Source organism: Anomaloglossus baeobatrachus, chromosome 8, assembly GCF_048569485.1.
Source record: "Anomaloglossus baeobatrachus isolate aAnoBae1 chromosome 8, aAnoBae1.hap1, whole genome shotgun sequence".
Taxonomy (NCBI): Eukaryota; Metazoa; Chordata; class Amphibia; order Anura; family Aromobatidae; genus Anomaloglossus; species Anomaloglossus baeobatrachus.
The window spans coordinates 104,661,306-104,733,394 of NC_134360.1; positions in this window are offsets into that span (position 1 = coordinate 104,661,306).

A 72,089-nucleotide genomic window follows, 5' to 3' on the forward strand; every position below is an offset into this window, starting at 1 on the left:
CCCAGGCCCGCCACTACCGTAACTAGTGGCAATCCTCCGGGAGTCAGGGGTCCCCCTTGGACATGGGGTCCCTTGAAGTGACAGTCAGGTGCGAGTTACCGTACCCGTTCCCGCTCAGGCGGCCTGTACCTGGACTGGGGTCAAAGGGTGCTGCCCGCTTCTTAGGGGCAGCATCAGGGCTAGGTTGCTTGGGTGGGAGAGCAGAAGACATCCGTCCGTCCGTCTGTGATTAAAAATGTTTATTTGTGCAACGTTAAAGTGACCTGAAAAGAATGCTTATGTTTTAAATGTTTACCGTTACATGTTATTTATATTTTTACAGTTTTGAAAAATAAAACCGGTGATGGACGGGCAGCCCGCGGACGGTCTGCATTTTACCAAGGGGGAATGTGGCGCCCTGGACTAGCCAGGTCGTCACAGGTAACACACACCCACCCCCCAGACAGTTACATTAGCCAGACACAAAACCCTTGTTGCCTCCCTCCAGGGTCTGATGTCCACACCAGGTAGGGCGGAGCCAGGCGGTTGGCCCCACCTACCGAGGAGTTCACAGGCCTGGAGGCGGGAAAAGTGACAGATTAGTCTTGGAGGTTGAAGTGAGAGGAGTAAAGTGGAGAGTGTCTGGGTTTGTGGCCCAGGCACTGACAGCAAGGTTGGCAGACGATGGTGGCCGTCTGCAGGAGTGGTGGATCAACGCGGAACCGTAGGACCAGGGTCGGGCGGTGGTCCGCCGGTACCGACCGGGGAGCGAAGTGAAGCTAGCAGACACAGGCAGGGCCATCGGACCCTGACTAGGCTTGGAGCCGCCGTCAACAGTCAAATCCGAGTGTGACCGGAACCCCAGGGGTTTCCTAACTACCCAAGTCCTGTCAGAAGGCAACCGTCCGCACCGTGAGGGTATACAGCCACCACCAATGGCTAGAGACCCAAGGGCCAGCACCTGCGGGCAAAACAGGCTCCTCCGTCATCCATACACAGGGGAGCGGACTACCGTTGGGAACCCATCGTAGTCAAGACAGTACACAAAGGTGCAGGGAAAGACAGCCGCCATCACCTGTCCGGGGAGAGACTGCAGCCGGCTGCGGGACCCGTCCATCCAGCCGTTTGGTTTACCGGAGACTTTGTGCATCTCTTGCTGAGTGAGTACACCCGTGCCATCCGGCACCACGCCGCGCTGTCCCTGCAACCCTGCACCTCACCTACCCTGCCTCCCCGTCACACCACCGGGCCCCGGGACCACCAACCCCTACCCACGGAGGGGGAAAACAACATCCCAGCTGCTCCCCAACATCGCTCCCGGGATCCTCGTCACCAGCAGCGGTGGTGCCCACCTTCACCACAACCCGTGGGTGGCATCACGGACTAAATCCCCAAACAAACCACCCCCTTTTCACTCACGGGCGAGGAGCGCCGCTCAAGTCCCCGGATCCGGCCCACCGCTCGAGCCACCGAACAGCAGCAGCAGCGCCGGACCCGAGCGTTTGCGAGCGCAGCGTCCCCTCCGCCCGCGACACTGGTGGGGGAGGAGGAATTGGAGGGCAAGGCCAACACCCAAAATGACCACATTGGCAATAGCACTGTAAAGTGTTATGAATAGAGATGAGTGAACTTCTGAAGGCTTGTTCATGACTTGTTCATCTTGGCTCATTTTTAAAAACACAGCAAAGGGAAATCCAAGCAGAGTCTCCCTTTTTTCCAAAAATTGGGCCACACACACCACCTCAGTGGCATCACTTGTGCCCTAGTTGCAAACTGGATGTTTTGATTCGCATCAAGCACATTCCAAAATACGCCAGCCTTAACTGTCCTCAGGATGACACCGGGGTAGGTAGCAAAGTGTTTGCTGATCCATGATTTGTTCATCTTGGATAATTTTTAAAAACACAGCAAGCAAGCGGACTCCAAGCAGACTCTCCCTTTTTTCCAAAAATTGGGCCCCACAGACACCCCTTCAGTGGCATCACTTGTGCCCCAGTTGTAAACTTCACAGGTAGATTTGCATGAAGCACATTCCAAAATACGCCAGTCTTTACTCTCCCCAGGATGACACAGGGGTAGTAAAGTCCTTGCGGATTCATGACTTGTTCATCTTGATGAACATTAGTCTGTCCACATTGTCACTGGACAGACGCGTGCGCTTATCTGTCAGCACACACCCAGCAGCACTGAAGACACGTTCAGAGACAAAACTGGCTGCGGGACACGACAAGATCTCCAATGCGTAAGTGGCGAGCTCAGGCCATTTTTCAAGATTTGAAGCCCAAAATGACAAAGGCTCCATTTGCAAAGTCATGGTATCGATGTTCATTTCGAGATACTCCTGTATCATCCTCTCCAGCCGTTGACTATGTGTCAGACTTCTTGTCTCTTGTGGCCTTGCATTGGATGGTCTAAAAAAATTATGAAACAATTCCATAAAATTGCTACCAGCACCAGATACGGTGTTGCTGGTACGGTTTGACTGATAATGACGAGACAGTCCCATGCTTGGCAAGTTACAACTGGGAGATTCCCTCCGTGCACCACTGGTGTTTCGTGGAAAAGCCGAGCTAAGATTGAGTAACAGCTGCTGCTGATACTCCTGCATACATGCGTCCCTTTCTATGGCTGGAATTATTTCGCCAAATTTGGACTTGTACCGGGGATCTAATAGTGTGCCAACCCAGTAGTCATCATTACTTCTAATTCGGACAATCCGAGGGTCATGTTGTAGGTAGTGCAGCAAGAAGGCACTCATGTGTCTTGCGCATCCAGGAGGACCAAGTCCTCGCTGTGTTTGTGGCGGCGAGGTGATAACCGTGCTTTCTTCCTCTGACATCTCCCCCCAACCTCGTTCAACTAAAATTTGACCAAGTTCTCCCTCATCTGCTGAGTCTTCCATGCCCATCGAGAGTTCGTCCTCCATTTCTTCCTGGTCTCCTGCACCTTCATCAACATTTTGGCTGCCACCATGCGCCCTTGTTAATCCCTCTCCCTCACCGTCCCATGCCTGCCGCCTTGGTGATGCTGAACATCTGGATCTTGTAGATGTTGGTATCCCTTGCACATATGAATCCTCCTGTACTTCCTCCTCTTCCTCTTGTCCCACCCCCTGACTCCGAATAGTGTTTAGCGTGTGCTCCAGCATGTAAATGACTGGAATTGTCATGCTGATAATGGTACTGTCAGCGCTAAACATATTCGTCGCCATGTCAAAACTGTGCAGAAGGGTGCATAGGTCCTTGATCTGAGACCAGTCCAGCAGCGTGAACTGCCCCACCTCTGCATCTCGCTGGCCCAGGCTATAAGTCATAACGTATTGCACCAGGGCTCAGCGGTGCTGCCACAGTCGCTGTAACATGTGGAGAGTCGAATTCCAGCGTGTCGGCACATCGCATTTCAGGCGATGAATCGCCAGGCCGAAAGACTTCTGGAGCGATGCAGGTCGGTCAGCTGCAGCGGTTGAACGGCGGAAGTGAGCAGAGAGTGACCATGCCCTGTGCAGAAGCCCATCTAGGCCGGGATAGTGGGTTAAAAATTGCTGGACAACAAGGTTCAACACGTGAACCATACAAGGCACGTGTGTCACCTTGCCCCGGCGTAGAGCCGCACCCAGGTTTGCAGCATTGTCGCACACGGCCTTCCCTGGCTGCAGGTTGAGTGGAAACAACCATTTATGAAACTCGCTCGCAAGAGCTGACCACAACTCCTCCGCTGTGTGACTCTTATTTCCAAGACATTTCAAGGTAAAGACCGCCTGATGCCGTTCAGCTCTGCTGCCAGCATAGTAAGGAGTAGAGTTGAGCGCGGTTCGTGGTTCGTGGTTCTCCAGTTCGCGGTTCGAGTGATTTTGGGGGCTGTTCTAGATCAAACTAGAACTCGAGCTTTTTGCTAAAGCTTGATAGTTCTAGGCACATTCAAGAACGGTTCTAGCAGCAAAAGACCAAGCTAATTACTAGCTGGCTTTCCGCTGAAATTTCAGCGTATAGTCTGCGGGAACAGCGCGTTCAGATCAATGCTGCTGGGATAATGACGATCGCCTTTTTTTTTTTTTTTCTGTTCTTCCTTCCCTCCCTAAGCGCGCGTGTAGTGGGGTGGGCCAGCATGACAGCCAATCCCAGACACACACACAGCTAAGTGGACTTTTAGCTAGAGAAGCAGCGGCATGTGTGATAGCATGTCCATGTCACATGTCCCTGCATTATAAAAACGGACATTTTGTTCCAGCACGGCATTATCTGCCTTCTGCGTCTGGGTGTCAGTCACCGCAGGTGCAGCTCCTGTCGCCGATACTGCTGTGTACGCTCTACTCACAGCGCTATACAGAATAGGGATAGAAGTTTCTTTCAGCCCTTGTAAGGGCTAATAACAGCAGGCTCCGAGCCATAGGTGACAGTCAGATCCGTGGAAAGAGGTTTTAACAGCTACAGATAAGAGCGTCTGTGTAGCTAAGGTCAGGGAGTTCCTTGCTGCATTTCACCATTAGGAGGGATAGAAAGTGAGGCTTCCTTTCCTGTACACTGACCCACAACCCGGCCACTGTACCCTCCTGCCCTTTGCACACTCAAGCTCATTGTTACTAAGCCATGACATCTCTATGAGGGATACTTCTGTCTTCATAAATTATACCCACTTAATAACTATATCTATAACTAATGACAAGACAACTTCCATTGGACGAATGGCCACAGCTTTATTTAACAAGTGTATATATACATTCCAAAGCCCACAAACCAAACACCGATAGGTCCGTCCCAGAAGCAACCAATTCTTCCTATCCCCTGGCCGTATCCTAAAACCAGCCCAAGGGACCACCTCGGCCGTGACAAAAACCGACCCGAGGTGTGAGAGGTATTAACGTTCCATCATTAAATACCCCTCTCCCGAACCTGCAGGACCTACGCCCAGAAGTTCCCAATTTCTTACGAAGCCACTACCCCTGAGTGACTTCGTACCACCAACCGAGTATCGGTACTCCCAGCCTCTGACAACGGACCTATCCCCCCGCTGTGACAAACAAATCTTCCCATTCTTATCTTTTTTTATTTATTTATTTTTATTTATTTACTTTTCCTTTTTTTTTTTTAATATATATATATATATATATATATATATATATATAAAATTATTATTACTTTCTCTTTTTCTGTTCTTCTTTTTTTTTTTTTTGCAATTAATTAGGGCGGGTGGGTGGGCCACGCTGATCTTCCTGCAGCAAGAGGAGGTAACCACTCCCACACCCCACCTATATACCCCCCTGATCAGCCAGCCTCCTAACCTATCCCCCCAATCACAACTGATTCCTTTTACACCAATCCCATAACCCCATAGAATGCACACTTCTGCATTCCAAACATTAACCCCTTCAGACCCTAGGCCCCTCCAGATTGTCATGGGCTTGTTCGCTCTTATAGGGCTCACTTGCCCTCTTGACATCTCTATGAGGGATACTTCTGTCTTCATAAATTATACCCACATAATTACTATATCTATAAATAATGACAAGACAACTTCCATTGGACGAATGACCACAGCCTTATTTAACAAGTATATATATATATATATATATATATATATATATCTTTCCCGTGGCTCAACATGCCGCCCCTTTAATTAAAACCATAACTGAGATATATATATATACACAGTGCCTACAAGTAGTATTCAACCCCCTGCAGATTTAGCAGGTTTACACATTTGGAATTAACTTGGCATTGTGACATTTGGACTGTAGATCAGCCTGGAAGTGTGAAATGCACTGCAGCAAAAAAGAATGTTATTTCTTTTTTTATTTTTTTTTTAAATTGTGAAAAGTTTATTCAGAGGGTCATTTATTATTCAACCCCTCAAACCACAAGAATTCTGTTTGGTTCCCCTAAAGTATTAAGAAGCATTTCAGGCACAAAGAACAATGAGCTTCACATGTTTGGATTAATTATCTCTTTTTCCAGCCTTTTCTGACTAATTAAGACCCTCCCCAAACTTGTGAACAGCACTCATACTTGGTCAACATGGGAAAGACAAAGGTGCATTCCAAGGCCATCAGAGACAAGATCGTGGAGGGTCACAAGGCTGGCAAGGGGTACAAAACCCTTTCCAAGGAGTTGGGCCTACCTGTCTCCACTGTTGGGAGAATCATCCGGAAGTGGAAGGCTTATGGAACTACTGTTAGCCTTCCACGGCCTGGACAGCCTTTGAAAGTTTCCACCCGTGCCGAGGCCAGGCTTGTCCGAAGAGTCAAGGCTAACCCAAGGACAACAAGGAAGGAGCTCCGGGAAGATCTCATGGCAGTGGGGACATTGGTTTCAGTCAATACCATAAGTAAAGTACTCCACCGCAATGGTCTCCGTTCCAGACGAGCCCGTAAGGTACCTTTACTTTCAAAGCATCATGTCAAGGCTCGTCTACAGTTTGCTCATGATCACTTGGAGGACTCTGAGACAGACTCGTTCAAGGTTCTCTGGTCTGATGAGACCAAGATTGAGATCTTTGTTGCCAACCACACACGTGACGTTTGGAGACTGGATGGCACTGCATACGACCCCAAGAATACCATCCCTACAGTCAAGCATGGTGGTGGCAGCATCATGCTGTGGGGCTGTTTCTCAGCCAAGGGGCCTGGCCATCTGGTCCGCATCCATGGGAAGATGGATAGCACGGCCTACCTGGAGATTTTGGCCAAGAACCTCCGCTCCTCCATCAAGGATCTTAAGATGGGTCGTCATTTCATCTTCCAACAAGACAACGACCCAAAGCACACAGCCAAGAAAACCAAGGCCTGGTTCAAGAGGGAAAAAATCAAGGTGTTGCAGTGGCCTAGTCAGTCTCCTGACCTTAACCCAATTGAAAACTTGTGGAAGGAGCTCAAGATTAAAGTCCACATGAGACACCCAAAGAACCTAGATAACTTGGAGAAGATCTGCATGGAGGAGTGGGCCAAGATAACTCCAGAGAGCTGTGCCGGCCTGATCAGGTCTTATAAAAGACGATTATTAGCTGTAATTGCAAACAAGGGTTATTCCACAAAATATTAAACCTAGGGGTTGAATAATAATTGACCCACACTTTTATGTTGAAAATTTATTAAAATTTAACTGAGCAACATAACTTGTTGGTTTGTAAGATTTATGCATCTGTTAATAAATCCTGCTCTTGTTTGAAGTTTGCAGGCTCTAACTTATTTGCATCTTATCAAACCTGCTAAATCTGCAGGGGGTTGAATACTACTTGTAGGCACTGTACATTCCAAACCCCACAAACCAAACACCGATAGGTCCGTCCCAGAAGCAACCAATTCTTCCTATCCCCTGGCCGTATCCTAAAACCAGCCCAAGGGACCACCTCGGCCGTGACCAAAACCGACCCGAGGTGTGAGAGGTATTAACGTTCCATCGTTAAATACCCCTTCCCCGAACCTGCAGAACCTACGCCCACAAGTTCCCAATTTCTTACGAAGCCACTACCCCTGAGTGACTTCGTACCACTAACCGAGTATCGGTACTCCCAGCCTCTGACAACGGACCTAATCCCCCGCCTCCGACCGGCCACGTGACCTCTTACATGGCCCGGGCCCTCCACACCCCCACTGCGTGCTCCAAACCTTCCCACAAACCGAGCATCCACCGATCCAAACCAATATCAGTGAGATGAACTCCATCCTGCTGCAAATATTGGTCCAACGACTCCTCTAAGACACTGTGCTGCACGACCAAGCCTCCATTCCACGCCACAAACTGGCCACTCACCCTGTTCAACTTGCTACGCGCCTTGTTAATCCGCTAGACTGACCTGGCAAAACGCCAACTCATCCGAGCCACGATATCTGACCAGATGATAACGATACCCGGAAACCCTCACCACAAATGCCAAAGGTCCAACTTAAATTTTCACTTCAAATCTCTGGCTGCCTGCACTCCCAAATTGTTTCCTCCCGCATGTAAATCAAAACATTGGGATCCTGGTCAACCCTGGCATAATATGCCACCTCCGTGCATACTCTCCCCCACCTCAAACCACGAATCCCAATCCATTTTTACTCACGCCTCATCTCTCGCCATTCCGAGTTGTCGACCGTCCATATGCACGTCCGCCCGCAACGCTCCCCAGTAGCCGTAGGAGTGCCCGAGTATCCAGACAACATACACACCTATAACACCATTAACAAGCAGAAAAAACCCACACGCCGAACAGCCATTAAACCCCCCCCTATTAACCTCCAAACTGAATCGATCGCCCTCACTCGATTCCTTGGCACTGCTCCCGCCCGTGCCAACAAGACTACAATATTGCTACAAATTGAAATTTGAACAACGATGACCCGTCCTCCTGCCTCAGGAAGGAGCCAGGGTAACCCCCGCGCATCCATAAAACCTGCCACCTGTGCAACCGGACACCAGTGGTGTCCTAGCATGCCATACCACACCGTCAAATGTCCACGACCCGTCTGATCCGGTTTGGAACGGTGCAAAGTACATTCCACTCGACCATCCCCAAGCCACCAAATCCCCTATGAAAAGGTCTCCTGCCACCTGCTTTGCAGGACTAATCAATTCACTAATGCGAAAAGCACCAAAAATGACAAAACAAACGCCACCGCAAACAATGCCTGCTCACACTGTGAACTGTGATGAACACACCTCGCCCAAACAACACACCATAAGTGCCAACAAGTGAATAGAAATTGGTCTTCTTGTGTCCCGAGCCCTTGGCCCTTTCCTAAAACCCTTCATGGCTTGCCGCACCAGAAATCTCTTGTAGCATCTGTAACCCCGTGCAATTTAAACAAAAACGCTAGTGCCGCCAACCTGTGTCCCTTCACCGACACTGATCGGCCCGCCAAAAATTCTCCGCTAAAAACGTCAAAACCCCCAACACCCGTCCATTGTAACCAGGCTCCATTAAACCCTCTCGTTCCCATTCTTCTCATTCCTTCCACACCGACTGATATCGGCACCAAGTGACCTCGGTCACCGATCTCCTAATCCCTGCGAAAGGGACACCGATGCCAGATCACACAGCCAACCTGGACATTTTTCTCCATCCTCGACCACCCCCCGGCACCAGTCTCCTGAACCTGCGACACTGAAATCAAAACAGTGCGTCAGCCACCCCTATTTTTACCCCCGGCACATGCCTTGCCACCACACAAATGTTGAAATCCAAGCAACGCAGCACCAAATGCCTTAAATACCCCACTACTGGGGGTAATTTTGCTGACAAAGTGTTAATAGCATGCACCACCGCCATATTATCGCAGTGCAAGCAAACGTTTTTGTTTTTTTTTTTTATTAACAATTTAGAACCCCACAACTTGATTGCCACTACAATCGGAAAGGGTGCGAGCAACGCCAGATTTTTTACCAACCCCTTCTCCTTCCACAGCCGTGGCCACTCCCCCACTCCCCAGTGAGTCTGAAAATCGCTCCAAAACCCACCGCTCCTGCCGCATCCGTAAACAGTTCCAGCTGACTATTGGAAATTATTATACTCATCTACAACGTCTTCCCCTTTAACTTGTCAAAAGGAGTCCCAAACCAGCAAGTCCCCTTTCATCACCTTTTTAACTCTAACAAAGTGATTTGGCGATACGACACCAGAGGTCACACTTGCCCATCTTCTATTGAAAATCCGCCCCATCAGCATAATGCGACATGCGAAATTCAATTTACCTAACACTTGCTGCAAAACCCTCAACCTTACCTATCTTGCCTGATACAACGCTCTAACCGACGCTTTAAATCCACCAACTTCTCTTCTGGCAGCCGGCACTCCATGGCAACCACATCGATTTCGATGCCCAAGAAACATAAAACAGTCGCTGGTCCTTCCGTGATTTCTTTCCCAACGAAATACCAAAACTCAGCGCAATCCACCCCAAAGTAAACAATAACAAGGAACAAACCGAGGAACCTGCCGCCCAACGCACCAAAAAATCATCTAGATAGTGAATTACTGAATGAACCCCTGCCACATCCCGCACTACCCATTCCAGAAAGGAACTAAATGCTTCAAATAAGCCACGGGGGAACACTATTCTCCTTAAGGAGACTTTGCAAGCCAGTCTGGCTGCCAGGTAAGGGGACTTATAGCTGCAATGCCCCTAAAATTCCACGGGGGAACACTATTCTCCTTAAGGAGACTTTGCAAGCCAGTCTGGCTGCCAGGTAAGGGGACTTATAGCTGCAATGCCCCTCTGGGAAATATTCAAATTGTCTCTCCAGTAAAGGAGACAAACTCTAGCACAGCGCCACCTATTGGAAGTAGCGATCCTAAAAGTCACAAGTGGATTTTTGACAATCCTTTGCAATATGACTCAGGATATATAAGCCAGATCAGAATCCCAATTTGCAGACACGGTGTTTCGGGGTGCTTGCCCCTCGTCAGTGCAAAGTATGGGGGTGTCTGATCTGGCTCATGAGAAAGCTATGTGGGGACCACGGGGGAACACTATTCTCCTTAAGGAGACTTTGCAAGCCAGTCTGGCTGCCAGGTAAGGGGACTTATAGCTGCAATGCCCCTAAAATTCCACGGGGGAACACTATTCTCCTTAAGGAGACTTTGCAAGCCAGTCTGGCTGCCAGGTAAGGGGACTTATAGCTGCAATGCCCCTCTGGGAAATATTCAAATTGTCTCTCCAGTAAAGGAGACAAACTCTAGCACAGCGCCACCTATTGGAAGTAGCGATCCTAAAAGTCACAAGTGGATTTTTGACAATCCTTTGCAATATGACTCAGGATATATAAGCCAGATCAGAATCCCAATTTGCAGACACGGTGTTTCGGGGTGCTTGCCCCTCGTCAGTGCAAAGTATGGGGGTGTCTGATCTGGCTCATGAGAAAGCTATGTGGGGACCACGGGGGAACACTATTCTCCTTAAGGAGACTTTGCAAGCCAGTCTGGCTGCCAGGTAAGGGGACTTATAGCTGCAATGCCCCTAAAATTCCACGGGGGAACACTATTCTCCTTAAGGAGACTTTGCAAGCCAGTCTGGCTGCCAGGTAAGGGGACTTATAGCTGCAATGCCCCTCTGGGAAATATTCAAATTGTCTCTCCAGTAAAGGAGACAAACTCTAGCACAGCGCCACCTATTGGAAGTAGCGATCCTAAAAGTCACAAGTGGATTTTTGACAATCCTTTGCAATATGACTCAGGATATATAAGCCAGATCAGAATCCCAATTTGCAGACACGGTGTTTCGGGGTGCTTGCCCCTCGTCAGTGCAAAGTATGGGGGTGTCTGATCTGGCTCATGAGAAAGCTATGTGGGGACCACGGGGGAACACTATTCTCCTTAAGGAGACTTTGCAAGCCAGTCTGGCTGCCAGGTAAGGGGACTTATAGCTGCAATGCCCCTAAAATTCCACGGGGGAACACTATTCTCCTTAAGGAGACTTTGCAAGCCAGTCTGGCTGCCAGGTAAGGGGACTTATAGCTGCAATGCCCCTCTGGGAAATATTCAAATTGTCTCTCCAGTAAAGGAGACAAACTCTAGCACAGCGCCACCTATTGGAAGTAGCGATCCTAAAAGTCACAAGTGGATTTTTGACAATCCTTTGCAATATGACTCAGGATATATAAGCCAGATCAGAATCCCAATTTGCAGACACGGTGTTTCGGGGTGCTTGCCCCTCGTCAGTGCAAAGTATGGGGGTGTCTGATCTGGCTCATGAGAAAGCTATGTGGGGACCACGGGGGAACACTATTCTCCTTAAGGAGACTTTGCAAGCCAGTCTGGCTGCCAGGTAAGGGGACTTATAGCTGCAATGCCCCTAAAATTCCACGGGGGAACACTATTCTCCTTAAGGAGACTTTGCAAGCCAGTCTGGCTGCCAGGTAAGGGGACTTATAGCTGCAATGCCCCTCTGGGAAATATTCAAATTGTCTCTCCAGTAAAGGAGACAAACTCTAGCACAGCGCCACCTATTGGAAGTAGCGATCCTAAAAGTCACAAGTGGATTTTTGACAATCCTTTGCAATATGACTCAGGATATATAAGCCAGATCAGAATCCCAATTTGCAGACACGGTGTTTCGGGGTGCTTGCCCCTCGTCAGTGCAAAGTATGGGGGTGTCTGATCTGGCTCATGAGAAAGCTATGTGGGGACCACGGGGGAACACTATTCTCCTTAAGGAGACTTTGCAAGCCAGTCTGGCTGCCAGGTAAGGGGACTTATAGCTGCAATGCCCCTAAAATTCCACGGGGGAACACTATTCTCCTTAAGGAGACTTTGCAAGCCAGTCTGGCTGCCAGGTAAGGGGACTTATAGCTGCAATGCCCCTCTGGGAAATATTCAAATTGTCTCTCCAGTAAAGGAGACAAACTCTAGCACAGCGCCACCTATTGGAAGTAGCGATCCTAAAAGTCACAAGTGGATTTTTGACAATCCTTTGCAATATGACTCAGGATATATAAGCCAGATCAGAATCCCAATTTGCAGACACGGTGTTTCGGGGTGCTTGCCCCTCGTCAGTGCAAAGTATGGGGGTGTCTGATCTGGCTCATGAGAAAGCTATGTGGGGACCACGGGGGAACACTATTCTCCTTAAGGAGACTTTGCAAGCCAGTCTGGCTGCCAGGTAAGGGGACTTATAGCTGCAATGCCCCTAAAATTCCACGGGGGAACACTATTCTCCTTAAGGAGACTTTGCAAGCCAGTCTGGCTGCCAGGTAAGGGGACTTATAGCTGCAATGCCCCTCTGGGAAATATTCAAATTGTCTCTCCAGTAAAGGAGACAAACTCTAGCACAGCGCCACCTATTGGAAGTAGCGATCCTAAAAGTCACAAGTGGATTTTTGACAATCCTTTGCAATATGACTCAGGATATATAAGCCAGATCAGAATCCCAATTTGCAGACACGGTGTTTCGGGGTGCTTGCCCCTCGTCAGTGCAAAGTATGGGGGTGTCTGATCTGGCTCATGAGAAAGCTATGTGGGGACCACGGGGGAACACTATTCTCCTTAAGGAGACTTTGCAAGCCAGTCTGGCTGCCAGGTAAGGGGACTTATAGCTGCAATGCCCCTAAAATTCCACGGGGGAACACTATTCTCCTTAAGGAGACTTTGCAAGCCAGTCTGGCTGCCAGGTAAGGGGACTTATAGCTGCAATGCCCCTCTGGGAAATATTCAAATTGTCTCTCCAGTAAAGGAGACAAACTCTAGCACAGCGCCACCTATTGGAAGTAGCGATCCTAAAAGTCACAAGTGGATTTTTGACAATCCTTTGCAATATGACTCAGGATATATAAGCCAGATCAGAATCCCAATTTGCAGACACGGTGTTTCGGGGTGCTTGCCCCTCGTCAGTGCAAAGTATGGGGGTGTCTGATCTGGCTCATGAGAAAGCTATGTGGGGACCACGGGGGAACACTATTCTCCTTAAGGAGACTTTGCAAGCCAGTCTGGCTGCCAGGTAAGGGGACTTATAGCTGCAATGCCCCTAAAATTCCACGGGGGAACACTATTCTCCTTAAGGAGACTTTGCAAGCCAGTCTGGCTGCCAGGTAAGGGGACTTATAGCTGCAATGCCCCTCTGGGAAATATTCAAATTGTCTCTCCAGTAAAGGAGACAAACTCTAGCACAGCGCCACCTATTGGAAGTAGCGATCCTAAAAGTCACAAGTGGATTTTTGACAATCCTTTGCAATATGACTCAGGATATATAAGCCAGATCAGAATCCCAATTTGCAGACACGGTGTTTCGGGGTGCTTGCCCCTCGTCAGTGCAAAGTATGGGGGTGTCTGATCTGGCTCATGAGAAAGCTATGTGGGGACCACGGGGGAACACTATTCTCCTTAAGGAGACTTTGCAAGCCAGTCTGGCTGCCAGGTAAGGGGACTTATAGCTGCAATGCCCCTAAAATTCCACGGGGGAACACTATTCTCCTTAAGGAGACTTTGCAAGCCAGTCTGGCTGCCAGGTAAGGGGACTTATAGCTGCAATGCCCCTCTGGGAAATATTCAAATTGTCTCTCCAGTAAAGGAGACAAACTCTAGCACAGCGCCACCTATTGGAAGTAGCGATCCTAAAAGTCACAAGTGGATTTTTGACAATCCTTTGCAATATGACTCAGGATATATAAGCCAGATCAGAATCCCAATTTGCAGACACGGTGTTTCGGGGTGCTTGCCCCTCGTCAGTGCAAAGTATGGGGGTGTCTGATCTGGCTCATGAGAAAGCTATGTGGGGACCACGGGGGAACACTATTCTCCTTAAGGAGACTTTGCAAGCCAGTCTGGCTGCCAGGTAAGGGGACTTATAGCTGCAATGCCCCTAAAATTCCACGGGGGAACACTATTCTCCTTAAGGAGACTTTGCAAGCCAGTCTGGCTGCCAGGTAAGGGGACTTATAGCTGCAATGCCCCTCTGGGAAATATTCAAATTGTCTCTCCAGTAAAGGAGACAAACTCTAGCACAGCGCCACCTATTGGAAGTAGCGATCCTAAAAGTCACAAGTGGATTTTTGACAATCCTTTGCAATATGACTCAGGATATATAAGCCAGATCAGAATCCCAATTTGCAGACACGGTGTTTCGGGGTGCTTGCCCCTCGTCAGTGCAAAGTATGGGGGTGTCTGATCTGGCTCATGAGAAAGCTATGTGGGGACCACGGGGGAACACTATTCTCCTTAAGGAGACTTTGCAAGCCAGTCTGGCTGCCAGGTAAGGGGACTTATAGCTGCAATGCCCCTAAAATTCCACGGGGGAACACTATTCTCCTTAAGGAGACTTTGCAAGCCAGTCTGGCTGCCAGGTAAGGGGACTTATAGCTGCAATGCCCCTCTGGGAAATATTCAAATTGTCTCTCCAGTAAAGGAGACAAACTCTAGCACAGCGCCACCTATTGGAAGTAGCGATCCTAAAAGTCACAAGTGGATTTTTGACAATCCTTTGCAATATGACTCAGGATATATAAGCCAGATCAGAATCCCAATTTGCAGACACGGTGTTTCGGGGTGCTTGCCCCTCGTCAGTGCAAAGTATGGGGGTGTCTGATCTGGCTCATGAGAAAGCTATGTGGGGACCACGGGGGAACACTATTCTCCTTAAGGAGACTTTGCAAGCCAGTCTGGCTGCCAGGTAAGGGGACTTATAGCTGCAATGCCCCTAAAATTCCACGGGGGAACACTATTCTCCTTAAGGAGACTTTGCAAGCCAGTCTGGCTGCCAGGTAAGGGGACTTATAGCTGCAATGCCCCTCTGGGAAATATTCAAATTGTCTCTCCAGTAAAGGAGACAAACTCTAGCACAGCGCCACCTATTGGAAGTAGCGATCCTAAAAGTCACAAGTGGATTTTTGACAATCCTTTGCAATATGACTCAGGATATATAAGCCAGATCAGAATCCCAATTTGCAGACACGGTGTTTCGGGGTGCTTGCCCCTCGTCAGTGCAAAGTATGGGGGTGTCTGATCTGGCTCATGAGAAAGCTATGTGGGGACCACGGGGGAACACTATTCTCCTTAAGGAGACTTTGCAAGCCAGTCTGGCTGCCAGGTAAGGGGACTTATAGCTGCAATGCCCCTAAAATTCCACGGGGGAACACTATTCTCCTTAAGGAGACTTTGCAAGCCAGTCTGGCTGCCAGGTAAGGGGACTTATAGCTGCAATGCCCCTCTGGGAAATATTCAAATTGTCTCTCCAGTAAAGGAGACAAACTCTAGCACAGCGCCACCTATTGGAAGTAGCGATCCTAAAAGTCACAAGTGGATTTTTGACAATCCTTTGCAATATGACTCAGGATATATAAGCCAGATCAGAATCCCAATTTGCAGACACGGTGTTTCGGGGTGCTTGCCCCTCGTCAGTGCAAAGTATGGGGGTGTCTGATCTGGCTCATGAGAAAGCTATGTGGGGACCACGGGGGAACACTATTCTCCTTAAGGAGACTTTGCAAGCCAGTCTGGCTGCCAGGTAAGGGGACTTATAGCTGCAATGCCCCTAAAATTCCACGGGGGAACACTATTCTCCTTAAGGAGACTTTGCAAGCCAGTCTGGCTGCCAGGTAAGGGGACTTATAGCTGCAATGCCCCTCTGGGAAATATTCAAATTGTCTCTCCAGTAAAGGAGACAAACTCTAGCACAGCGCCACCTATTGGAAGTAGCGATCCTAAAAGTCACAAGTGGATTTTTGACAATCCTTTGCAATATGACTCAGGATATATAAGCCAGATCAGAATCCCAATTTGCAGACACGGTGTTTCGGGGTGCTTGCCCCTCGTCAGTGCAAAGTATGGGGGTGTCTGATCTGGCTCATGAGAAAGCTATGTGGGGACCACGGGGGAACACTATTCTCCTTAAGGAGACTTTGCAAGCCAGTCTGGCTGCCAGGTAAGGGGACTTATAGCTGCAATGCCCCTAAAATTCCACGGGGGAACACTATTCTCCTTAAGGAGACTTTGCAAGCCAGTCTGGCTGCCAGGTAAGGGGACTTATAGCTGCAATGCCCCTCTGGGAAATATTCAAATTGTCTCTCCAGTAAAGGAGACAAACTCTAGCACAGCGCCACCTATTGGAAGTAGCGATCCTAAAAGTCACAAGTGGATTTTTGACAATCCTTTGCAATATGACTCAGGATATATAAGCCAGATCAGAATCCCAATTTGCAGACACGGTGTTTCGGGGTGCTTGCCCCTCGTCAGTGCAAAGTATGGGGGTGTCTGATCTGGCTCATGAGAAAGCTATGTGGGGACCACGGGGGAACACTATTCTCCTTAAGGAGACTTTGCAAGCCAGTCTGGCTGCCAGGTAAGGGGACTTATAGCTGCAATGCCCCTAAAATTCCACGGGGGAACACTATTCTCCTTAAGGAGACTTTGCAAGCCAGTCTGGCTGCCAGGTAAGGGGACTTATAGCTGCAATGCCCCTCTGGGAAATATTCAAATTGTCTCTCCAGTAAAGGAGACAAACTCTAGCACAGCGCCACCTATTGGAAGTAGCGATCCTAAAAGTCACAAGTGGATTTTTGACAATCCTTTGCAATATGACTCAGGATATATAAGCCAGATCAGAATCCCAATTTGCAGACACGGTGTTTCGGGGTGCTTGCCCCTCGTCAGTGCAAAGTATGGGGGTGTCTGATCTGGCTCATGAGAAAGCTATGTGGGGACCACGGGGGAACACTATTCTCCTTAAGGAGACTTTGCAAGCCAGTCTGGCTGCCAGGTAAGGGGACTTATAGCTGCAATGCCCCTAAAATTCCACGGGGGAACACTATTCTCCTTAAGGAGACTTTGCAAGCCAGTCTGGCTGCCAGGTAAGGGGACTTATAGCTGCAATGCCCCTCTGGGAAATATTCAAATTGTCTCTCCAGTAAAGGAGACAAACTCTAGCACAGCGCCACCTATTGGAAGTAGCGATCCTAAAAGTCACAAGTGGATTTTTGACAATCCTTTGCAATATGACTCAGGATATATAAGCCAGATCAGAATCCCAATTTGCAGACACGGTGTTTCGGGGTGCTTGCCCCTCGTCAGTGCAAAGTATGGGGGTGTCTGATCTGGCTCATGAGAAAGCTATGTGGGGACCACGGGGGAACACTATTCTCCTTAAGGAGACTTTGCAAGCCAGTCTGGCTGCCAGGTAAGGGGACTTATAGCTGCAATGCCCCTAAAATTCCACGGGGGAACACTATTCTCCTTAAGGAGACTTTGCAAGCCAGTCTGGCTGCCAGGTAAGGGGACTTATAGCTGCAATGCCCCTCTGGGAAATATTCAAATTGTCTCTCCAGTAAAGGAGACAAACTCTAGCACAGCGCCACCTATTGGAAGTAGCGATCCTAAAAGTCACAAGTGGATTTTTGACAATCCTTTGCAATATGACTCAGGATATATAAGCCAGATCAGAATCCCAATTTGCAGACACGGTGTTTCGGGGTGCTTGCCCCTCGTCAGTGCAAAGTATGGGGGTGTCTGATCTGGCTCATGAGAAAGCTATGTGGGGACCACGGGGGAACACTATTCTCCTTAAGGAGACTTTGCAAGCCAGTCTGGCTGCCAGGTAAGGGGACTTATAGCTGCAATGCCCCTAAAATTCCACGGGGGAACACTATTCTCCTTAAGGAGACTTTGCAAGCCAGTCTGGCTGCCAGGTAAGGGGACTTATAGCTGCAATGCCCCTCTGGGAAATATTCAAATTGTCTCTCCAGTAAAGGAGACAAACTCTAGCACAGCGCCACCTATTGGAAGTAGCGATCCTAAAAGTCACAAGTGGATTTTTGACAATCCTTTGCAATATGACTCAGGATATATAAGCCAGATCAGAATCCCAATTTGCAGACACGGTGTTTCGGGGTGCTTGCCCCTCGTCAGTGCAAAGTATGGGGGTGTCTGATCTGGCTCATGAGAAAGCTATGTGGGGACCACGGGGGAACACTATTCTCCTTAAGGAGACTTTGCAAGCCAGTCTGGCTGCCAGGTAAGGGGACTTATAGCTGCAATGCCCCTAAAATTCCACGGGGGAACACTATTCTCCTTAAGGAGACTTTGCAAGCCAGTCTGGCTGCCAGGTAAGGGGACTTATAGCTGCAATGCCCCTCTGGGAAATATTCAAATTGTCTCTCCAGTAAAGGAGACAAACTCTAGCACAGCGCCACCTATTGGAAGTAGCGATCCTAAAAGTCACAAGTGGATTTTTGACAATCCTTTGCAATATGACTCAGGATATATAAGCCAGATCAGAATCCCAATTTGCAGACACGGTGTTTCGGGGTGCTTGCCCCTCGTCAGTGCAAAGTATGGGGGTGTCTGATCTGGCTCATGAGAAAGCTATGTGGGGACCACGGGGGAACACTATTCTCCTTAAGGAGACTTTGCAAGCCAGTCTGGCTGCCAGGTAAGGGGACTTATAGCTGCAATGCCCCTAAAATTCCACGGGGGAACACTATTCTCCTTAAGGAGACTTTGCAAGCCAGTCTGGCTGCCAGGTAAGGGGACTTATAGCTGCAATGCCCCTCTGGGAAATATTCAAATTGTCTCTCCAGTAAAGGAGACAAACTCTAGCACAGCGCCACCTATTGGAAGTAGCGATCCTAAAAGTCACAAGTGGATTTTTGACAATCCTTTGCAATATGACTCAGGATATATAAGCCAGATCAGAATCCCAATTTGCAGACACGGTGTTTCGGGGTGCTTGCCCCTCGTCAGTGCAAAGTATGGGGGTGTCTGATCTGGCTCATGAGAAAGCTATGTGGGGACCACGGGGGAACACTATTCTCCTTAAGGAGACTTTGCAAGCCAGTCTGGCTGCCAGGTAAGGGGACTTATAGCTGCAATGCCCCTAAAATTCCACGGGGGAACACTATTCTCCTTAAGGAGACTTTGCAAGCCAGTCTGGCTGCCAGGTAAGGGGACTTATAGCTGCAATGCCCCTCTGGGAAATATTCAAATTGTCTCTCCAGTAAAGGAGACAAACTCTAGCACAGCGCCACCTATTGGAAGTAGCGATCCTAAAAGTCACAAGTGGATTTTTGACAATCCTTTGCAATATGACTCAGGATATATAAGCCAGATCAGAATCCCAATTTGCAGACACGGTGTTTCGGGGTGCTTGCCCCTCGTCAGTGCAAAGTATGGGGGTGTCTGATCTGGCTCATGAGAAAGCTATGTGGGGACCACGGGGGAACACTATTCTCCTTAAGGAGACTTTGCAAGCCAGTCTGGCTGCCAGGTAAGGGGACTTATAGCTGCAATGCCCCTAAAATTCCACGGGGGAACACTATTCTCCTTAAGGAGACTTTGCAAGCCAGTCTGGCTGCCAGGTAAGGGGACTTATAGCTGCAATGCCCCTCTGGGAAATATTCAAATTGTCTCTCCAGTAAAGGAGACAAACTCTAGCACAGCGCCACCTATTGGAAGTAGCGATCCTAAAAGTCACAAGTGGATTTTTGACAATCCTTTGCAATATGACTCAGGATATATAAGCCAGATCAGAATCCCAATTTGCAGACACGGTGTTTCGGGGTGCTTGCCCCTCGTCAGTGCAAAGTATGGGGGTGTCTGATCTGGCTCATGAGAAAGCTATGTGGGGACCACGGGGGAACACTATTCTCCTTAAGGAGACTTTGCAAGCCAGTCTGGCTGCCAGGTAAGGGGACTTATAGCTGCAATGCCCCTAAAATTCCACGGGGGAACACTATTCTCCTTAAGGAGACTTTGCAAGCCAGTCTGGCTGCCAGGTAAGGGGACTTATAGCTGCAATGCCCCTCTGGGAAATATTCAAATTGTCTCTCCAGTAAAGGAGACAAACTCTAGCACAGCGCCACCTATTGGAAGTAGCGATCCTAAAAGTCACAAGTGGATTTTTGACAATCCTTTGCAATATGACTCAGGATATATAAGCCAGATCAGAATCCCAATTTGCAGACACGGTGTTTCGGGGTGCTTGCCCCTCGTCAGTGCAAAGTATGGGGGTGTCTGATCTGGCTCATGAGAAAGCTATGTGGGGACCACGGGGGAACACTATTCTCCTTAAGGAGACTTTGCAAGCCAGTCTGGCTGCCAGGTAAGGGGACTTATAGCTGCAATGCCCCTAAAATTCCACGGGGGAACACTATTCTCCTTAAGGAGACTTTGCAAGCCAGTCTGGCTGCCAGGTAAGGGGACTTATAGCTGCAATGCCCCTCTGGGAAATATTCAAATTGTCTCTCCAGTAAAGGAGACAAACTCTAGCACAGCGCCACCTATTGGAAGTAGCGATCCTAAAAGTCACAAGTGGATTTTTGACAATCCTTTGCAATATGACTCAGGATATATAAGCCAGATCAGAATCCCAATTTGCAGACACGGTGTTTCGGGGTGCTTGCCCCTCGTCAGTGCAAAGTATGGGGGTGTCTGATCTGGCTCATGAGAAAGCTATGTGGGGACCACGGGGGAACACTATTCTCCTTAAGGAGACTTTGCAAGCCAGTCTGGCTGCCAGGTAAGGGGACTTATAGCTGCAATGCCCCTAAAATTCCACGGGGGAACACTATTCTCCTTAAGGAGACTTTGCAAGCCAGTCTGGCTGCCAGGTAAGGGGACTTATAGCTGCAATGCCCCTCTGGGAAATATTCAAATTGTCTCTCCAGTAAAGGAGACAAACTCTAGCACAGCGCCACCTATTGGAAGTAGCGATCCTAAAAGTCACAAGTGGATTTTTGACAATCCTTTGCAATATGACTCAGGATATATAAGCCAGATCAGAATCCCAATTTGCAGACACGGTGTTTCGGGGTGCTTGCCCCTCGTCAGTGCAAAGTATGGGGGTGTCTGATCTGGCTCATGAGAAAGCTATGTGGGGACCACGGGGGAACACTATTCTCCTTAAGGAGACTTTGCAAGCCAGTCTGGCTGCCAGGTAAGGGGACTTATAGCTGCAATGCCCCTAAAATTCCACGGGGGAACACTATTCTCCTTAAGGAGACTTTGCAAGCCAGTCTGGCTGCCAGGTAAGGGGACTTATAGCTGCAATGCCCCTCTGGGAAATATTCAAATTGTCTCTCCAGTAAAGGAGACAAACTCTAGCACAGCGCCACCTATTGGAAGTAGCGATCCTAAAAGTCACAAGTGGATTTTTGACAATCCTTTGCAATATGACTCAGGATATATAAGCCAGATCAGAATCCCAATTTGCAGACACGGTGTTTCGGGGTGCTTGCCCCTCGTCAGTGCAAAGTATGGGGGTGTCTGATCTGGCTCATGAGAAAGCTATGTGGGGACCACGGGGGAACACTATTCTCCTTAAGGAGACTTTGCAAGCCAGTCTGGCTGCCAGGTAAGGGGACTTATAGCTGCAATGCCCCTAAAATTCCACGGGGGAACACTATTCTCCTTAAGGAGACTTTGCAAGCCAGTCTGGCTGCCAGGTAAGGGGACTTATAGCTGCAATGCCCCTCTGGGAAATATTCAAATTGTCTCTCCAGTAAAGGAGACAAACTCTAGCACAGCGCCACCTATTGGAAGTAGCGATCCTAAAAGTCACAAGTGGATTTTTGACAATCCTTTGCAATATGACTCAGGATATATAAGCCAGATCAGAATCCCAATTTGCAGACACGGTGTTTCGGGGTGCTTGCCCCTCGTCAGTGCAAAGTATGGGGGTGTCTGATCTGGCTCATGAGAAAGCTATGTGGGGACCACGGGGGAACACTATTCTCCTTAAGGAGACTTTGCAAGCCAGTCTGGCTGCCAGGTAAGGGGACTTATAGCTGCAATGCCCCTAAAATTCCACGGGGGAACACTATTCTCCTTAAGGAGACTTTGCAAGCCAGTCTGGCTGCCAGGTAAGGGGACTTATAGCTGCAATGCCCCTCTGGGAAATATTCAAATTGTCTCTCCAGTAAAGGAGACAAACTCTAGCACAGCGCCACCTATTGGAAGTAGCGATCCTAAAAGTCACAAGTGGATTTTTGACAATCCTTTGCAATATGACTCAGGATATATAAGCCAGATCAGAATCCCAATTTGCAGACACGGTGTTTCGGGGTGCTTGCCCCTCGTCAGTGCAAAGTATGGGGGTGTCTGATCTGGCTCATGAGAAAGCTATGTGGGGACCACGGGGGAACACTATTCTCCTTAAGGAGACTTTGCAAGCCAGTCTGGCTGCCAGGTAAGGGGACTTATAGCTGCAATGCCCCTAAAATTCCACGGGGGAACACTATTCTCCTTAAGGAGACTTTGCAAGCCAGTCTGGCTGCCAGGTAAGGGGACTTATAGCTGCAATGCCCCTCTGGGAAATATTCAAATTGTCTCTCCAGTAAAGGAGACAAACTCTAGCACAGCGCCACCTATTGGAAGTAGCGATCCTAAAAGTCACAAGTGGATTTTTGACAATCCTTTGCAATATGACTCAGGATATATAAGCCAGATCAGAATCCCAATTTGCAGACACGGTGTTTCGGGGTGCTTGCCCCTCGTCAGTGCAAAGTATGGGGGTGTCTGATCTGGCTCATGAGAAAGCTATGTGGGGACCACGGGGGAACACTATTCTCCTTAAGGAGACTTTGCAAGCCAGTCTGGCTGCCAGGTAAGGGGACTTATAGCTGCAATGCCCCTAAAATTCCACGGGGGAACACTATTCTCCTTAAGGAGACTTTGCAAGCCAGTCTGGCTGCCAGGTAAGGGGACTTATAGCTGCAATGCCCCTCTGGGAAATATTCAAATTGTCTCTCCAGTAAAGGAGACAAACTCTAGCACAGCGCCACCTATTGGAAGTAGCGATCCTAAAAGTCACAAGTGGATTTTTGACAATCCTTTGCAATATGACTCAGGATATATAAGCCAGATCAGAATCCCAATTTGCAGACACGGTGTTTCGGGGTGCTTGCCCCTCGTCAGTGCAAAGTATGGGGGTGTCTGATCTGGCTCATGAGAAAGCTATGTGGGGACCACGGGGGAACACTATTCTCCTTAAGGAGACTTTGCAAGCCAGTCTGGCTGCCAGGTAAGGGGACTTATAGCTGCAATGCCCCTAAAATTCCACGGGGGAACACTATTCTCCTTAAGGAGACTTTGCAAGCCAGTCTGGCTGCCAGGTAAGGGGACTTATAGCTGCAATGCCCCTCTGGGAAATATTCAAATTGTCTCTCCAGTAAAGGAGACAAACTCTAGCACAGCGCCACCTATTGGAAGTAGCGATCCTAAAAGTCACAAGTGGATTTTTGACAATCCTTTGCAATATGACTCAGGATATATAAGCCAGATCAGAATCCCAATTTGCAGACACGGTGTTTCGGGGTGCTTGCCCCTCGTCAGTGCAAAGTATGGGGGTGTCTGATCTGGCTCATGAGAAAGCTATGTGGGGACCACGGGGGAACACTATTCTCCTTAAGGAGACTTTGCAAGCCAGTCTGGCTGCCAGGTAAGGGGACTTATAGCTGCAATGCCCCTAAAATTCCACGGGGGAACACTATTCTCCTTAAGGAGACTTTGCAAGCCAGTCTGGCTGCCAGGTAAGGGGACTTATAGCTGCAATGCCCCTCTGGGAAATATTCAAATTGTCTCTCCAGTAAAGGAGACAAACTCTAGCACAGCGCCACCTATTGGAAGTAGCGATCCTAAAAGTCACAAGTGGATTTTTGACAATCCTTTGCAATATGACTCAGGATATATAAGCCAGATCAGAATCCCAATTTGCAGACACGGTGTTTCGGGGTGCTTGCCCCTCGTCAGTGCAAAGTATGGGGGTGTCTGATCTGGCTCATGAGAAAGCTATGTGGGGTCAAATAAGCCAGTAATATATATCAGCTCACCGTGTGTAGGCTCACTCCTGGTTGTCCCCTGGAGCACGGACAGGCACTGCCACAGCCTAGTATTGCAGATAAAAAAGAAGGGATGTCCAGCTCTTCAGGCAGAGAAACCAAGGTCTTTAATTCATCATGCAGATACAACGAAAAACATGACCAGCACTACGCGTTTCAGGTGAAACACTCACCCTTAATCATGATGCTGGAAAGGAGGCGCTACAGAGTTTATATACAATTACCAATTGGCAAAGCAGGTGTTTAGAACACTTGAGCACCATACACATTTTAAGTGAGGCTTCCATAATGATTATAATATAATACAAACAAGATTTTTTTTAGATTTTTTTGGATTTTCTTAAAAATATCTGGACTAAATATAGATATATATTACAGCATACTGGTTATGGTGCACCAATATACAGTGCAAATATGCATACTTGAAAATACACACATATTAGTACATAAATATACATAAACATGCACAATTACAATCACACATATAAACCTGCACATGGAAATATTTGTTTTTTCTGTGATTTTTCCCTTTTTATTTTAATTATTTAATAGTGACACCTTGTATAAGATTTAATTCAAAAACAAAATTTTTTTTAAATTAAATGATGTCCTACATTTATGTGCAGTTGGTGATCATGCTTTTGTTGAATATATTTCTGAATATAAAACTACCCATTTCTATGTAGCTCATCTATAATACTGGATTCGTATTGAGAAAAAAAAATTATCAGTTCTTAAAATTTTAATAATTTATTTGGTGATTTTTTTGGTGATTTTTTTGATGATTTTTTGGCTGTGTCTGCCTAGATATAATACAAAGTACAATTAATAGTAAGCAAAGGTTGTTGAGATTGTATTTTAAATTGCAGCCATTCATGTCAAGCTGTTATCTGTGATATAATTATTAGTGATGAGCGAGTACCAAAAAGCTCGGGTGCGCGAGGCTCGGGCCGAGCATCCCAATAACCCTGCCGCCTGCACATCCGGATAGCTATTTAAATAGGGAAGCATCGCCTCTACTTTCATTGGCGTCCTCCCTCTTTCCAGCCCCTTCCCCTGACTCCTCCTTTCCTTTTTAAAACACCTGGTCAACGGGTGGGCACCTCCGATACGAGGCCCCAAACTTGCAGTGCCCCTCATTAAACTGCCAACATGCCCCTTTTCTTTTGCCAGCCGGCGACCCGTTGCTCATACCCGGGATCCCGGCACCCCCACGAAAGGGCTGAGCCGGAGCCGTCATCAATCACATCCACAAGGATATATCCTTGTGGTCCCATCCAAGGCCAGGACGCAGAGCCTTCCGTTGCCGGACTGCTCATCATATCTTAACCACCCCAAACCTCCGTACACTCGATATGCCTCCCCCACTGGAATCCATATAAAAATATAAATATATATATATATTATAAATATATAAAAGGGGCAGAGCAATGCTCCGGCTCCTTCTCCCCGATGATACTAGCTAGTATGGCAAACGTTTTCAGCCAATTAGTAAAGGTTCTGCGGATGGACCTATATCTCCTCTTCCCCTCATCCTCTTTTTCCTTCTTTGAGTCGCTTGGTTTAACTTTAATCGAGATTAAACTTCTCCAGGGGGAGCAGGGAAAATATTTCCCCATACTCCCCCTTTCCACATTGTTTCCCTCACCTCCTTCTTCAAATGGACCCCCAGCAGACTCTCGAAGCACACATACCCTTCGCTCCGCGCCCTGTCATCTAAACGAACTACCTCATCCTCTTTCTCCTTGTCTGCATCCTTCTCCTTCGCCGTCTCAACCTCAGCCGCAACACCAGCCACTTGTGCTGCTTCTGCCGCAACCGCAACTCCAGCTCCCTGCACCCCTTCCCCCTGTACCGCTGTAACCGATTGCCCAGCCCCAGTGGGGCCCACTCATGCACTCGACATGGACCCGCTTGCTCCCGATCACTTTGCCACCAACCCCCGACACATGTACTTACAACCGCAACCGACCTCCCCCCAGATATTCCTGCTGGCGCTCCTCTCCTCCAGATGCGTCCATTCGACGTTCCTCATCGGCGGAATCCGTGGTGCTGCTGGCGTCCTCAGGGGGGGGGACCCTCGGAGGGACAAACCGCTCCTGGCGGCCATCAACCCCCGCGGTCATCGCCCCTGCTCCGCCAACTGTCTCCTGTCGCCATCAGCCCTCGCCGGATCACCGCCCGTCTGTGAAGCCACCTCTCCATCGGCCGTCCTCAGAGGTCTCCCACCCTGCCGGCTGCAGGAAGGCCGTACCCGCTCCGCCATCTGCCGGGTCCGCCCTCCCGCCAGATCCCCGCTGGAGGGGACCGTCACCCTTGATTGCAATCTGTGGCCCTGCCAACTGCAGGAGCCACCATCCCCTCATCCCTGGCTGCCGTCCTCTGGCTTCTCGCTCTCTTCAGCCCAATGCCTATCCCGTCGCTGGCGGCTCCCCTGCGGCCTGCAGGGAGTCTCCACTGCTGCCACCTCAAGCTGGGCTCTTCCCCCCGGCCCGCACGTCACCGGGGGCTGCCGTACGGCTGGTCCGGGTCCTTGCAGGCCGCAAACCGGAAGTAAGCCTCCCTGTAGCTCCGCCCACTTCCGGCTCGCGGGGTTTCCGTCGCGGAGTCCTCCCGGTGAACGGAGGGGAACCAGGAAACATCCGCGGGCTCCCCTGTCCCGGAGGGTCCCCAAGGGGGGCTCCGTAACCGCACTCCAATTCCCCCAGCCGGGGAGTAGTGCTCCGGCGGCCGCGAGCCCGAGCGCGCAGCTCAGGCCGAGGTGCAGGATCAGGCACCGCCGGACCGGGAGCGCACACTGCAGCCAGCTGCTCACACAGTGCCTCGACTCCCAGCAATCCAGAGGCTCCCCGGACCCTCTCCATCAGGGCCTCCAAGTCAGAAATCCTGCAGCTCTCCCGATGATGATGATGGCCACGCTGATCTTCCTGCAGCAAGAGGAGGTAACCACTCCCTCACCCCATCTATATACCCCCCTGATCAGCCAGCCTCCTAACCTATCTCCCCAATCACAACTGCCCCCTTTTCCACCAATCCCATAACCCCATAGAATGCACACTTCTGCATTCCAAACATTAACGCCTTCAGACCCTAGCCCCCTCCAGATTGTCATGGGCTTGTTCGCCCTTATAGGGCTCACTTGCCCTCTTTATACTAGCAAACACTGAGTAAACTTAGTGGTATCCTTAAAGTGGCTGTTGGACTTCCATTAGTGTTCCACTAGTGCAAATCTATTTGCAGCACCTATGCCATACCTCCCAACTTTTAAAGAAGGGAAAGAGGGACAAAGTTTGTGGCGCACAATGCGGCAATTTTTAGGCCACGCCCCTAACCACACCCATTTTACAAACGGCCACACCCTTTTCCACTCCCCATCTACACCCATCCAGCAAACTGAAACTGCAGAAGCTGTCCGTGATCGCTCTGAGCCACCACAGATCAGCAATGTGCAGAACAGGCAGGGAGTTAACTACAGGGTGTGCAGGTGGCTAGGACCCAGGAGGAGAGCTGAACAGGGTGTGCAGGTAGCTAGGACCCAGGAGGAGAGCTGAACAGGGTGTGCAGGCAGCTAGGACCCAGGAGGAGAGCTGAACAGGGTGTGCAGGCAGCTAGGACCCAGGAGGAGAGCTGAACAGGGTGTGCAGGCAGCTAGGACCTAGGAGAAGAGCTGAACAAGGTGTGCAGGCAGCTAGGACCCAGGAGGAGAGCTGAACAGGGTGTGCAGGCAGCTAGGACCTAGGAGAAGAGCTGAACAAGGTGTGCAGGCAGCTAGGACCCAGGAGGAGAGCTGAACAGGGTGTGCAGGCAGCTAGGACCCAGGAGGAGAGCTGCGCAGGGTGTGCAAGCAGCTAGGACCCAGGAGGAGAGCTGAACAGGGTGTGCAGGCAGCTAGGACCCAGGAAGAGAGCTGAACAGGGTGTGCAGGCAGCTAGGACCTAGGAGAAGAGCTGAACAGGGTGTGCAGGCAGATAGGACCCAGGAGGAGAGCTGAACAGGGTGTGCAGGCAGCTAGGACCCAGGAGGAGAGCTGAACAGGGTGTGCAGGCAGCTAGGACCCAGGAGGAGAGCTGAACAGGGTGTGCAGGCAGCTAGGACCCAGGAGGAGAGCTGAATAGGGTGTGCAGGCAGCTAGGACCCAGGAGAAGAGCTGAACAGGGTGTGCAGGCAGCTAGGACCCAGGAGGAGAGCTGAACAGGGTGTGCAGGCAGCTAGGACCTAGGAGAAGAGCTGAAAAGGGTGTGCAGGCAGCTAGGACCCAGGAGGAGAGCTGCACAGGGTGTGCAGGCAGCTAAGACCCAGGAGGAGAGCTGCACGGGGTGTGCAGGCAGCTAAGACCCAGGAGGAGAGCTGAACAGGGTGTGCAGGCAGCTAGGACCCAGGAGGAGAGCTGAACAGGGAGTGCAGGCAGCTAGGACCCAGGAGGAGAGCTGAACAGGGTGTACAGGCAGCTAGGACCCAGGAGGAAAGCTGAACAGGGTGTGCAGGCAGCTAGGACCCAGGAGAAGAGCTGAACAGGGTGTGCAGGCAGCTAGGACCCAGGAGGAGAGCTGCACAGGGTGTGCAGGCAGCTAGGACCCAGGAGGAGAGCTGAACAGGGTGTGAAGGCAGCTAGGACCCAGGAGGAGGGCTGAACAGGGTGTGCAGGCAGCTAGGACCTAGGAGGAGATCTGAACATGGTGTGCAGGCAGCTAGGACCCAGGAGGAGAGCTGAACAGGGTGTGCAGGCAGCTAGGACCCAGGAGGAGGGCTGAATAGGGTGTGCAGGCAGCTAGGACTCAGGAGGAGAGCTGAACAGGGTGTGCAGGCAGCTAGGACCCAGGAGGAGGGCTGAACAGGGTGTGCAGGAAGCTAGGACCCAGGAGGAGGGCTGAACAGGGTGTGCAGGCAGCTAGGACCTAGGAGGAGGGCTGAACAGGGTGTGCAGGCAGCTAGGACCCAGGAGGAGGGCTGAACAGGGTGTGCAGGCAGCTAGGACCTAGGTGGAGAGCTGAACAGGGTGTGCAGCTAAGGGTATGTTCACACATCAGGTTTTTGCTGTGCGGCACAATCCGGCGCCTTGCGGGAAAAATGCATCTGGTTTTTTTTTGCCGCAGGGTGTGGTTTTTCCTCATAGACTCTTATTAGCGCCGGATTGTGCCGCATGTACTTGCGTTTGATCCGGTTTTTGCCTGATGCGGCAAAAATCGTCACTCCGGCGGCCGCACAGGTCGCAGAGAGGAACGTTTTTTGCCAGCGGCAAAAAAATCCCTAGCGCCGGGTGCGGCATGGTGCATAATGAAAGTCTATGCGAGCCGGATACGGTGTCATGCTTCAAATGCCGGAAGCATGTACCGTATCCAGTTTTTACTTCTGAGCATGCCCAGAAGTGATATAAATTCATTGCTTGTCAGAAAATCAATCAATCACTCACTCACTCTCAAACTCTCTCACTCACTGACTGACTCACTGACTCATTCACTCACTCTCACCCACTCACCATCACCGGCGCAGGGCTGCACGGCTGTCACACTGCTCCGACGGCTTCTCCTGATTTGAAAATGCTGGCCGCTCATTATTCAATCTCGTATTCCCTGCTTTCCCCGCACACCGGCGCCTATGGTTAGTTGCAGGCAGACACGCCCCCACGCTGAGTGACAGCTGTCTCACTGCAACCAATCACAGCCGCCGGTGGGTGGGTCTATATTGTGCAGTAAAATAAATAAATAATTACAAGAAAAACGGCGTGCGGTTCCCCCCCAATATTGATACCAGCCAAGATAAAGCCACACGGCTGAAGGCTGGTATTCTCAGGATGGGGAGCTCTACGTTATGGGGAGCCCCCCCAGCCTAAAAATATCAGCCAGCAGCCGCCCGGAATTGCCGCATCCATTAGATGCGACAGTCCCGGGACTCTACCCGACTCTTCCCGAATTGCCCTGGTGCGGTGGCAATCGGGGTAATAAGGGGTTAATCATGGCAGGCGTCTATGAGACACCCCCAATGATTAACCTGTAAGTGAAAGTAAATAAACACATACACCCAAAAAAATCCTTTATTTGGAATAAAAGACAAAAAAACACCCTCTTTCACCATTTTATTAAAATCAGCAAATACCCCTCCAGGTCCGACGTAATCCACAGAGGTCCCGCGATGCTCTCAGCTCTACTACATGAAGCTGACAGGAACGGCAGTAGAACACCGCCGCAGCAACTGAAGGGAGTCACCCTGTCAGCGGTGACGTCACTGAGGTAATGCCGGGTTGTGTGCGGTGAAGATGCGAGCAGGGTAGTGCCGGCGTGTGCGGTGATAATGCGTGCGGTAGTGCAGGGGTGTGCAGTGATGATGTGTGTGAGGTAGTGCCTGCCTGTGCGGTGATAATGCGTGCTGGGTAGTGCTGGCGTGTGCTGTGATGACGCGTGTGAGGTAGTGCCTGCCTGTGCGGTGATGATGCGTGCTGGGTAGTGTCGGCGTGTGCGGTGATAATGCGTGTGAGTTAGTGCCTGCCTTTGCGGTGAGGATGCGTGCTGGGTAGTGCTGGCGTGTGCGGTGATGATGCGTGTGAGATAGTGCCTGCCTGTGCGGTGATGATGCGTGCTGGGTAGTGCTGCCGTGTGCGGTGATGATGTGTGTGAGGTAGTGCCTGCCTGTGCGGTGATGATGCGTGCTGGGTAGTGCTGGCGTGTGTGGTGATGATGCGTGTGAGGTAGTGCCTGCCTGTGCGGTGATGATGCGTGCTGGGTAGTGCTGGCGTGTGCGGTGATGATGCGTGTGAGGTAGTGCCTGCCTGTGCGGTGATGATGCGTGCTGGGTAGTGCTGGCGTGTGCGGTGATGATGCATGTGAGGAAGTGCCGGTATTTGTGCAGTGATGGTGTGGTCTCTGTCTCTCTCTCAGCATAACAAAAAAAACAAAAAAACGGATCCGTCGCATCAGGCACAAACTGGATTGTGCCTGATTGGAAAAAACTGATGTGTGAACTTCGCCTAAGGCTGCTTTCACACATCCGGTTTTTCCCATGCGGCACAATACGGCACTCTGCAGGAAAAACGCAACCGTTTTTTTTTTCCGCCGGTTGCGGTTTTTCCTGCATAGACCTACATTAGTGCCATATTGTGCCGCATGGGCATGCGTTCGGTCCGGTTTTTGCCGCATGCGGCAGATTTAGCCGATGCGGCGGCCGGATGTAACGGTGCCTGGCATGTTTTTTTTGTCCAGCAAAAAAAAACCGCATCGCGCCGTATCCCGCCGATGCGGCGCGATTTGCAGTGCATGCCTATGGACGCTGCATGCGTTTTTTTCACTGCGCATGCTCAGTAGCCTGCTGCAAGCGTCAAAAACCGGACGGGCCGCATGTAAAAAACTTATGCAAAGGATGCGGTTTTGTCGCCGCATCCGTTGCATAGGTATTAGAGCCGGATTGGCCGGCTCTGCAAAACCTGAGGTGTGAACTTAGCCTAAGATGCAGCAGCTCTGCCAGGCAGGAGATCATGTGGTCGGTAGCTGATAGAAGCATTGCCAATGCTTCTATCTTTGCATATTACCGGCCAGTGCTGTGCACCTGCAGGAGAGGACACAAGTGGTAAGTACACACTGTCTTCTCCCCAATGTCTTGATCTACCGTGGTGTGCCTGCAACATTGAGAGGCAAACACTGCACACACTATAGATCAGGACACAAACACACGGGAGTCAGAGAAACAGCTGGAGGAGCACAGGCTCCGGACCGGGGGGGGGAGGGGGAGGGAATCAGCACTGGGGACATTCATTACCTTAGAAGCAGCAGCACAGAGACTAGCGCGCTCTGCTCTGTAATGCTCAAGACATGTGTTAGGATGGTAGGAGGGAAAAGCAGGGAGGCGGGGAGAGAGTGGGTGGGCGGAGCCACGGGATACGGACCGCCCACCCATGGCAACGGGACACACTCTGCAAAGCGTGACAGTCCCACTGTATCCGGGACGGTTGGGAGGTATGCCTATGCATTGCACACTCAAGCTCATTGTTACTAAGCCATTATACTAGCAAACACTGAGTAAAAGTGGCATCCAAAAAGTGGCTGTTGGACTTCCATTAGTGTCCCACTAGTGCAAATCTATTTGCAGCACCTCTGCATTGCACACTCAAGCTCATTTTTACTAAGCAATTATACTAGCAAACACTGAGTAAACTTAGTGGCATCCAAAAAGTGGCTGTTGTACTCCATTTGTGCCCCACTGGTGCCAAGCTATTTCTAGCACCTCTGCATGACACCCTCCTGCTCTGTTTTTAATAAGCTATAATAATAGCAAAAAATGCTGCCAGTTAGTGGCATCCAAAAAGTGGCTGTTGTAGTCCATTTGTGTCCCACTGGTGCCAAGCTATTTCTAGCACCTCTGCATGACACCCTCCTGCTCTGTTTTTAATAAGCTATAATAATAGCAAAAAATGCTGCCAGTTAGTGGCATCCAAAAAGTGGTTGTTGTACTCCATTTGTGCCCCACAGGTGCCAAGCTATTTCTAGCACCTCTGCATGACACCCTCCTGCTCTGTTTTTAATAAGCTATAATAATAGCAAAAAATGCTGCCAGTTAGTGGCATCCAAAAAGTGGCTGTTGTACTCCATTTGTGCCCCACTGGTGCCAAGCTATTTCTAGCACCTCTGCATGACACCCTCATGCACATTTTGCAACGCTATTTTTATAGCAAACTCAGGGAATTCCTTGCTGCATTTCATCATTAGGAGGGATAGAAAGTGAGGCTTCCTTTACTGTCCTGGTACACACAGAACACGGCCACTGTACCCACCTGCCCACTTTTGCCACGCTATTTAATTTGCCCAAAGAGCTGACACTTTTTCTGCCATCCTAAAATTGTCTGGAATACTAAGTTATTGTTCCTTTGCTGCCAAGCAAGGTACAACACCTGTGCATTCTACACTCGTTTACATTTCCGCAGGCCTTCTTGCTTTGAATATTTCCCAGGGGGCATTACTCTAGAATCACTGCGTTGCGAAACACGTGATGGTGTCTCCGCAGTGGTGGATGTTGATCTCCCTAAGGTCAACCATCCTTGCTCACATAGTCTTTTACTAGGCAATGTCCCACTAGCCAGATTCCTACTCCACACTGATGAGGGGCAAATACCCCGAAACGGCTGTCTGTGGATGGATACCATGTTTGGCATAGGTGGTCTCCTTGACTGGAGACTGCCCTTCCCGTGGTTGTTCCTTCCCGGTGAAAGACCTGGCTAGTTTCCTGCCAGCGTTGAGAAACATGTGATGGTGTCTCCGCAGGCCTTCTTGCTTTGAATATTTCCCAGGGGGCATTGCTCTAGAATCACTGCGTTGAGAAACACGTGATGGTGTCTCCGCAGTGGTGGATGTTGATCTCCCTAAGGTCAACCATCCTTGCTCACATAGTCTTTTACTAGGCAATGTCCCACTAGCCAGATTCCTACTCCACACTGATGAGGGGCAAATACCCCGAAACGGCTGTCTGTGGATGGATACCATGTTTGGCATAGGTGGTCTCCTTGACTGGAGACTGCCCTTCCCGTGGTTGTTCCTTCCCGGTGAAAGACCTGGCTAGTTTCCTGCCAGCGTTGAGAAACATGTGATGGTGTCTCCGCAGGCCTTCTTGCTTTGAATATTTCCCAGGGGGCATTGCTCTAGAATCACTGCGTTGAGAAACACGTGATGGTGTCTCCGCAGTGGTGGATGTTGATCTCCCTAAGGTCAACCATCCTTGCTCACATAGTCTTTTACTAGGCAATGTCCCACTAGCCAGATTCCTACTCCACACTGATGAGGGGCAAATACCCCGAAACGGCTGTCTGTGGATGGATACCATGTTTGGCATAGGTGGTCTCCTTGACTGGAGACTGCCCTTCCCGTGGTTGTTCCTTCCCGGTGAAAGACCTGGCTAGTTTCCTGCCAGCGTTGAGAAACATGTGATGGTGTCTCCGCAGGCCTTCTTGCTTTGAATATTTCCCAGGGGGCATTGCTCTAGAATCACTGCGTTGAGAAACACGTGATGGTGTCTCCGCAGTGGTGGATGTTGATCTCCCTAAGGTCAACCATCCTTGCTCACATAGTCTTTTACTAGGCAATGTCCCACTAGCCAGATTCCTACTCCACACTGATGAGGGGCAAATACCCCGAAACGGCTGTCTGTGGATGGATACCATGTTTGGCATAGGTGGTCTCCTTGACTGGAGACTGCCCTTCCCGTGGTTGTTCCTTCCCGGTGAAAGACCTGGCTAGTTTCCTGCCAGCGTTGAGAAACATGTGATGGTGTCTCCGCAGGCCTTCTTGCTTTGAATATTTCCCAGGGGGCATTGCTCTAGAATCACTGCGTTGAGAAACACGTGATGGTGTCTCCGCAGTGGTGGATGTTGATCTCCCTAAGGTCAACCATCCTTGCTCACATAGTCTTTTACTAGGCAATGTCCCACTAGCCAGATTCCTACTCCACACTGATGAGGGGCAAATACCCCGAAACGGCTGTCTGTGGATGGATACCATGTTTGGCATAGGTGGTCTCCTTGACTGGAGACTGCCCTTCCCGTGGTTGTTCCTTCCCGGTGAAAGACCTGGCTAGTTTCCTGCCAGCGTTGAGAAACATGTGATGGTGTCTCCGCAGGCCTTCTTGCTTTGAATATTTCCCAGGGGGCATTGCTCTAGAATCACTGCGTTGAGAAACACGTGATGGTGTCTCCGCAGTGGTGGATGTTGATCTCCCTAAGGTCAACCATCCTTGCTCACATAGTCTTTTACTAGGCAATGTCCCACTAGCCAGATTCCTACTCCACACTGATGAGGGGCAAATACCCCGAAACGGCTGTCTGTGGATGGATACCATGTTTGGCATAGGTGGTCTCCTTGACTGGAGACTGCCCTTCCCGTGGTTGTTCCTTCCCGGTGAAAGACCTGGCTAGTTTCCTGCCAGCGTTGAGAAACATGTGATGGTGTCTCCGCAGGCCTTCTTGCTTTGAATATTTCCCAGGGGGCATTGCTCTAGAATCACTGCGTTGAGAAACACGTGATGGTGTCTCCGCAGTGGTGGATGTTGATCTCCCTAAGGTCAACCATCCTTGCTCACATAGTCTTTTACTAGGCAATGTCCCACTAGCCAGATTCCTACTCCACACTGATGAGGGGCAAATACCCCGAAACGGCTGTCTGTGGATGGATACCATGTTTGGCATAGGTGGTCTCCTTGACTGGAGACTGCCCTTCCCGTGGTTGTTCCTTCCCGGTGAAAGACCTGGCTAGTTTCCTGCCAGCGTTGAGAAACATGTGATGGTGTCTCCGCAGGCCTTCTTGCTTTGAATATTTCCCAGGGGGCATTGCTCTAGAATCACTGCGTTGAGAAACACGTGATGGTGTCTCCGCAGTGGTGGATGTTGATCTCCCTAAGGTCAACCATCCTTGCTCACATAGTCTTTTACTAGGCAATGTCCCACTAGCCAGATTCCTACTCCACACTGATGAGGGGCAAATACCCCGAAACGGCTGTCTGTGGATGGATACCATGTTTGGCATAGGTGGTCTCCTTGACTGGAGACTGCCCTTCCCGTGGTTGTTCCTTCCCGGTGAAAGACCTGGCTAGTTTCCTGCCAGCGTTGAGAAACATGTGATGGTGTCTCCGCAGGCCTTCTTGCTTTGAATATTTCCCAGGGGGCATTGCTCTAGAATCACTGCGTTGAGAAACACGTGATGGTGTCTCCGCAGTGGTGGATGTTGATCTCCCTAAGGTCAACCATCCTTGCTCACATAGTCTTTTACTAGGCAATGTCCCACTAGCCAGATTCCTACTCCACACTGATGAGGGGCAAATACCCCGAAACGGCTGTCTGTGGATGGATACCATGTTTGGCATAGGTGGTCTCCTTGACTGGAGACTGCCCTTCCCGTGGTTGTTCCTTCCCGGTGAAAGACCTGGCTAGTTTCCTGCCAGCGTTGAGAAACATGTGATGGTGTCTCCGCAGGCCTTCTTGCTTTCATCATTAGGAGGGATAGAAAGTGAGGCTTCCTTTACTGTCCTGGTACACACAGAACACGGCCACTGTACCCACCTGCCCACTTTTGCCACGCTATTTAATTTGCCCAAAGAGCTGACACTTTTTCTGCCATCCTAAAATTGTCTGGAATACTAAGTTATTGTTCCTTTGCTGCCAAGCAAGGTACAACACCTGTGCATTCTACACTCGTTTCCATTTGTGGAACACAATAATTAACTGCAGGTAGTCCAGCCAATCTTTCACGAAGGTGCAGGCGTGGATATAATGTTTCCTTCATCCAATGGTGGTTCTCTCGATGTCTGACAGCTCAACAATACCATCTGTTTGCACTTAAAAACAAGTGACGACCTGCCAATCACACTCCCGCTTACGGGTAACAGGGTGGAAGTTCAGTATGAAAAAGCATGTGTGACTGCTGTCCCCACAGTCACAGAGGATGAAGAGCACGCAGATGCACGTGATGGGGCAGGCGGTGGTTGCACAGCCCCGCTAGGCCGCATTGTAGCACAGTGAAATTCCCTTTGCGACTTATGCTTCATTTTAAGTCTTGTATTTGGTGGGATCCACAGTATGCAGCAAAACCACGCAACATGAAAAGCACTGTTTGCAGTTGGGTTCGTAAATGATTGTTTCACTTTCCCAAAACAAACAATAAGAACCATGCACTAAATTGAAATAATAGAACAATCTATTCAGTTGCCTACTGCTTGCTAAGCCCTCTGCGTAGCAGCAGTAATTGTGTGTGTGTGTGTGTGTGTGTGTGTGCGAAGACAACTTACTAGTGGCGCATCACAAGAGATTCCCAGTTATCTACCTAAACATAGACAAAACACATCACCCACCCTGAATACCCTTGTTAGCTGAAGCCTCACAGATAAGGCAGATAACAGTGTGAATGCAAACCACACAGCTCTGAAACACAGTCATGTAAATCTTGAAAAGCAACATTCAATGCAAACATGTGTCGCTGTCCCTCTATGATTTAAACTGTACGTGATAATTTGACAGTGCAGAGGCAGCAAGTGTGATTGTCTATATGGTCGTCCTACCCAGAACAGATATGTGTTTTCATAATAAAACAAAGTGTTGCGTGCACGCATTACTGTCTGGGCACAGCCTACCGTACCCGGGTACTGTGATGTCCAGTTGCCATAAATACAGACTTTACGCTCCTATCATGGTAACAGTATAGACAGCACTGGAAGAATGTTGGTCTGTGGCACAGGATGCTGCTCACTGGCGTTACGGTACTCCTCACCAAACTCCAAAATGTCTCCCCTCACAATTGAACGAAGTGTTTCCGCGGTTGCTCCTTCCTGTGTTGCCGATTTACCCCAGCCGCAGCCTAACTCCAGTGTTTCGCCAACTGAGTATGCTCTGCCTGACTGTGTCATTCCTGAGGCAAAGTCTTAATTTTGGGCTACAGCGCATGCTCGTTTGGACTGTGCCTGAGTCATTCTGCGACCTGCGGCTCAACACACTTACACAGGGCCCTGGTGCTTGACTCACTCTCGGGAGGCCACTAAAACTAACTGTACCCAACATCAGCCCCAGGTGTCCCCTTACACTGCAGTGGCGGTCCCCACTGACCGCAATACCGAGAGTGGCGTCACGAAAATACATATAAAGAAGCAACCTAAGTGTGACCAGACTCTTCCTCCACGTGGAGTCCCTGAAGGTAATGCACCAACACAACACCTGTGGGGCTTCACACTGACTGAGAAAAGCCTCTTTGCACAGGTACTTGCACTCCGTGCCGGGTCTAAGTCCTGTGTTGTGCCTAGACAGCATGCTGAAATGGATAGTCTTTTTTTCAGAAACTGTATTTCATGCTACTAAGCATGCTCAGGCACTTACTGCATCAGAGGCTAGGTCGGGTAATGAACTCTTTGGCCCTGCCCCTGATGTGGGGGGCCCATATAGACCACAGGGCATCAGGTGTCCTGACAATTTGGCCAGGCCACTCCCAACAGGCTTGCAGAGGCCCGCCCCTATGACTTGTCACCTCATTGTTGTTAGTCAGACGAAGACTGTTGAGGTGTTTTGGTTGTGGCAGCCATGAGGTCATCATTCAAGTGGCGGTTCAAAATAGGACGCTAGTTATGCCACTCATGACGTGTCACTCTGCTTTTGTCTCCAGGAGGTGCATTGTGGTCCACCCTGGTTTGGGGCGGACCCAGGTTATAAAAGGGGCTGGAGCCAACAAGAAGGTGCCCAGTCTTCTATTATGCTCCGAAAGAGCACACCTCCATGTGTTAAACCCATTGCGGCTTTAGGCCAGAGGTAGGCAGGGATAGGTCATCGATGCAGGCCGCCACCACAGTTGGTAACGCAGAACGTTTAAGAACAGCTCCTGTCCTACCAGTCCTGCTAGTGCAGCCCAGTGGCTTAAACAGGCCTGCTGCTGCTGATGCGCCTGCTGTCCACAGGTGTGTCCCCTACGTACACGGACAGCGTAACCAATGGCCCCTGTGTTGTTAACAGGGAGTTCCGGGGCTGGGTGATCGTGTGGACCCTGTCACGCTAACAGGGCTCCAAGTCTCCAGATCCGAGTGGCGTCTAACTCGGTTCAGGCTACTATTTGTTTGAGAGTCCAACTGCTCTGTATCCTCCACCTAACCTTCCAGTTGCCAACCTCTCCTTTTCCATCTGTGAGCACGGTGGACACCGAATGGCGATTGGGATATCTACCTTTCTCTTTCTTTTCTTCTTAATATTTTTTATATAGCGGTAATATAGTATATACCACCTTATCCAAATCTGCCAGTCCCACCATACCAGATGTTGTTTCTTCAGCAAATGTTAATGTTGCTTAACCACCAAACCCACGGACACAAACATTTTTACCCTTTCCAACACACCTGTTCCCCTTTCCACCAGCATCTGTCCTTTTTCAACTCAGTTTGTATATGACCAAAAATGCAACTCTGCAGAGACACCGTACTCAACGCCGTCTCAGCACAGCAGCCAGCCCTCGGTCCCTCAGATGTGGACAAGTAAGACCATTTCCTCCTATCAATGAAAAAGCGTTGAGATTCACTCTGTGCACCACTGGTGTTTAGTGGAAAAGCAGATGTAAGATTGCGTAACACCTTCTGCTGATACTCCTGCATACGTGCGTCCCTTTCTATGGCAGGAGTTATGTCGCAAAATTTTGTGTTGTACCGGGGATCTAACAGTGTGGCAACCCAGTAGTCAGCATGACTTGGAATTCGTACAATCCGAGGGTCATGTTGTAGGTTGTGCAGCAAAAAGGCGCTCATGTGTCTTGAGCATCCAGGAGGACCAAGTCCTTGGTGTGTTGGTGGCGGAGAGGTGAGAATCGTGCCTCCTTCCTCTGCCCTCTCCCCACTACCTCGCACAACCGAAATGTGAGCAAGCTCTCACTAATCTGCTGAGTCTTCCATGCCCATCTCCAGTTCATCCTCCATTTCTTCCTGGGCTCCTGCACCTTCCTCAACTGTTTTGCTGATACTATGCGCCCTTGATAATCCCTCTCCCCCACCGTACCATGACTGCCGCCAAGGTGCCGCTGACCGTCTAGACCTTGTAGATCTTGTTATCCCTTCCGCATATGACTCCTCCAGTACTTCCTCCCTTCCTCTTGGACCAACACCTGACTCCGAATAATGCTTACAGTGTGCTCCATCATGTAGATGACCAAAATTGTCACGCTGAGAATGTCATCGCCAGTGTTAAACATCTGCGTTGACATTTGTAAACTGTGTAGAACGGTGCATATGTCTTTGATCTGACACCACTCCAGCAGCGTGATCTGCACCACCTCTGGATCAAGTTAGCCTAGGGTATACATCATAACGTATTAAATCTGGGCTCTGCGGTGCTGCCACAGACGCTGCAACATGTGCAGATTCAAATTCCTGCGTGTCGGAACATCGCATTTCTGACGTTTAACCGCCAGACCTTAAGACTTCAGGAGCCATGATAGTTGTTGAGCTACTGGGTGCGAACGATGGAAGTGAGCACATAGTGAGCGTGCCCGTTGTACAAGGCCATGTAGGCCGGGATGTTGTTTTAAAAATTGCTGGAGAATCAGATTAAACACGTGAGCCATACAAGTCACGTGTGTCACATTGGCCTGACGAAGGCACGCTGTCATGTTTGCATCATTGCCGCACACGGCTGTTAAGTCACCACCATAGTCCGCTACGTCAATTTGTACTCCTGTCGCAAGGTGACAACGTGTTCCTTTCGTGCATAGTGCTGATGATGGGAGAGGAGTCGACGCCAGCGGCGCAGTTGGACGCAGGTTATGCTCACCCACTTGGCTGCGTTACCTTGACATATGCAGAACCAATGGCTGAATGCAGGTGGTGGGTATCTCACAGATGAAGTACCATCATTCAGCTACAACCAGTGGGAAGACACAACACCCTTTTTTAGGCCCCTCCTGTCTGAAGACCACTGCCAGACATAGCTATGATCCTCTGGTTACTGTTACCCCCAGTTTAGTTTTATGAGTTTGTGTGCTTGTTACCTGACTACTTTTCCTGCTTGCTGTTTAGGTACCTCGTTGGCCGATTTGCATTTCACCTCTGCTTGTTTTCTGATTAAGTCCTGTCCCTCCCATTCTGTTCCTCTTCCTCAATTAATGTTTTGACCCTGCATTACTACTATTCTCTGGAACTGCAGCTTTCCACAGGTATTGATCAACTTGGGCCCTGTGTCATTCAAAATCACTGTATAGGGGTTAATGGGTTTCAGGGTTCTGGGGGTCCAGCTTGGTGAGTGGGTTCCCTCTAGCCTATCCTTTACAGCCCGTCTGAGTGTGTCGATCCAGGCAGACGTTACACCGTGCCCTCGACAGAAGGACATGTAGGCTGGGATAGTGTTTTAAAAATTGCTGGAGATTCGGATTCAACACGTGAGCCATACAAGGCACGTGTGTCACATTGCCCTGAAGAAGGGCCGCAGACTGTTTAGCATCATTGTCGCACCCGGCATTCCCTGGATGCTGGTTGAGTGGAGACAACCATTGATGAAACTCGGTCTCACTCTACAGAGCTAACCGTCCACAACTCCTCAGCGGTGTCTCACATTTCTCCTACATTTCAAAGTAAACATTTGACCGCCTGATGGCCTTGAGCACTGCTGCCAGCATAGTAAGGAGGTGTGTGGTGATGTGTTTAACATGCTGGTGTAGCGCAGGCACACCTTTCTTGGAGAAGTAGTGGCGACTGGGCATCTGGTACTGGGGCACTGCGACGGAAATGAGGTCTCGAAAATCCTCTGGGTCCACCAGGCCGAAAGGCAGTATTTCGGTAGCCAAGAGCTTACAGAGGGATAAAGTCAAACTCTTAGCTTTGTCATGGCTCGGAGGAAATGGCCTTTTATTTGTCCATATCTGAGGGCCCGAGATCTGGCTGCTGTGTAAAGACGGTGGTGAGTAGGGTGTCCCTGGAAAACTGCTGGTCTGTGAGGAAAGTGCAGGCGGAGACATGATGTTGCCTTCATCCAAAGTTGGTGCTCTCGATGTTTGAGAGAGCTGTTCTCCAGCACTTGTTTCCCCTTCCAAAACAAAATGACGACTTGCCAAGCAAACTGCCTGTTGCGGTTAAAGAGGTGGAAGGTCTGTGTGGAAAAACATGTGTGACAGCAGTCCCCACAGTCATAGAAGATAAAAAGCGTGCGGAGGAACTTGAAGGGGCAGACGGTGGTTGGCCCGCTCTGCTAGGCCGCATTGCAGCACGGTGAGCTTCCCACTGGGACTTATGCTTGTTATTCTTGTGACAACTCATGGAAGAAGTTGTCAAACTGGTGAGGTTTTGGCCTCTACTTATAGATTGCCAACAAATTTTATAGATCACATGATTTGGGAGATCCTTTGCAAGGTCAAAAAAGGACCAGGCTAGGCAAGGCTTAGAGGCCATGCGACCTGCAGAGCCACCCCGACTTGTGCTCAGAGGCAGAGTTGTGGCTGAGGATGCAGTTGTTGACGTGCTTCCAGTAATCCGACTCTGTCCAGGAAGGCGCAGGGTAACTTTGTCGTCAGTTGCATCCTCCTCCACCACCTCTGGTGACCTCCTCGAGTGCCTGACTGTGGGTTGACAGTAAGTGGGATCTAGAACTTCATCATCAAGCATTGTGTTTGCACTCCCCTCTCCCTCAGACCTAACCTCTTCCTGCCCTGACTGAATAGTTAATTTGTCATCCCAATCTGGTATCTGCGTCTCATCGTCATCAGTATGTTCCTCATTGTCTCCACCAACAGGTGTTACAGTTTGGGAATGAGGGTCTACATTATGCTCAGAAACTTGGTCATCAGGGCCTGAATCTGACTCACAAAGCTTCTAGGCATCACTGCAGACCATTTCCTGGTCTGTACTCACTGTAGCTTGGGAGCAGACCTCTGATTCCCAGGCTATAGTGTGACTGAACAGCTCTGCAGACTCAGCCATCTCTGTTGCACCATACTCTGCAGGGCGGGTGGAGACTTGAGAGCTGGGAGAAAGCAAGTGCGATTCGGATGACAACTCAGAGGACTGTTGTTTTTTGGATGTTGAAGTTGAGGTGGAGGAGAGGCCACTTGTTGGAGCACTTGAGATCCATTCAAGCATGTTCTTTTTTTGTGCGTCATCTACCTTTGTTACAGTTGTTCGGTTCCGTAAAAAAGGGAGCACATCGGATTGTCCACGGAAAGTAGTAGACATCTTACTTTTGCTGGAAGATGGCCTATGGCAGATGTTAATGTAGCTTTCCCACCTTCCCCACGGACACAAACTTTTTTCCTTTTCCAACACGCTTGTTCCCCTTTCCACCAGCATCTGTCCTTTTGCCACTCATTTTGTTAGCGACACTTAAAATGTGGTAGCAAAAATTGAGAGCTGGTGTAGATTGCCGAGGTGGTCTAGCTTTATTGATAGCTGAAGAAACAACACTGACTATACCACACAATGTTAGAATGGCCCTAACAGTGGCATCACTGTTGGCAATTAGAATTGCGTAGCAAAAATGGACAGCTGTGTACAATGCAGAGGTGGTCTAGCTTTATTGACAGCTGAAGAACCAACACTGACTATCACAGAAATTTTTTGTATGCCCCAAATTAGAATAGCGTGGCAAAAATGGGCAGGTGGGTAGAGTGCCCGGGTGCTGTGAGTAGCAGGACAGGAAAGGAACACTAACTTAGTATTCCAGACACTTTTAGGATGGCACAAAAAGTGTCAACTCTTTAAGCAAATAAAATAGCGTGGCAAAAATGGGCAGGTGGGTAGAGTGCCCGGGTGCTGTGGGTACCAGGACAGGAAAGTAAGCCTCACTTTCTATCCCTGCTAATGAAAAAATGCAGCAAGGAATTTCCTGAGCTGAGGTAGCCAGACGCTGTTATCTAAAGCCCTACACAGTGTTTGCATGGACCTGCCTAGCAGCTAAGGCTATGAATGCTTGTAAATCAGCCCTGAAAAGGGCTGAAATAACCAGCAGTCCCTAATCCCTAAAGTGCTGTGTAGATTGCACTATGTCTATAGTGCACACAGCAGGATCGGCAGCAGCAGCGTGAGCGGTGACTGTCACCCACACGCAGAAAACAGATAATGGTGGCGAAGGGGAAAATGGCCGTATCTTATAAGACAAGGACATGTGAGATGCACAGCCTATGACACATGCCCTTGTTTGTCTGGCAAAAATCCACTTAGCTGTGTGTGTGTGTGTGTGTGTGTGTGCGTGTGTCTGTGATTGGCTGACAGCCTGGCCCGCCCCACTGTACGCGCGGTTAGGGGGAAAAAAAATTAAAAATTTTTAAAAAAAGGCGGTCGGCATTCTCTCAGCACTCAGCAGCACCACAGATCTAAACCCCGTCCCCCCCCTCACACTATACGCTGAAATTTGATAATAGTGTGATTCACAGTGACTCACACTATTACAGTGAAAAACCAGCTAGTAACTAGCTAGGCTTTTTGGTGATCGAACCGTTCTCGAACGTAACTTGAACTGTCGAGCTTTTAGCAAAAAGCTCGAGTTCGAGCTCGAACACCCATCAAAATCACTCGAACATGAAATTGGCGAACCTCGAACACCGCTCATCTCTAGTTATGAAGTATGTATTCGAACTTTCACACTAATGATATAGGGGACGCAGAAAACTACAAATGACTGCCATCCCTCCCCAATGTATGTTACAGGGCCCACCTGATAGCCCTAAGAAGTCTGATATTTGAGGACAGCCAGTGGCCCTTCCTTCATTTAAGTAGAGGGCCACTGGAGCTGGTGGTGCTTGTGGAGGAGGAGGAGGGCAAGGTCAACATCCCAATGGGCACATTGTAGCTGACCTTTTAAAGTGCTGTCAAATATGTCCCAAAAAAGTAGGCGTGAGACAGACACCAATATAATGTATTACAGCCCTTTCTAATCGAAAAAGAATTAAAAATGTAAAAAACGAAATGTGAATGTGACGCCCTGGCCTATTAGGTCGTCACAAGGGTGCCGTGCAATCTGCCCTTCTGCATTGTACCCGCTCCTCCTTGATTACGGGTCCTGTCAATTTGGTGTTGCTACCAACAGGTGTACTAAAATCCTGAGGAACACTCTTCACCATACCCACCAAACACCCATTGGGCAGCCTGAGGGGAATAGAGCCACCCAGATGGGGGATGGAAGAGGTAGGGCAGAGATGTCAGTTGCAGTTGTAGAGTAGTAGTTAAGCAGTGAGCAGCGGTGACAGGACAAGTCACGCTGTGGAGCTGGGCTCCTGCACCCGTCCCAGGTGCCAGATGTTGGCCTTGCCAGTAGGAGCTGGAACCCCGGTCGCAGGGCGTAGTGACAGGGGCCACGGTGGTGCTACAGAGAGCAGGCCGGCTGCCTTGTGCTACAACCAGGCAGGGGCCAGGGCACGACGGGGTACGCGGACCCTAGGCTGGGAAGTAGCTTCACGCAGCCCAGTAATTCACCCGACGGGAACGGAATCTTCAAGAACCGTTCCCCACCCGCTCCAGAATCAGGGTACTAGCGCAACGAGGGGGATAGGACTTCCCACAACCGTCCAGAAAATCCCAAGCGTGAACCCTGAGAGCAAGCTCACCTTGCTAGCCATGCAGGTGAGCGGGACCAGATACGCTTCAAGTGTAAGGGGTACTTTTCACGCTGCGACATCGCTAGCGATGCCGAGCGCAATAGTACTCACCCCCGTCGCACATGCGATATCTTGTGATAGCTGCCGTAGTGAATATTATCACTACGACAGCTTCACACGCACTTACCTGCCTTGCGACGTCGCTCTGGCCGGCGACCCACCTCCTTCCTAAGCTGGCAGGTCGTGCGGCGTCATAGCGACATCACACGGCAAGCGGCCAATAGAAGCGGAGGGGCGGAGATGAGCGGGACGTAAACATCGCGGCCACCTCCTTCCTTACGCATTGCCGGTGGAGGCAGGTAAGGAGATGTTCCTCGCTCCTGCAGCTTCACACACAGTGATGTGTGCTGCCGCAGGAACGAGGAACAACATCGTACCTGCGGTCGACCCGACATTATGGAAATGGCCGACGCTACACAGATCGCCGATTTACGACGCTTTTGCGATCGTTTATCAGCGCATCTAGGCTTTACACATTGCAATGTCGTTACCGGCGCCGGATGTGCGTCACTTTCGATTTGACCCCGACGATATCGCAGTAGCGATGTCGCAACGTTCAAAGTAGCCCTAAGTGCAATGCCTGATTAGAGCCACAGACTCAGACTGGCTGTAAGGGGAGTCTAGAGAAAACCCTCTCACAAAGCAAGACCCCAAGAACTCTGCAACCCTTTAACCCCTATACAGGGATTTGGAATTACACAGAGCCCCAGAGATCACTACCTGTGGTAGGCTGTAGTCCGTGGTCGTCAGGCAGGGTCAAAAACCAGGAGATGCTAAACATGAACAGAATCGGCAGGCAAGGGCATAGTGAGGAGACAAAGCAGAGGTCAAATCCGGAACTGGCAGCAAGGTACAAAAACGACAGGCAGGAGGGTAGTCAAACAACATGCAAAGGCCAGCGCATAGGAATCAAAATACAAACAGCACATGAACCAGGAGTACAGAACTATCTCTGGCAGTGGTCATGTGACAGGAGGGGGAATAAGAAGGGTGTGGTGTCTTTCCATTGGCTGCAGGTAAATGTTGGCAACTTCAGCTGGAAGACACACGCCACCTACAGTCAGCCAGTGGTACTGCAGGTTCCAGGGAAACCCAGCCTAGTGGATGAGCGGAGCCTGTGCTCCGCAGAGCCACGGGCACCGACTCCTCTCCCATCACCAGCACTATCCATGGTGGGAACATGGCGTCATATGGCGATCGGAGCAGAAGTCGCAGGAGCGGACTCTGGTGGGGACGTGACAGTACCCCCTTCCCTCCACGAGGGGCCACTGGACCCTCAAAACCCGGCTTGTCAGGGAACTGGAGGTGAAATCGCCTGACAAGACTTTTAGCGTGGACCTCACTTGCTGGGACCCATGATCGCTCCTCAGGGCCATAACCCTTCCAAAGTACAAGAGACTGCACTGCCCCTCTAACAATATGGGAGTCAAGGATTCTCTGTACTTCATACACCAGGTTACCCTTGACCAAAACAGGAGGAGGGGGGGGGCCTGACTGGGTGAATGGAAACACGATACAACTTGAGGAGGGATTTGTGGAACACGTTCGATATTTTGAAGGACTGAGGGAGGTTCAGGCGGAAAGCTGTGGGATTGATGACCTCGACTAGCACTGAAGACAGGTTCCAAGAGAACGCTGGCTGCAGGACACGACAAGATCCCCAAGGTGTACGTGGCGAGCTCAGGCAATTTATCCAGATTGGAAGCCTTAAATGAGCAAGGCTCAAGTTGCACAGTAATGGCATCGATGTTCCCTTGCATATACTCATATATTTGTGTCTCCTCCTCTTTTTCCTCGTAACGCTGTTTTGTTTTCACATGAGAATTTGTTCTTGTCACTTTCCCATGTGTTTGTGTTGTGTTGTGAGTTGTTTGTCACCTTTTGGACACATTTGAGGGTGTTTTCTAAATGTTTTTATGTGTTTGTGATTGCCTCCCATTGTTTCCTATGCGGTTCGAGTGGTTCCCCGAACTGAACTCGAACGAGACCTCCGTTCGGCGAACTGAACTCGAGCCGAACCACGACCGGTTCGCTCATCTCTAGTAAGGAGGTGTGCGGGATTCCTTGTGTGCAGTTACAACGCAGGTGGCCTGACCAGGCAGGCTTGGGGTGGAGGTGGAGGACCCAGACGAGGTTGAGGAGGCAGAAGCAGTGGAGGAACTTCGACATACAGAGGATTGACGCACAAGTCATGGGGACGGCAAGACTTGTTCAGCAGACCCTTCTCCATCTATCACCATAGTTACCCAGCCTCCAGTCAGCGTAATGTAACGCCCCTGTCCATGCTTACTGGTCCAAGTATTTGTGGTGAAATGCACCCTGTCACACACAGAGTTTCTCAAGGAAGTGGTGATGTTGTGTGCAACATGCTGGTGTAGCGCAGGCACACCTTTCTTGGAGAAGTAGTGGCGACTGGGCATCTGGTACTGGGGCACTGCGACGGAAATGAGGTCTCGAAAATCCTCTGTGTCCACCAGGCCGAAAGGCAGCATGTTGGTAGCCAAGAGCTTACAGAGGGATAAAGTCAACCTCTTAGCTTTGTCATGGCTTGGAGGAAATGGCCTTTTATTTGTCCACATCTGAGGGACCGAGATCTGGCTGCTGTGTAAAGACGGTGGTGAGTAGGGTGTCCCTGGAAAACTGCAGGTCTGTGAGGAAAGTGCAGGCGGAGACATGATGTTGCCTTCATCCAAAGTTGGTGCTCTCGATGTTTGAGAGAGCTGTTCTCCAGCACTTGTTTCCCCTTCCAAAACAAAATGACGACCTGCCAAGCAAACTGCCTGTTGCGGTTAAAGAGGTGGAAGTTCTGTGTGGAAAAACATGTGTGACAGCAGTCCCCACAGTCATAGAAGATAAAAAGCGTGCGGAGGAACTTGAAGGGGCAGACGGTGGTTGGCCCGCTCTGCTAGGCCGCATTGCAGCACGGTGAGCTTCCCACTGGGACTTATGCTTGTTATTCTTGTGACGACTCATGGAAGAAGTTGTCAAACTGGTGAGGTTTTGGCCTCTACTTATAGATTGCCGACAAATTTTACAGATCACATGATTTGGGAGATCCTTTGCAAGGTCAAAATAGGGCCAGGCTAGGCAAGGCTTAGAGGCCATGCGACCTGCAGAGCCACCCCGACTTGTACTCAGAGGCAGAGTTGTGGCTGAGGATGCAGTTGTTGACATGCTTTCAGTAATCCGACTCTGTCCAGGAAGGCGCAGGGTAACTTTGTCGTCAGTTGCATCCTCCTCCACCACCTCTGGTGACCTCCTCGAGTGCCTGACTGTGGGTTGACAGTAAGTGGGATCTAGAACTTCATCATCAAGCGTTGTGTTTGCAATGAGTGAGGGTCTACATTATGCTCAGAAACTTGGTTATCAGGGCCGGAATCTGACTCACAAAGCTTCTGGGCATCAATGCAGACCATTTCCTGGTCTGTACTCACTGTAGCTTGGGAGCAGACCTCTGATTCCCAGGCTATAGTGTGACTGAACAGCTCTGCAGACTCAGCCATCTCTGTTGCACCATACTCTGCAGGGCGGGTGGAGACATGAGAGCTGGGAGAAAGCAAGTGCGATTGGGATGACAACTCAGAGGACTGTTGTTTTTTGGATGTTGAAGTTGAGGTGGAGGAGAGGCCACTTGTTGGAGCACTTAAGATCCATTTAAGCATGTTCTTTTTTTGTGCATCATCTACCTTTGTTGCAGTTGTTCGGTTCCGTAAAAAAGGGAGCACATCGGATTGTCCACGGAAAGTAGTAGACATCTTACTTTTGCTGGAAGATGGCCTATCTTCAGCAGATGTTAATGTAGCTTTCCCACCTTCCCCACGGACACAAACTTTTTTTCCTTTTCCAACACGCTTGTTCCCCTTTCCACTATCATCTGTCCTTTTGCCACTGATTTTATTAGCGACAAGATTGGACACTTAAAATGTGGTAGCAAAAATTGAGAGGTGGTGTAGATTGCAGAGGTGGTCTAGCTTTATTGACAGCTGAAGAAACAACACTGACTATCCCAGACAATTTTAGTATGGCCCTAACAGTGGCAGCACTGTTGGCAATTAGAATTGTGTAGCAAAAATGGACAGCTGTGTACAATGCAGGTGGTCTAGCTTTATTGACAGCTGAAGAACCAACACTGACTATCACAGAAAATTTTTGTATGCCCCTAATTAGAATAGCGTGGCAAAAATGGGCAGGTGGGTAGAGTGCCCGGGTGCTATGGGTAGCAGGACAGGAAAGGAACACTAACTTAGTATTCCAGACACTTTTAGGATGGCACTAAAAGTGTCAACTCTTTGGGCAAATAAAATAGCGTGGCAAAAATGGGCAGGTGGGTAGAGTGCCCGGGTGCTGTGGGTACCAGGACAGGAAAGGAACACTAAGTTAGTATTCCAGACACTTTTAGGATGGCACAAAAAGTGTCAGCTCTTTGGGCAAATAAAATAGCGTGGCAAAAATGGGCAGGTGGGTAGAGTGCCTGGGTGCTGTGGGTAGCAGGACAGGAAAGGAAGTCTCACTTTCTATCCCTGCTAATGAAAAAATGGAGCAAGGAATTTCCTGAGCTGAGGTAGCCAGACGCTGTTACCTAAAGCCCTACACAGTGTTTGCATGGACCTGCCTAGCAGCTATGGCTATGAATGCTTGTAAATCAGCCCTGAAAAGGGCTGAAATAACCAGCAGTCCCTAATCCCTAAAGTGCTGTGTAGATTGCACTATGTCTATAGTGCACACAGCAGGATCGGCAGCAGCAGCGTGAGCAGTGACTCACCCACACGCAGAAAACAGATAATGGCGCCGAAGGGGAAAATGGCCGTATCTTATAAGGCAAGGACATGTGAGATGCACAGCCTATAACACATGCACTTGCTTGTCTGGCAAAAATCCACTTAGCTGTGTGTGTGTGTGTCTGTGATTGGCTGACAGCCTGGCCCACCCCACTGTACGCGCGGTTAGGGGAAAAAAAATATTTTTTTTTTTAAAAAAAGGCGGTCGGCATTCTCTCAGCACTCAGCAGCACCACAGATCTAAACCCTTCGCCCCCCTCCCCCCCACACTATACGCTGAAATTTGAAAATAGTGTGATTCACAGTGACTCACACTATTACAGTGAAAAGCCAGCTAGTAACTAGCTAGGCTTTTTGGTGATCGAACCGTTCTCGAACGTAACTTGAACTGTCGAGTGTTTAGCAAAAAGCTCGAGTTCGAGCTCGAACACCCCCCAAAATCACTCGAACATGAAATTGGCGAACCTCGAACACCGCTCATCTCTAGTTATGAAGTATGTATTCGAACTTTCACACTAATGATATAAGGGACGCAGAAAACTACAAATGACTGCCATCCCTCCCCAATGTATGTTACAGGGCCCACCTGATAGCCCTAAGAAGTCTGATATTTGAGGACAGCCAGTGGCCCTTCCTACATTTAAGTAGAGGGCCACTGGAGCTGGTGGTGCTTGTGGAGGAGGAGGAGGGCAAGGTCAACATCCCAATGGGCACATTGTAGCTGACCTTTTAAAGTGCTGTCAAATATGTCCCAAAAAAGTAGGCGTAAGACAGACACCAATATAATGTATTACAGCCCTTTCTAATCGAAAAAGAATTAAAAATGTAAAAAACGAAACGTGAATGTGACACCCTGGCCTATTAGGTCGTCACAAGGGTGCCGTGCAATCTGCCCTTCTGCATGGTACCCGCTCCTCCTTGGTTACAGGTCCTGTCAATTTGGTGTTGCTACCAACAGGTGTACTAAAATCCTGAGGAACACTCTGCACCACACCCACCAAACACCCATTGGGCAGCCTGAGGGGAATAGGGCCACCCAGATGGGGGATGGAAGAGGTAGGGCAGAGATGTCAGTTGCAGTTGTAGAGTAGTAGTTAAGCAGTGAGCAACGGTGACAGGACAAGTCACGCTGTGGAGCTGGGCTCCTGCACCCATCCCAGGTAACAGACGTTGGCCTTTCCAGTAGGAGCTGGAACCCCGGTCGCAGGGAGTAGTGACAGGGGGCACGGTGCTGCTACAGAGAGCAGGCCGGCTGCCTTGTGCTACAACCAGGCAGGGGCCAGGGCACGACGGGGTACGCGGACCCAAGCTGGGAAGTAGCTTCACACAGCCCAGTAATTCACCCGACGGGAACGGAATCTTCAAGAACCATTCCCCACCCGCTCCAGAATCGGGGTACTAGCGTAACGAGGGGGATAGGACTTCCCACAACCGTCCAGAAAATCCCAAGCGTGAACCCTGAGAGCAAGCTCACCTTGCTAGCCACGCAGGTGAGCGGGACCCGATACGCTTCAAGTGTAAGGGGTACTTTGCATGCTGCGACATCGCTAGCGATGCCGAGCGCAATAGTACTCACCCCCGTCGCACATGTGATATCTTGTGATAGCTGCCGTAGTGAATATTATCACTACGGCAGCTTCACACGCACTTACTTGCCTTGCGACGTCGCTCTGGCCGGCGACCCACCTCCTTCCTAAGCTGGCAGGTCGTGCGGCGTCATAGCGACGTCACACGGCAAGCGGCCAATAGAAGCGGAGGGGCGGAGATGAGCGGGACATAAACATCCCGCCCATCTCCTTCCTTACGCATTGCCGGTGGAGGCAGGTAAGGAGATGTTCCTTGCTCCTGCGGCTTCACACACAGCGATGTGTGCTGCCGCAGGAACGAGGAACAATATCGTACCTGCGGTCAACCCAACATTATGGAAATGGCCGATGCTACACAGATCGCCGATTTACGACGCTTTATCGGCGCATCTAGGCTTTACACGTTGCAACGTCGTTATCGGCGCCGGATGTGCGTTACTTTCAAATTGACCCCGACGATATCGCAGTAGCGATGTCGAAACGTGCAACGTAGCCCTAAGTGTAATGCCTGATTGGAGCCACAGACTCAGACTGGCTGTAAGGGGAGTCTAGAGAAAACCCTCTCACAAAGCAGGACCCCAAGAACTCTGCAACCCTATAACCCCTATACAGGGATTTGGAATTACATAGAGCCCCAGAGATCACTACCTGTGGTAGGCTGTAGTCCGTGGTCGTCAGGTAGGGTCAAAAACCAGGAGATGCTAAACATGAACAGAATCGGCAGGCAAGGGCGTAGTGAGGAGACAAAGCAGAGGTCAAATCCGGAACTGGCAGCAAGGTACAAAAACGACAGGCAGGAGGGTAGTCAAGCAACAAGCAAAGGTCAGCGCACAGCAATCAAAATACAAACAGCACATGAACCAGGAGTACAGAACTATCTCTGGCAGTGGTCATGTGACAGGAGGGGGAATAAGAAGGGTGTGGTATCTTCCCATTGGCTGCAGGTGAATGTTGACAACTTCAGCTGGAAGACACACGCCACCTACAGTCAGCCAGTGGTACTGCAGGTTCCAGGGAAACCCAGCCAAGTGGATGAGCGGAGCCTGTTCTCCGCAGAGCCACGGGCACCGACTCCTCTCCCATCACCAGCACTATCCATGGTGGGAACATGGTGTCGTATGGCGATCGGAGCAGAAGTCGCAGGAGCGGACTCTGGTGGGGACGTGACAGTACCCCCTTCCCTCCACGAGGGGCCACTGGACCCTCAAAACCCGGCTTGTCAGGGAACTGGAGGTGAAATCGCCTGACAAGACTTTTAGCGTGGACCTCACTTGCTGGGACCCATGATCGCTCCTCAGGGCCATAACCCTTCCAAAGTACAAGAGACTGCACTGCCCCTCTAACAATATGGGAGTCAAGGATTCTCTGTACTTCATACTCCAGGTTACCCTTGACCAAAACAGGAGGAGGGGGGGGGGCCTGACTGGGTGAATGGAAACACGATACAACTTGAGGAGGGATTTGTGGAACACGTTCGATATTTTGAAGGACTGAGGGAGGTTCAGGCCTAAAGCTGGGGGATTGATGACCTCGACTATCTCGTAAGGTCCAATAAATCTGAGACCCAGCTTAGTAGAAGGGACCTTGAGTTTAATATGATGGGTGGACAACCATACCTTATCCCCAACTCCAAGGCTTGGGCCCTTGGAACGCCTCTTATTAGCAGCGGAGGCTTGAACACCCCGTGCCCTCTTCAAGTTCTCTTTCACCTCAGACCAGATAGCCTTCAGTTTGTTCACAGTGCTTTCAGCCTCAGGAGTATCTACCATAGCGGAAGAAAAGGACCCAAAGCGTGGCTGCAACCCGAAATTGCAGAAAAAAGGGGTAGTCTGGATAGACTCCTGATACTGGTTATTAATGGCAAACTCAGCTAGTGGTAGATATTCCACCCAGTCAGACTGATGATCAGACACATAACACTGGAGATATTGTTCTAAGATTTGATTAGAACGTTCAGTCTGACCATTGGTCTCTGGGTGGTAGGCGGAAGAAAAAGATAACTCTATATTAATCATTTTACAATAAGCCCTCCAGAATTTCGAGACGAACTGCGTTCCTCTGTCAGAAACAATATTTTCAGGAACCCCGTGTAACCGCACAATATGCTTAATGAACAGCCTGCTAAGCATTTCAGAATTAGCTAAACCGACAATAGAACAAAATGACACTGTTTACTGAATCTATCCACTACTACCCAGATACAAGTCTTCCCTTCTGAGGGTGGAAGCTCAGTGATGAAGTCCATGGAGAGGTGGGTCCGAGGACTTTCTGGAATAGGTAGGGACTGGAGAAATCCAGCGGAACGGGTACAGGGTGTCTTGGCTCGAGCACAAGTTTCACAGGCCAGTACGTACAGTATTCCTTACAGTCCTTTGCTATGGTTGGCCACCAAAAGCTCCTAGTTAGAAGTCGGAGGGTATTGCCTATACCAGGGTGACCTGCAAGGATAGAATTATGGAACTCCTGAAGTACCCGTAGACAAAGTGGGGGAGCGACAAACAGTTTACGGTCAGGAGTGGTTTCAGGGGCCTAGTCTTGGGCATTACTGATTTGTCCTATCAAATCTACGGATACCGATGATACAACAATGCCCTTAGCTAAAATAGGGACTGGTTCGATGTTTTCTGACTGAGAGGGACAGAAGCTATGGGAAAGTGCATCAGCTCTTGTGTTCTTGGTACCGGGCTGAAACGTCACCACGAAATTAAATCTGGAGAAGAACAATGCCCACCTAGCTTGCCTAGGATTGAGTCTCTTAGCAGATTCCAGATAAGTGAGGTTCTTATGGTCTGTGATGACTGTGGCCTTATGTTTGGCACCCTCGAGGAAGTGGCGCCATTCCTCAAAGGCCCATTTAATGGCCAAAAACTCACGATTACCAATATCATAGTTTGTCTCGGTGGGGGAAAATTTGCGGGAAAAGAAGACACAAGGACGAAGTTGAGTGAAAGATGGATTTACCATTGTGATAGCACCGCCCCCACTCCAACTTCGGATGCATCGACTTTTACAATAAATGGACGCATCAGGTCAGGCTGAACCAGAATAGGGTCTGAGGAAAAACAGTGTTTTAATTTAGAGAAGGCATGGATCGCCTCTGGCTTCCAATTAATCACATCAGCCCCCTTTTTAATCAAATCAGTGAGGGGTTTGGCAATCTTGGAAAAATCCCTAATAAATTTGCGATAATAATTTGCAAACCCAAGGAAACGCTGCAAGACTTTGCACATTTCTTTTTCTTTTGTTGATGCATTCTAGTAAGAAGACCCCGTTTACATCACGCATGCCGTCCCAAGCCACACCCTCTTTCTCTCTGTTCCCAGCAGTACAAATTTTTTATGAGACAATGTGTCGTGACATACAGAAACTCAAGATTGTTCCTTTCCAACAGAACAATCTTACTGCTGCGGAACAGAGAGCCTTGTCTGATCTCAAAAAGAATAACACCTTTATTGTTAGAGAAGCGGATAAAGGAGGAAATGTGGTGTTGTGGCCTGTTTATCTATATACCAAGGAAGCTCATAGGCAGCTTAAGAACTCAACCTCCTATGCGGTTCTCCCCTCGGATCCCACCGATTCATATAAAAAACGCATGGATAGACTTTTGGGTCGAGCTTTTGATTTGGGTATAATCTCTAAACGTGAAAGAGATTTTCTCACAACACGTTTTCCCATCACACCCACGTTTTATATGCTCCCCAAGGTGCACAAGTCCTTGGTGGACCCACCTGGTAGGCCAATAATTTCGGGCATAGGGGGCCTCTATGAACGTGCGTGTGTTTACTTGGATTTTTACTCGCAGCCTTATGTGTTTGCTCTCGATTCTTATATTAGGGATTCGTCACATCTTATCACCCAATTGGAACAAGTTGAACTGCATGCTGGCACCTTATTGGTCACCATGGACGTTGAGTCATTGTACACCTGTATCAAACATGGCTTGGGCATCCAGGCGGTAACCTACTTCTTTGATCAACGGTCCACAGGTGACAGAAAACATGATTCTTTTCTTTTGGATTTGTTACAACTAGTCCTGCACAACAGTTTTTTTGTTTTTGATCGTGTTTTTTATAAACAGGTTTCTGGGACCGCGATGGGTGCCCGCTGTGCCCCCTCCTATGCCAACCTCTTTTTGGGTTGGTGGGAGGGGACACACGTGGCACTCACCGCCCCATTCCAGCGTAACGTGGTAAAATGGTATCGGTATATAGACGATGTCTTGTTTTTTTGGACAGGTGACCGTCCATCTTGCGAAGAATTCATCGCTCAGCTCAATGACAACCCATGGCATATCAGGCTCTCTTCGAGTATTTCGACTACTTCTGTGGATTTTCTTGATTTGAAGATCTCCTTGGAAGATAACCGTGTTGTCACTTCCCTGTTTCGGAAACAGACTGCGACCAACAGTGTATTACACTATACATCCTTTCACCCTAAGCATGTGCATGATGGCATACCCAGGGGTCAATTCCTCAGGGTACGCCGCAACTGTACTAACCCCACCACCTTCAGGAACGAAGCACAGGCACTTACCACACGCTTTCTTCAAAGAGGTTATCCCCGCAAAGTGGTTTCAAAGGCTTTTGAGCACTCTGCCAACATTCCAAGGTCTGATACCTTTCGGGGCAAACAACGCAGTGAGCCTTGTACCATTAATCTCATAACTGTGTATAATAACCACTGGGATAAGATTTGGCGAATTTTGGAGAAGAATTGGGATATACTGCTTAGTGAACCCAGGTTGGTTCCATTTATCAGTATTCGCCCTAAGCTTACCTCAAAACGGGCTAAGAATTTAAAAGATATTCTCTCCTCCAGCCATTTCTTAAGGCCTACAATTTCCTTGGGTCGAGGGCACAGATTGGTTGGCTCTTTTCCCTGTGGCGATTGTACTATCTGTCCCTTTATGGCTGCCAATAGATGTATTGAAATTTCTATTTTCCCAGGGACTATAACAACTAAAATTTATTCCAACTGTCGGACGAAGAATGTGGTATATCTCTGCACATGTGGCTGCCCAAAACTATACGTGGGGCAGACCACGCAGGAGCTTCGACGGCGGATACAGCACCACTTTTCGGACATTGGACGTGCAAAGAAAGATCAGGCCCAAGGTAAGCCCATTACATCAGTGGCAAAACATTTTTTGGAAATGCATAATGGCTCGCTACAGGGTGTCCGGATTTTGGTATTGGAGTCCGTGCCCTCCAACATTCGTGGAGGTAGATTGTCGGATGAATTGTTGAGAAGAGAGGCAAGATGGATCTACCAACTACGGAGCCTTTCCCCCAATGGACTTAATGAGGAGCTTTTGTTTACAGGCTTCTACAAGAAATAAACAGTTCTTGTGACTCCTCTTGGCCAGCACCGTGGACAGGGGGCCTTATATTCATTTATTGGGCCTTTGTCCATGCTGCTGCCCTTTTTGCACCACTATTGTTTGATTGGTTGTCTGGTTTTGGTGTGGGGGGGAGAGAGAGAGGGGGGGTGGTCCAGCTTTACATGACTGGATGGTTCTTTCTGGTCATCTTATTCCTCTCAGGTTGTTTGGTTGTCACTTTTTCTCCTTCTTTTGGAGTTTTTATTGCCTTTTTTTTGGCTTCATTTCAGTTTTATTAATTCATTTTTACCCTTTATCTTTTTGGCAGCTTTGCTTGCCTGAAACCGGTATGATGGACCACTGGATTGTCTGCAATTTTTTGATATTTCCATCGTTGTGAGGAAGACCCTACATCTCTGTGAAGAAATGAAACGAACCTTCATGCCTGATCGCTCCATTTGTATAAATGCTTTTCATTATTGTACTGTTATTTTGTTTTGTATATACTCTCCTTACCTCTTGGTTGCCTCTTGCCACGTGGTCCGGCACATTACACATATCGGGTAATGCATGTGTGCAGCAGTATCTATATGTAAACAGACCGTTTGGTTTTTGGCATGCTTGGCCCTGCATGCAGGAAGGGTGCAGGCTTGCATATATTTTTATATCTCCTTTTTATCAATACATCATATGGTTCTCCACAGCACCATATGATTTTCAATTGTTTTGATAAACCATGTTTGCCCCAGGTATATCTTTATATGGTAGGCAGGGTATACTTTAAATGGCAAAAAAAAGGGGTGATCCACTCTATACTTACCTTATCAACTACTGGGCTGTAATTTGCTTATATTACATATTATCTGTGCTGTTCTATTTTGATGCTGGTAATATATTTATTTTTATTTAAATATGGTAACCTACAGCATATGTGGCACTCTTGTTAGTCCAAATATAGCGCCGCAGCTGGTTGCATATGCGTAGAAACTGTTTATCTCAATATTCGCTTGTTTTCGGCGCTTCAGCTTACTGCGCATGCGCCGGCTACGAGACTTGCGCAGCTAGTGTGATTCTCCATACCGCCTGTTACCTGATGTGGCTAACGCATGCGCGCTTGATATTTCCTGTGACTGTGATCACGTGGCAACATGGCAGCTCCCACCGGGCGTCTTTCATCTCCATGGCATCCTTTCCTCGCCTCTCTCTCCACATGGTGGTAGGCAATTATGGTGTACTATAAAAAGGCACGCTGTTCCTCTCATTGCACATCTCCCCTGAGGAAGCTACACTTTGTTTGTAGCGATACGCGTGGGGCTTATACCTCACCCCTCCATTCCTTGCCTGCACCCCTTAGTGTGTCCGTCCGTAGGTGGTATTGTATGTGTCATCTCTGCTTTAAATAATGTCCATTGTTGTTGATACTACTATTTTGCTAATCCACCTCGGTACTATCTGGGACTTTGATCTGTCTAATTAATTTTGTATTGTTCATCCTGTTTCTGGATGGTCCCAGTTTATGGACACTGTGTTCAAATTATTGCATCACTCCATTTCTGTGGGGCTTGGGCATTTTGAGGGTGTGAGGTATTCTTCGGGTGTCATACCATTGGCACCCTTAGTGTGTGTTTCCTACAAGCTGTTTTGCTTTTTTAATTGATTTTAATTGTTTGTTGGTACTTGTGCCTATTCTACAATAAAGATTTTTTTGTATATTTATCTATAGTGGTGATCCCACTTTTTTGCACATTTCTTTTTCTTTTGTTGATGCATTCTAGTTTACAAATGTGCTAAGTGGCTTTGATCCCTTTTTGCATCTTTCATTATTTTTTGGTGCCCTCCCTCCTTTGTCTTCTTCAGGGACTTGGGTTGCCCCCACTCCTTAATCGGCTGTAGCTTAGAGGGATCCACGCGGAAGCCTTCTGCAGACAATATATAACCCAGGAAATTAACCTAATCAACAAAAAAAACGCATTTTTCATACTTAGCAAACAGGGAGTTCTCCCTGAGTCTCTGGAGTACAGTGCGGACATGTTTGACATGTGACTTAGCATCAGGAGAATAAATCAGGATGTCATCCAGATAGACCACCACATATTGACCACAGATATCTCCGAAAATGTCATTAACAAAGTTCTGAAAGACAGCTGGCACATTACTTAATCCAAAAGGCATTACCAAGTACTCATAGTGTCCCGCTAGAGTGTTAAATGCCGTTTTGCACTCATCTCCTTCTCTGATGCGGATTAGGTTATATGCACCCCTGAGATCCAGCTTCGTGAAGTACCGGGCTCCTGTGAGCTGGTTAAAGAGTAGAGTTGAGCGCGGTTCGTGGTTCGTGGTTCTCCAGTTCGCGGCTCGAGTGATTTTGGGGCATGTTCTAGATCGAACTAGAACTCGAGCTTTTTGCAAAAGCTCGGTAGTTCTAGAAACGTTCGAGAACGGTTCTAGCAGCCAAAAAACAGCTAAATCATAGCTTGGTTTCTGCTGTAATAGTGTAAGTCACTCTGTGAATCAAACTATTATCACATTTCAGTGTATAGTGTGCGTGAACAGCGCCTTCAGATCACTGCTGTTTCTATAATGGCGATCGCCATTTTTTTTTTTTTTTTTTCTTGTCTTCCTTCCCTAAGCGCGCGCGTCTTGTGGGGCGGGCCAGCATGTCAGCCAATCCCAGACACACACACAGCTAAGTGGACTTTGAGCCAGAGAAGCAACGGCATGTGTGATAGGATCTGCATGTCACATGTCCCTGCATTATAAAACCGGACATTTTCTTCACGGACGCCATTATCTGCCTTCTGCGTCTTTGGTGTCAGACATCACTGTCGCAGCTCCGTCTTCCTGAGTCCTATAGCCGATACAGCTGTATGCGCTGCATACACAGCGTTAGACAGCTTAGGGAGAGCACTTTATAGCAGTCCTTTTAAGGGCTCCAACCGGCAGGGTCAGAGAGCCATAGGTGACAGGTCCTGCAAACAGCAACAGCGTCTGTGTAGCCCAGGTCAGGGATTTCCTACCTGCATTTCACCATTAGGAGGGAATAGAAAGGCAGGCTTCCATTCCTCTACCCAGAGCACCACAATCCTGCCACTGTACCCTCTTGTCCTCTGCACACTCCAACTGATAACTAAGCCATTATACTAGCAAACACTCAGTGTACCTAGTGGCATCCTATACGTGGCTATTGGACTTTGCTATAGTCCCACTAGTGCAAAGACATTTGCAGAGCGCGTCTGCCTGCATTGCACACTACAACTCATTCTAACCAAGCCATTATACTAGCAAACACTCAGTGTACCTAGTGGCATCCTATACGTGGCTATTGGACTTTGCTATAGTCCCACTAGTGCAAAGACATTTGCAGAGCGCGTCTGCCTGCATTGCACACTACAACTCATTCTAACCAAGCCATTATACTAGCAAACACTCAGTGTACCTAGTGGCATCCTATACGTGGCTATTGGACTTTGCTATAGTCCCACTAGTGCAAAGACATTTGCAGAGCGCGTCTGCCTGCATTGCACACTCCAACTCATTAAAACCAAGCCATTATACTAGCAAACACTCAGTGTACCTAGTGGCATCCTATACGTGGCTATTGGACTTTGCTATAGTCCCACTAGTGCAAAGACATTTGCATAGCGCGTCTGCCGGCATTGCACACTCAAACTCATTTTAACTAAGCCATTATACTAGCAAACACTCAGTGTACCTAGTGGCATCCTATACGTGGCTATTGGACTTTGCTATAGTCCCACTAGTGCAAAGACATTAGCAGAGCACATCTGCCTGCATTGCACACTACAACTCATTCTAACCAAGCCATTATACTAGCAAACACTCAGTGTACCTAGTGGCATCCTATACGTGGCTATTGGACTTTGCTATAGTCCCACTAGTGCAAAGACATTTGCATAGCGCGTCTGCCTGCATTGCACACTCAAACTCATTTTAACTAAGCCATTATACTAGCAAACACTCAGTGTACCTAGTGGCATCCTATACGTGGCTATTGGACTTTGCTATAGTCCCACTAGTGCAAAGACATTAGCAGAGCACATCTGCCTGCATTGCACACTACAACTCATTCTAACCAAGCCATTATACTAGCAAACACTCAGTGTACCTAGTGGCATCCTATACGTGGCTATTGGACTTTGCTATAGTCCCACTAGTGCAAAGACATTTGCAGAGCGCGTCTGCCTGCATTGCACACTCCAACTCATTAAAACCAAGCCATTATACTAGCAAACACTCAGTGTACCTAGTGGCATCCTATACGTGGCTATTGGACTTTGCTATAGTCCCACTAGTGCAAAGACATTTGCATAGCGCGTCTGCCTGCATTGCACACTCAAACTCATTTTAACTAAGCCATTATACTAGCAAACACTCAGTGTACCTAGTGGCATCCTATACGTGGCTATTGGACTTTGCTATAGTCCCACTAGTGCAAAGATATTAGCAGAGCACATCTGCCTGCATTGCACACTCCAACTTTTTTAAACTAAGCAATTTTACTAGCAAACACTCAGTGTACCTAGTGGCATCCTAAACGTGGCTATTGGACTTTGCTATAGTCCCACTAGTGCAAAGACATTTGCAGAGCACGTCTGCCTGCATTGCACACTACAACTCATTGTTACTAAGCCATTATACTAGCAAACACTCAGTGTACCTAGTTGTATCCTAAACGTGGCTATTGTACTTTTGTCTATTCACAGTATTGGAACGATATTTGCAGCACGTCTGCCTGCATTGCACACTCTAACTTTTTTAAACTCAGCCATTTATAGTAGCAAACACTCAGTGTACCTAGTTGTATCCTAAACGTGGCTATTGTACTTTTGTCAATTCACAGTATTGGAACGTTATTTGCAGCACGTCTGCCTGCATTGCACACTCAAACTTTTTTAAACTCAGCCATTTATAGTAGCAAACACTCAGTGTACCTAGTTGTATCCTAAACGTGGCTATTGTACTTTTGTCTATTCACAGTATTGGAACGATATTTGCAGCACGTCTGCCTGCATTGCACACTCTAACTTTTTTAAACTCAGCCATTATACTAGCAAACACTCAGTGTACCTAGTGGCATCCTATACGTGGCTATTGGACTTTGCTATAGTCCCACTAGTGCAAAGACATTAGCAGAGCACATCTGCCTGCATTGCACACTACAACTCATTCTAACCAAGCCATTATACTAGCAAACACTCAGTGTACCTAGTGGCATCCTATACGTGGCTATTGGACTTTGCTATAGTCCCACTAGTGCAAAGACATTTGCAGAGCGCGTCTGCCTGCATTGCACACTCCAACTCATTAAAACCAAGCCATTATACTAGCAAACACTCAGTGTACCTAGTGGCATCCTATACGTGGCTATTGGACTTTGCTATAGTCCCACTAGTGCAAAGACATTTGCATAGCGCGTCTGCCTGCATTGCACACTCAAACTCATTTTAACTAAGCCATTATACTAGCAAACACTCAGTGTACCTAGTGGCATCCTATACGTGGCTATTGGACTTTGCTATAGTCCCACTAGTGCAAAGATATTAGCAGAGCACATCTGCCTGCATTGCACACTCCAACTTTTTTAAACTAAGCAATTTTACTAGCAAACACTCAGTGTACCTAGTGGCATCCTAAACGTGGCTATTGGACTTTGCTATAGTCCCACTAGTGCAAAGACATTTGCAGAGCACGTCTGCCTGCATTGCACACTACAACTCATTGTTACTAAGCCATTATACTAGCAAACACTCAGTGTACCTAGTTGTATCCTAAACGTGGCTATTGTACTTTTGTCTATTCACAGTATTGGAACGATATTTGCAGCACGTCTGCCTGCATTGCACACTCTAACTTTTTTAAACTCAGCCATTTATAGTAGCAAACACTCAGTGTACCTAGTTGTATCCTAAACGTGGCTATTGTACTTTTGTCTATTCACAGTATTGGAACGATATTTGCAGCACGTCTGCCTGCATTGCACACTCTAACTTTTTTAAACTCAGCCATTATACTAGCAAACACTCAGTGTACCTAGTTGTATCCTAAACGTGGCTATTGTACTTTTGTCAATTCACAGTATTGGAACGTTATTTGCAGCACGTCTGCCTGCATTGCACACTCAAACTTTTTTAAACTCAGCCATTTATAGTAGCAAACACTCAGTGTACCTAGTTGTATCCTAAACGTGGCTATTGTACTTTTGTCAATTCACAGTATTGGAACGTTATTTGCAGCACGTCTGCCTGCATTGCACACTCAAACTTTTTTAAACTCAGCCATTTATAGTAGCAAACACTCAGTGTACCTAGTTGTATCCTAAACGTGGCTATTGTACTTTTGTCTATTCACAGTATTGGAACGTTATTTGCAGCACGTCTGCCTGCATTGCACACTCTAACTTTTTTAAACTCAGCCATTATACTAGCAAACACTCAGTGTACCTAGTTGTATCCTAAACGTGGCTATTTTACTTTTGTCTATTCACAGTATTGGAACGATATTTGCAGCACGTCTGCCTGCATTGCACACTCTAACTTTTTTAAACTCAGCCATTATACTAGCAAACACTCACTGTACCTAGTTGTATCCTAAACGTGGCTATTGTACTTTTGTCAATTCACAGTATTGGAACGTTATTTGCAGCACGTCTGCCTGCATTGCACACTCAAACTTTTTTAAACTCAGCCATTTATAGTAGCAAACACTCAGTGTACCTAGTTGTATCCTAAACGTGGCTATTGTACTTTTGTCAATTCACAGTATTGGAACGTTATTTGCAGCACGTCTGCCTGCATTGCACACTCAAACTTTTTTAAACTCAGCCATTTATAGTAGCAAACACTCAGTGTACCTAGTTGTATCCTAAACGTGGCTATTGTACTTTTGTCTATTCACAGTATTGGAACGTTATTTGCAGCACGTCTGCCTGCATTGCACACTCTAACTTTTTTAAACTCAGCCATTATACTAGCAAACACTCACTGTACCTAGTTGTATCCTAAACGTGGCTATTGTACTTTTGTCAATTCACAGTATTGGAACGTTATTTGCAGCACGTCTGCCTGCATTGCACACTCAAACTTTTTTAAACTCAGCCATTATACTAGCAAACACTCACTGTACCTAGTTGTATCCTAAACGTGGCTATTGTACTTTTGTCAATTCACAGTATTGGAACGTTATTTGCAGCACGTCTGCCTGCATTGCACACTCAAACTTTTTTAAACTCAGCCATTATACTAGCAAACACTCACTGTACCTAGTTGTATCCTAAACGTGGCTATTGTACTTTTGTCAATTCACAGTATTGGAACGTTATTTGCAGCACGTCTGCCTGCATTGCACACTCAAACTTTTTTAAACTCAGCCATTATACTAGCAAACACTCACTGTACCTAGTTGTATCCTAAACGTGGCTATTGTACTTTTGTCAATTCACAGTATTGGAACGTTATTTGCAGCACGTCTGCCTGCATTGCACACTCAAACTTTTTTAAACTCAGCCATTTATAGTAGCAAACACTCACTGTACCTAGTTGTATCCTAAACGTGGCTATTGTACTTTTGTCTATTCACAGTATTGGAACGTTATTTGCAGCACGTCTGCCTGCATTGCACACTCAAACTTTTTTAAACTCAGCCATTATACTAGCAAATAGAGTTGAGCGCGGTTCGTGGTTCGTGGTTCTCCAGTTCGCGGCTCGAGTGATTTTGGGGCATGTTCTAGATCGAACTAGAACTCGAGCTTTTTGCAAAAGCTCGGTAGTTCTAGAAACGTTCGAGAACGGTTCTAGCAGCCAAAAAACAGCTAAATCATAGCTTGGTTTCTGCTGTAATAGTGTAAGTCACTCTGTGAATCAAACTATTATCACATTTCAGTGTATAGTGTGCGTGAACAGCGCCTTCAGATCACTGCTGTTTCTATAATGGCGATCGCCATTTTTTTTTTTTTTTTTTCTTGTCTTCCTTCCCTAAGCGCGCGCGTCTTGTGGGGCGGGCCAGCATGTCAGCCAATCCCAGACACACACACAGCTAAGTGGACTTTGAGCCAGAGAAGCAACGGCATGTGTGATAGGATCTGCATGTCACATGTCCCTGCATTATAAAACCGGACATTTTCTTCACGGACGCCATTATCTGCCTTCTGCGTCTTTGGTGTCAGACATCACTGTCGCAGCTCCGTCTTCCTGAGTCCTATAGCCGATACAGCTGTATGCGCTGCATACACAGCGTTAGACAGCTTAGGGAGAGCACTTTATAGCAGTCCTTTTAAGGGCTCCAACCGGCAGGGTCAGAGAGCCATAGGTGACAGGTCCTGCAAACAGCAACAGCGTCTGTGTAGCCCAGGTCAGGGATTTCCTACCTGCATTTCACCATTAGGAGGGAATAGAAAGGCAGGCTTCCATTCCTCTACCCAGAGCACCACAATCCTGCCACTGTACCCTCTTGTCCTCTGCACACTACAACTGATAACTAAGCCATTATACTAGCAAACACTCAGTGTACCTAGTGGCATCCTATACGTGGCTATTGGACTTTGCTATAGTCCCACTAGTGCAAAGACATTTGCAGAGCGCGTCTGCCTGCATTGCACACTACAACTCATTCTAACCAAGCCATTATACTAGCAAACACTCAGTGTACCTAGTGGCATCCTATACGTGGCTATTGGACTTTGCTATAGTCCCACTAGTGCAAAGACATTTGCAGAGCGCGTCTGCCTGCGTTGCACACTACAACTCATTCTAACCAAGCCATTATACTAGCAAACACTCAGTGTACCTAGTGGCATCCTATACGTGGCTATTGGACTTTGCTATAGTCCCACTAGTGCAAAGACATTTGCAGAGCGCGTCTGCCTGCGTTGCACACTACAACTCATTCTAACCAAGCCATTATACTAGCAAACACTCAGTGTACCTAGTGGCATCCTATACGTGGCTATTGGACTTTGCTATAGTCCCACTAGTGCAAAGACATTTGCAGAGCGCGTCTGCCTGCGTTGCACACTACAACTCATTCTAACCAAGCCATTATACTAGCAAACACTCAGTGTACCTAGTGGCATCCTATACGTGGCTATTGGACTTTGCTATAGTCCCACTAGTGCAAAGACATTTGCAGAGCGCGTCTGCCTGCGTTGCACACTACAACTCATTCTAACCAAGCCATTATACTAGCAAACACTCAGTGTACCTAGTGGCATCCTATACGTGGCTATTGGACTTTGCTATAGTCCCACTAGTGCAAAGACATTTGCAGAGCGCGTCTGCCTGCGTTGCACACTACAACTCATTCTAACCAAGCCATTATACTAGCAAACACTCAGTGTACCTAGTGGCATCCTATACGTGGCTATTGGACTTTGCTATAGTCCCACTAGTGCAAAGACATTTGCAGAGCGCGTCTGCCTGCGTTGCACACTACAACTCATTCTAACCAAGCCATTATACTAGCAAACACTCAGTGTACCTAGTGGCATCCTATACGTGGCTATTGGACTTTGCTATAGTCCCACTAGTGCAAAGACATTTGCAGAGCGCGTCTGCCTGCGTTGCACACTACAACTCATTCTAACCAAGCCATTATACTAGCAAACACTCAGTGTACCTAGTGGCATCCTATACGTGGCTATTGGACTTTGCTATAGTCCCACTAGTGCAAAGACATTTGCAGAGCGCGTCTGCCTGCGTTGCACACTACAACTCATTCTAACCAAGCCATTATACTAGCAAACACTCAGTGTACCTAGTGGCATCCTATACGTGGCTATTGGACTTTGCTATAGTCCCACTAGTGCAAAGACATTTGCAGAGCGCGTCTGCCTGCGTTGCACACTACAACTCATTCTAACCAAGCCATTATACTAGCAAACACTCAGTGTACCTAGTGGCATCCTATACGTGGCTATTGGACTTTGCTATAGTCCCACTAGTGCAAAGACATTTGCAGAGCGCGTCTGCCTGCGTTGCACACTACAACTCATTCTAACCAAGCCATTATACTAGCAAACACTCAGTGTACCTAGTGGCATCCTATACGTGGCTATTGGACTTTGCTATAGTCCCACTAGTGCAAAGACATTTGCAGAGCGCGTCTGCCTGCGTTGCACACTACAACTCATTCTAACCAAGCCATTATACTAGCAAACACTCAGTGTACCTAGTGGCATCCTATACGTGGCTATTGGACTTTGCTATAGTCCCACTAGTGCAAAGACATTTGCAGAGCGCGTCTGCCTGCGTTGCACACTACAACTCATTCTAACCAAGCCATTATACTAGCAAACACTCAGTGTACCTAGTGGCATCCTATACGTGGCTATTGGACTTTGCTATAGTCCCACTAGTGCAAAGACATTTGCAGAGCGCGTCTGCCTGCGTTGCACACTACAACTCATTCTAACCAAGCCATTATACTAGCAAACACTCAGTGTACCTAGTGGCATCCTATACGTGGCTATTGGACTTTGCTATAGTCCCACTAGTGCAAAGACATTTGCAGAGCGCGTCTGCCTGCGTTGCACACTACAACTCATTCTAACCAAGCCATTATACTAGCAAACACTCAGTGTACCTAGTGGCATCCTATACGTGGCTATTGGACTTTGCTATAGTCCCACTAGTGCAAAGACATTTGCAGAGCGCGTCTGCCTGCGTTGCACACTACAACTCATTCTAACCAAGCCATTATACTAGCAAACACTCAGTGTACCTAGTGGCATCCTATACGTGGCTATTGGACTTTGCTATAGTCCCACTAGTGCAAAGACATTTGCAGAGCGCGTCTGCCTGCGTTGCACACTACAACTCATTCTAACCAAGCCATTATACTAGCAAACACTCAGTGTACCTAGTGGCATCCTATACGTGGCTATTGGACTTTGCTATAGTCCCACTAGTGCAAAGACATTTGCAGAGCGCGTCTGCCTGCGTTGCACACTACAACTCATTCTAACCAAGCCATTATACTAGCAAACACTCAGTGTACCTAGTGGCATCCTATACGTGGCTATTGGACTTTGCTATAGTCCCACTAGTGCAAAGACATTTGCAGAGCGCGTCTGCCTGCGTTGCACACTACAACTCATTCTAACCAAGCCATTATACTAGCAAACACTCAGTGTACCTAGTGGCATCCTATACGTGGCTATTGGACTTTGCTATAGTCCCACTAGTGCAAAGACATTTGCAGAGCGCGTCTGCCTGCGTTGCACACTACAACTCATTCTAACCAAGCCATTATACTAGCAAACACTCAGTGTACCTAGTGGCATCCTATACGTGGCTATTGGACTTTGCTATAGTCCCACTAGTGCAAAGACATTTGCAGAGCGCGTCTGCCTGCGTTGCACACTACAACTCATTCTAACCAAGCCATTATACTAGCAAACACTCAGTGTACCTAGTGGCATCCTATACGTGGCTATTGGACTTTGCTATAGTCCCACTAGTGCAAAGACATTTGCAGAGCGCGTCTGCCTGCGTTGCACACTACAACTCATTCTAACCAAGCCATTATACTAGCAAACACTCAGTGTACCTAGTGGCATCCTATACGTGGCTATTGGACTTTGCTATAGTCCCACTAGTGCAAAGACATTTGCAGAGCGCGTCTGCCTGCGTTGCACACTACAACTCATTCTAACCAAGCCATTATACTAGCAAACACTCAGTGTACCTAGTGGCATCCTATACGTGGCTATTGGACTTTGCTATAGTCCCACTAGTGCAAAGACATTTGCAGAGCGCGTCTGCCTGCGTTGCACACTACAACTCATTCTAACCAAGCCATTATACTAGCAAACACTCAGTGTACCTAGTGGCATCCTATACGTGGCTATTGGACTTTGCTATAGTCCCACTAGTGCAAAGACATTTGCAGAGCGCGTCTGCCTGCGTTGCACACTACAACTCATTCTAACCAAGCCATTATACTAGCAAACACTCAGTGTACCTAGTGGCATCCTATACGTGGCTATTGGACTTTGCTATAGTCCCACTAGTGCAAAGACATTTGCAGAGCGCGTCTGCCTGCGTTGCACACTACAACTCATTCTAACCAAGCCATTATACTAGCAAACACTCAGTGTACCTAGTGGCATCCTATACGTGGCTATTGGACTTTGCTATAGTCCCACTAGTGCAAAGACATTTGCAGAGCGCGTCTGCCTGCGTTGCACACTACAACTCATTCTAACCAAGCCATTATACTAGCAAACACTCAGTGTACCTAGTGGCATCCTATACGTGGCTATTGGACTTTGCTATAGTCCCACTAGTGCAAAGACATTTGCAGCACGTCTGCCTGCGTTGCACACTCCAACTAATTATAACTAAGTTGCATTGTCAGGGATATTTATTCTTTATTATTCTGCTGTTAATAAAGCTAGACCACCACTGCAATCTTCACCACCTCTCAATTTTTACTACCACATTTTCAGTCCACAATCTTGTCGCAATCAACATGAGTGGCAAAATGACAGATGCTGGTGGAAAGGCGAAGAGGCGTGGTGGAAAAGGCAAAAAAGGTTTTGTCCGTGGGGAAGGTGGCAAAGCTCCATTATCATCTGCTGAAGATAGACCATCTACCAGCAAAAGTAAGATGTCTACTACTTACCGTGGACAATCCGATGTGCTCCCTTTTTTACGGACACGAACAACAGGAAGAAAGGTAGATGATGGGCAAAAAAGGAAAATGCTTGAATGGATCTCAAGTGGTCCAACAAGTGCCCTCTCAGCCACTTCAAGTACCGCATCCAAAAAACACCAGTCCTCTGAGTTGTCATCCCAATCACACTTGATTTCTCCCAGCTCTGAAGTCTCCATCAGCCCTGCACAGTATGGTGGAACTGAGATGGCTGAGTCTGCAGAGCTGTTCAGTCACACTATAGCCTGGGAATCAGAGGTCTGCTCCCAAGCTACAGTGAGTACAGAACAGGAAATGGTCTGCAGTGATGCCCAGAACCTTTGTGACTCAGATTCAGGCCGTGAGGACCAAGTTTCTGAGCATAATGTTGACCCTTTGTCACAAACTGTAACACCTGTGGTTATAGACAATGAGGAACATACTGATGAAGATGAGACGCAGATACCCGATTGGGATGACAACTTAAATATTCCGTCAGGGCAAGAAGAGGCTCGGTCTGAGGGGGAGGGGAGTGCAAACACAACAATTGATGATGACGTTCTAGATCCCACCTACTGTCAACCCCCAGTCAGGCACTCGAGGAGGTCAACAGAGGCGGTGGAGGAGGATGCAACCGACGACGAAGTTACCTTGCGCCTTCCTGGACAGAGTCGGAGCACTGGTAGCACGTCTACAACTGCATCCTCAGCCACCACTCTGCCTATGAGCATTATTCGGGGTGGATCAACAGGTCGCATGGCCTCTAAGCCTTGCCTAGCCTGGTCCTTTTTTCACATCGAAAAAGATCGCCCAACTCATGTGATATGTAACATTTGTCATGATTCTCTTAGTAGAGGTCAAAAGCTCAGCAGTTTGACAACTTCTTCCATGAATCGTCACATGAATAAATATCATAAGTCCCGGTGGGAAGCTCACCGTGCTGCAATGCGGCCTAGCGGAGCGAACCATCCACCGCCCGCCCCTTCCACTGCATCCGCGCGCTCTTCATCTTCTAGGACTGTGGGGACAGCTGCCACACCTGTTTTTCCACGCAAAACTTCCACCACTGTAACCGCAACAGGCAGTTTGCTTGTAAGGTCGTCAGTTGGTTTGGAAGGGGAAACAAGTGAGTGTGTACAGCTCTCTCAGACATCGATAGCACCAACGTTGGATGAAGGCAACATCATGTCTCCGCCTGCACTTTCCTCACAAACCTGCATTTTTCCAGGGACACCCTACTCAACACCGTCTACACACAGCAGCCAGATCTCTGTCCCTCAGATGTGGTCAAATAAAAGGCCACTTCCTCCGACCCATGACAAAGCTAAGAGGTTGACTCTATCCCTCTGTAAGCTGTTGGCTACCGAAATGCTGCCTTTCCGCCTAGTGGACACACAGGATTTTAGAGACCTTATGTCTGTCGCTGTGCCCCAGTACCAGATGCCTAGTCGCCACTACTTCTCTAAGAAAGGTGTGCCCGCGCTACACCAGCATGTCGCACACAACATCACCGCTTCCTTGAGAAACTCTGTGTGTGAACGGGTGCATTTCACCACCGATACTTGGACCAGTAAGCATGGACAGGGACGTTACATGTCGCTGACTGGGCACTGGGTAACTATGGTGATAGATGGTGAAGGGTCTGCTGCACAAGTCTTGCCGTCCCCACGACTTGTGTGTCAATCCTCTGTCTGTCCAAGTTCCGCCACTGCTTCTGCATCCTCCACCTCATCTGGGTCCTCCACCTCCGCCCCAAGCCTGCCTGGTCAGGCCACCAGCGTTCTCACTGCGCAGAAGGAATCACGCACCCCTCATTACTATGCTGGCAGCAGAGCGCAACGGCATCAGGCGGTCTTTAGCTTGACATGTCTTGGTAATAAGAGTCACACAGCTGAGGAGTTGTGGTCAGCTTTGCGGTCCGAGTTTAATAAATGGTTGTCTCCACTCAAACTGCAGCCTGGTAAGGCCGTGTGCGACAATGCTGCAAACCTGGGTGCGGCACTTCGCCTGGGCAAGGTGACACACGTACCTTGTATGGCTCACGTGTTGAACCTTGTCGTGCAGCAATTTTTAACACACTATCCCGGCCTAGATGGCCTTCTGAACAGGGCACGAAAACTGTCAGCTCACTTCCGCCGTTCAAGCGCCGCAGCAGAGCGACTTGCATCGCTCCAGAAGTCTTTCGGCCTGCCGGTTCATCGCCTGAAATGCGATGTGGCGACACGCTGGAATTCAACTCTCCACATGTTACAGCGACTGTGGCAGCACCGCAGAGCCCTGGTGCAATACGTCATGACGTATAGCCTGGGCCAACGAGATGCAGAGGTGGGGCAGATCACCCTGATGGAGTGGTCTCAGATCAAGGACCTATGCACCCTTCTGCACAGTTTCGACATGGCGACGAATATGTTTAGCTCTGACAATGCCATTATCAGCATGACGATTCCAGTCATTTACATGCTGGAGCACACGCTAAACACTAT